Raw genomic sequence first — 72,089 nt, forward strand, 5'->3', positions numbered from 1 at the left:
TTATATTTTTTTTACATTCTACATGTCAATTACAAGTTCATTGTCACATTGTGTTCTGCCTCGACTCAGTGCATAATTTGTCACGACATGCGCTTGTTCAGTAACCACTTTCCTGGCCCCATTTTGCTTTCTCACTTTTATTTTCCAAAGCATCCTTTTAAAGAGTTTAAATATAAATATTTTATCTCACTAGATTGCATGCATCTATAAGCAACTGAAAGCACTTTGGACCAAAGTGATGTATAAATAACCAGACAGTCTGTATCGATAGTATACTTAATTACAAAAATATTTTGTGGCTGAACAATCTGTGAAGTAAGTAGGAATTAGAGAAAACTCCATGGTCCTGGCTGGTGGCTCAGTAAACAGAGTGCAGCCCGGTGTATCTGACACCCTGGGTTCGATTCCCAGTCAGGGCACACAGGAGAAGTGACCGTCTGCGTCTGCCCCTCCCTCGCTCTCCCCTTCCTCTCCTTCTTCCCTTTCCACAGCCAGTGGCTCAGTTGGTTTGAGCATGGCCCCAGATGCTAAGGACAGCTTTATTGGAGTGGATCAGCTTCAGGCACTAAAATTAACTCTGTACTCAAATACTGGTCCCAGATGGGGTTGCCAGGTGGATCCCAGTCAGGGCACCTGTAGGAGTCTGTTTATCTTTCTACCTCCTACCTAAAAAAATGAGCAAAATACACTGTAATTCCACAAGAACTGAAGCTTCCCCACAAATAACATGGATTTAGAAACCATGCTAATTGAACTGCTCAGAGTAAATTTTTTTTTTTTACTTATTCATTTTATGGGGGGAGGAGAGAGAGAGAAATAAAGAGAGAAAAGGAGGAGGAGCAGGAAGCATTAACTTCCATATGTGCTTTGACCAGGCAAGCCCAGGGTTTTGTACCAGCGACCTTAGCTTTCTGGTCGACACTTTATCCACTGCGCCATCACAGATCAGGCAGTTTTATTTCTTAATATAGAAAGACTGAACTTATAGACTATTTTTTTTTGTGTGTGTGACAGAGACAGAGAGACAGAGAGAGGGACAGATGGGGACAGACAGGAAGGGAGAGAGATGAGAAGCATCGATTCTTTGTTGTGTAGCACCTTAGTTATTTATTGAGTGCTTTCTCATATGTGCCTTGACAGGGGGGCTTCAGCAGAGCAAGTGACCCCTTGCTCAAGCCAGTGACCATGGGGTCATGTCCATGATCCCACACTCAAGCCGGATGAGCCCATCCATATTCAAGCCAGCGACTTCGGGATTTTGAACCTGGGCCCTCTGTGTCCCAGCCCGACGCTCTATCCACTGCTCCACTGCCGGGTCAGGTTGAACTTGTCGACTCTTGATGCATTAGTTTTTCTCATAAAAAATATTGCTAAGTGAGGGGAAGGATGAAGAATAAATTGAAAAGGGCCTGAAGTATCGTTTGTTCGACAGCATTTGATCCAGTACATCTCTTAGATAAAGCTGGTATACCTCCCCTCCAACTCCCTCTCTGTTTTGTAATGGAAGGATCCAGACCTCACTAAGTATATATTTATGACATCAGTGCATGTGTATGACATAAAGATTTTCACCAGTGATGCCTGGCACCCACACTGTGTGGTGGTACATACCAGGGTTTCATACCAGCGACCTCAGCGTTCCGGGTCGACACTGGTGATGACATGGTGACGACGTAGGTCAATACGGGTGAAAATGAGTTTGCTTATCACTTGGGATCTGCATCTGTGGTCTAGTTCATCATTTAACCCACTCATTCTAGGATTTTGACTGATGATGCGCTTCACAGATAATTATATTAAAGTGCTTTATCTTCATATAAACATAATTGAATAAAACCTAGATGTTGTGGTTGTCCAACATTCTAACCCGGAATTTACTCTTGAGCCCAGAGGAAGGATGCCTTGTGTGTGACGTCTGGAGAGCATGTGCGTTCTCAGACCTCAGTTTATTGCTGCTGAGAAGTGTGCTCTTTTTGTCCTTGACCTAATCGTCATTTTTGCAGATCCTTATTCTCTTATTACACCAAAGCATTCTTGAGGTTTTTCAATACCAATGAGATTATCTTACTTGAAATATTAAATACTATTGAAGTCAACATAAAGAGGACTGTGCTTGTTTCATGAACATGGCTGTTGACTCTTTACTAAAATGACCCTAAAACAGTGCTTTATCAATGAGTGGCTTTTGAGTAACAATAGCAAAAATGTATTGACTGTCCATTTTATGATGAGCATTTTAAAATGCTCATCTATTACCTCATTTAATTCCCATAAAACATGTGATGGAACGCATCATCAACATGATATAAAGGAAACACTGAGAAACGTGTTCGTATCCCCAGCAGGTTTTTGATGATTATAAAGGGTTGCCTTTCACATCTCTTCACCCATGTGCACACTGCCTCGGGACAGTGCGATTTTAGAAAGTTCTTTCTTCTGCGAGTCCTAGAGCAATTCTGATGGAAAACATGGCATTTTAGGTAAATGAAACCAAAATTACACTTGTATCTGTGTGACTTGAAAAATGTGAATCTTTTACACAGCGGAAGAGAGGCACGATTTATGATTGGCACTCAGGTTTGTGTTACAGAGTAGGCAACAGCCAGTATTAAATCACGAGAGTGGGTTTGTCTGTGAACTGCAGAGTTTCACCTAATGTGGTCAACAATGAGGAATGAGTAAATGTGCTTGTTCCAGTGAACAACAATTGGAGCATAAGAAAGACGCAGGACTTACATTCTGCTGGTGCGATCGTCCGTTGTCACAGCAGGCTTGGAAAACAATTTGGGATTATAAATGTGAAGATGCATCTATCCTTTAACCCAGGATTTCACTCCCAGGCAAGAAGCTCGGAAGCTCGGGAACACGGCGTGAGGATACGTGTCCGGCCGTGCTCGTAGTGGCTGTGCCTTTGCTGGCAGAACACTGGGCACTGAGTAAACAAACCAGTGCATGTAAGTGCTCGCTGCACATCAAAATGCCAGGTCACAAAACCAGCCGTACCATCGGTTATTTGATAGAAATAAAGAGTTAAGTGTTTATGGTATCTCATCATAATAACCATTGTAATGAAACGAGGAATGAAACAGTGTTCTTTGAGGACCTGCTGTGTTTACAAAATGAAATACTACTCAATAGTGTGAATGAGTAAACCAGCTCGCAAAAGCCAGCAGGATGAATCTCAGAAACAGAATATTGAGTGGAAATAGCACATCGCAGAAAGATACATACTTCTCGAAGTCCAGTTGAATAAAGTTCAAAAACATACAACACTAAACAACTTACCAGTCAGGGGTAGATAGTATGGTGAGTTATTAAAGAATAAAGAAACACAAGATGCAGAGTAATGGTCACCTCTGTAGGGGAGGACAATGTGACCCTGTGCCTGTCACCTGCAGAGAGCTTCCTGGGTTCTGGAAGTGTCTTAGCTTGCGCTGGATGGTGGATACATGGGAACGCTATTTCAGTTTAATCTTATACCTTACACATTTATCATGTGTGTGCATTCAACACCCTAAAAGGAAAAAAAAAAGGAAATTATTTTTACCTTAAATGGTTAAATATCTAGTCCTGGGCTATTCTTTCTACATATTCTTCTCTAAACTTCATTCATCGAAGTTGACACTGCCCAGTGCCTTTTGTTTTTTATTCTTGTCACCTTTTCACCGAACAAGGGAGACAGTGCAGCGTGTGTCTCTGGCCAGGGGCCGACGTGTTGCTCACACCTTCTCCTGGCAGCCTCTAGTCTCTCTCTGGAAACAAGGCCAAGTGGCAGGGTTCTTTCCTTCTGCTTCCTGCCTGAGTTTATTAAAACTGAAAGAGAGTTGTACCTCTTTTTCTTGGCTCTGTGATGCTAGCCAAGCACGGAAGAGCGCTGATTGAGTGGGCACGGACGTTGCCGACCGCGGTCGGCAGCTGACAGGGGCGTTTCCTGGGTACAGGAGGGTCAAGGCTACACCTGCATTAACAGGCGCCCGCAGGTCCTTGTTGCCATGGCAGCTCTCACAGAGCCCGCCTCCCACCAGGCCCTGCAAAGTCTGCCTCCGCCTGGCCTCTTCCTCTTCCCTGGGGACGCCTAAAGGCTCCAGTTGCTTCCAGATCTTGACCCTCGAATGTTCTTTCTTTTCTCCCACAGCTAAAACTTTCCAACAGAACTCAGTAGGCGAAGGGGAAGTCACAAAAGCATTCTCTAATGAATGCAGCTAGGTTCTGTTTTGAAATTCCTGACGTTTTTGTAATTTTCATTACACAGTGGAGATACAAAAACAAAGTCGCCGTTTCTACTGAAGAGTTCTTCCTCGTCCATTGTGCATACTTGAAATGTGCAAACTGAGTGAGATATTGATATCCTGTGATTAGCTGACCCAACATTATTTGTTGAGTGTTCTTATTTTCTTTCTTATTTATATGTTGAAAGGCTACTGCTTTCAACCATGGGTCAAACCGCTACTGTGTTCAAAGAGGCAAGTTTATTGTCAAAGTCCCTGGGTGCAAGCTGGCCGAGACCAGCAAAGGAAGTCAGCTCCGGGCTGTGGCAGAGAACGCGTTAGATTTAGGGGTTACTGCTGGCATTTGCTGGCATGGGGTTGCCTGCCCCTGGACATGCCCAGATTAGCATATCTTGGTTTGTTGCCTTTGGTCACAGACTGTTTCCCTTTCCCAACCCTCAGGTCCCTCCTTGTTTCAAGGACATGTTTCAGAACTTCCCAGGGTGGGGGGAGTTGCTTAAGTGGAAGGGGAGGTTAGGCAAGGGCAATGGTTAAAGAAGTTTCCATAGTGGCAGGTTGAGCGAGGGGGATTTGAGTTTTAAAGGGGCTTTAGTTTTAAAGGAGTCCTGAACCCAACCTAACATACGTGTATATATTATATAATTTCTCTGTAGATGAACTTTATACTGTTACATCTAACTTGTTATAATTTAAAAGAGCCACTGTATAAACACAAGAACAATATATTCATGTATTCAGTGTTCAGTCTGAAAAATAAATTTAAGTTCCTTGCAACTCTAAAATATATTTTCATCATACCTATTTTATTTATTTTCAATTGAATTGAATTACTTGGCTGTGAAGCTGTGTACGTATCACAACAATTATAAGAAGTTGCAATACACAGCCCATCTTAGGGCAAAATTGCCTAGGAGTCTCAAGGAAGTTAGCTGGATTTAGTTCTGTGTGTGTGTGTGTGTGTGTGTGTGTGTGTGTGACAGAGACAGAGAGAGACAGAGAGAGGGACAGGTAGGGACAGACAGACAAGAAGGGAGAGGGATGAGAAGCATCAGTTCTTCATTGTGGCACCTCAGTTGTTCATTGATTGCTTTCTCATATGTGCCTTGATGGCTACAGCAGACCGAGTGACCCCCGGCTCAAGCCAGCAACCTTTGGTTCAAGCTGGTGAGCCTTGCTCAAACCAGATGAGTCTGCGTTCAAGCTGGCAACCTTGAGGTATCGAACCTGAGCCCTCCGCATCCCAGTCCAACACTCTATCCACTGCGCCACTGCCTGGTCAGGCTGAATTTAGTTCGGTAGAACAGGTAGGGAAGCATAAAAATGACTCTAGGTGAGTTTTAACAGGTACTGGGTAATTCCAAGGTGTAGCTGTGCATAACTCAGATGCATTCAATGCACTTTTACAATCTAAAGTTATCTCCACATAGTAGGCAGTATGGCCCAGCAAATCCTAGCACTTACAGCAGTGGTTCTCAACCTTTCTAATGCTGTGACCCCGCAATATAGTCCCTCATGTTGCAGTGACCCCAAACCAAAAAATAATTTTGGTGGCTACTTCATAACTGTAATTTTGCTACAGTTATGATTCGGAATGTAAATACCTGATATGCATTATGTATTCTCATTGCCTCTCCGCCTCCTAGGCTTCTGTCCTCCGGCGCTTGCTGCACCCGCCCACTGATGACGTCAGCAAGCGCCAGACACATGTAATGCGTTGCTATGGACTGTGGAGCACCCCCCCCCAGACGAAACTGAATGCACATCCATAACGGCGTGCGTTCAAGCTGAATAGCGCTGCTATAGATGGTAGCGCGGCTTCTCAGCGGCCGGAAATATGTATTTTCCGATGGCTTTAGGCAACCCCTGTGTTTTGGTCATTCGACCCCCGCCAGGGTCGCGACCCACAGGTTGAGAACCGCTACAGTGAGATGCCCTGGTATCGAGAAATTGGTAGACCAACTTTAGTACATCAGTGTTACCATTACAATAACCTCCAAATTAAATCCTGAACCAAAGGAGCAGATAGTGCCCAGGGGCATGTCTGAAGCTAGCTTGTGAGGCAGGCTCTTATTTGAAGCATTCATTTTCCCTGAAATATTTCCAGAACTCTTCTCTAAAGGAAACATTGGTGAAGGTGAGAGTCACCACAACGGAGAATACTGTGGAAAACCTATTACAGCAAATAGTCTGTTACCGGCAATGGTTACAATTTCCAAAATTGACACGCCAAAGGTTGTCTTTATTGAGTATCCCGTTTTTGAAAGTTGCATTTAAAAAATATAACACACAATTTCTGTCTGCCAACCGTAGAAAGAATTGCATTGGACATGATGTCATCTTCACTGGTGTTAACTGTGATCTTTCTTTACCCCCTAAGACAGAATTTTTCCAAAAAGAAAAACATTTAAATGCTTTTTCCCAGTGCTACGAAACCAAATGCACAGCACTTCACATATCTGAGTGTTCTCTTCTGCGCACCCCCATCTTTAGTAATGGAAAAGTCTGCTTACCAACCTGGCAAGTCACTTCTCGTGAAGAAAAAAAACAGTTGTATACACAGAGGGAATTCAGACAGAAATGCAGAGGCATTTCTGTTACTTACACCTCCGACACTCATGTTACCATTATGCTTTCATATCTCTATCAAAATTAATTCTGGTTGTTTTTGTTGAGATTAATTTCCTCCTATTTTTAGTTTAAGTTCCTAGGAGTCTTTCACTGGTAGACCCATAATAACTATTAACTTTTTTCTTCTTTTCCAAGTGAGAGGAGGGGAGTTACAGAGACAGATTCCCGTATGTGCCCTGATTGGATTCTCTCCGGCAGCCCCCGTTTGGGGCCGATGCTCTACCCATCTGGGGCCATGCTTGCAACTGAGCTATTTATAGTGTCTGAGGTGGAGGCTCCATGCAGCCATCCTCAGTGCCCAGGGCCATTGAGCTCGAGCCAATCAATCCATGGCTGCAGGAGAGAGAGAGAGAGAGAGAGAGAGAGAGAGAGAGAGAGAGAGAGAGAGAAGGTGCTGCAGGGGTGGAGGAAACAGATGGTTGCTTCTCCTGTGTGCCCTGACCAGGAATTGAACCCAGGACTTCCATACACTGGGCCAATGCTTTACCACTGAGCCAGCCAGCCAGGACCCCATAGTAACTATTTTGAAATTAATTGCAAACATGGACTTTTGAAAATATGTTTTTTGTGTGTGCAGATTTCAGGATGGAATGTGTGTGGGAGCTTACCTGTCATTGACAGTTACCTTGCTGCACTTCCTTATGCATGAGCTTGCTATTTCTCTATGTCCTGGGTCCTTCACTTCCTGATGCATGAGCTTGCTATTTCTCTATGTCCTGGGTCCTTCACTTCTTGAGCCAAAGATTGGGCAACTGAGGAGCCTGGGAACTTATTCTTAAGTTGATTATCGATTTCAAATGGACTACCTCATTTATTGTCACCACCAGCCTTTTAAAATGAACTTGATGGGCTTTTACTGAGTTCCAGGTTTTGGTGACTCATTCAACATTTTGGGATTAACAACACTGTCTATACTTTAGACAGTCTGAAACAAAAAGTGTTGTTAGGCAAACATCATCAGCACATACATATCTTATAGGTCTCGTACTGAGCCTGCACTATAAAACCTATCTTCTTTTAATTATATGGTATTTTCTTTAAACATTTGTCTTTTTACTCTTTATTGAATGTATTGGGATGACACTGCTTAGAAAAAATTACGGAGGCTTCATTCAAGTGCACAATTCCACAACACACCATCTGTACACTGTATTGTGTGTTCACCACCCCAGGTGTTTGTCCATCACCAAAAATTTGTGTTACTTTCAAAGGAAGAATCATGTCAGGTATAGTTAGATTAACTGTGTGTGTGCTTTAGAGGGGTCTCGAAAATAAAATAGAAAATAAAAGCACATACAATGTTAAAATATTGAAGCTTTGCGACCTCTTTCTAGGAGTGGTTAGAAAGAAGAAAATACTCCTTAAATGTATCTCTGGCACTGAGGCAGTTAGTTGTTTAACAAACACTAAGTTCGCTTTTTTGTTGATATGTCTGATAATGTAAGGAGTAAAAATCCTAAACATATAGAAGTAAAATAAAAATGAGGAGGTGGTAATGGGAACAATTTACAAGTTGCAAATTGATTTACTTAAAGCTGACCTAAGGTGGAAGAAAGCATAATATCACATGCAGGAAATAACAATTTTTGGACATATATTACATTAAGAGGGCATAGTTTTAACACTCCCCCCCCATTAAAACAAGATAAAAAAAATAGTTTATTCTTCGTAATTATGTATGTAAGCTATGTTATAGATATGACTTCTGCCTGCTGGTACTTTTCTTGGGTTTCCCCTAATTTTCTAAACATCAATTAGAATCAAGGGGAGATCTTCAAATAATCTATCGGGAAACTGATTTCCTTTTCATTCTATGTAAGGTGTTAAGTGACCATCACCTGTCTGCTACTATAATCTTCGTCTTCTCAAATTCACCTCCATCTGATCCAGGATTAGATCTACGCAGGCACCTTCCCTTGCATGCCCCTCACGCTGTGCATCGTACGGGACACGGTGGGAGTTTCTTAAATGCGTGGGGACCTCCCACCCTCAGGTTCCTGCTCCGTGATTTTTGCTTCAGTAACCCAGTCCCTGTCATACTGGTCCCCTAGGGAAACAGACTGGTTCTTAGAAGTGCGAGCATATGGAAGCTTCGGAAGTTAACAATTCTTTTAAGAAGACATGCTCCTTAAAATACTTACCTACTTCTTATTCACGGGATAACCATTTTCTGGGTTGATCGTTGAGTCGTCGCTGGCTTGCTGGAAAAGCGGAGGCTGCATTCGTCTGCACTGGGGATGATTCTCAACGTTGCCAGCGGCATTTAGATGGAACTCTTAGCCATCTATGACTTCCCCGGGAGAGGACTGTGCGGTAGACCAGATGGATGGGACTGGAGGTCTATTATGCAGAGCTGTAGATCACTGCTGTCGACCAATGAGACGACCTGTTTTATAAAAATACCCACCAAATGCCCTTTATCTTGTCTTTCCTTGTTGAAGTAACAATTCAATTTAATTTTCCTGTCTGAACATTCAGATGGTTCTCTATTCTAAATCATTTTTTTCCCTTCTTTTTTTTTTTTTTGTTCCCAATCTCCTACCTTAAACAAATGACTCTGTTTAGCTGTATTTGTCTGGAATGATAGATTTGGCAGCGAAACATAAATGGAGACAGGTAGTTAAAAATCCAGTACGGTAAATCATTGCATTTACCACGTGTTTGTGAAGGGATATGATTAAAAAGGAAACATGTGTGAGGTAGAAAAATAAATCTAATAAGGTTATTTTATGAGGGCAGTATAGGAAAGTTCATAATTGTATGGGATTTTTTCTTTTTTAAAGGAAAACATACCTTGTAGTCATTGTTTCCTAATGTATTTAAAGCTTCTAATAGTTTATACTATAAATGTAACATTGTCTTTTGGAATAAAGCACCTAGTTTATAATTTAAAATGTATTCCAACCTACTTGTTGACATTCTCATTTGTTGGAGAACATTTCATGTAAAAAACCACAGATGAAAAAACAGCAACACTCTACTGTTACATTGTGTGTGGTTAAAACATTACTTTACCATGTCCAAGTACTTTGTTTTTTTTTTCCAAAAAGATAAGCTAAGAAAACATATTTTCTTGTAAGACCATATGATTTGAATATTTAATATTGTCATTTACTATAACTATAAATCCTTTCCATGATCTTGCATTCTGAAAACTCTCTTTGGGATGGTTATTAGTAATCACATTCATGCTGAATGTTCATTCATATGTAAATAAAATAGCTTTTGTTTTTCACAGAGTCAAATCTATTTTTGTGTACATGAGAAATAGAGAAAAAAAGCAATATGGATATTTTGTTAATAGAGACACAGTGCAGGAACACGTAAGCACATTTATAGCAACAGCCTTAACAGATAGCTTACTTTTCAGTATAAGATAAGACTTTCCTTCTGTTGTAGCTCTAAATTTTATAAAATTATACAACAGTGTGTTATTTTGATCAGCACTGGACATTTTGCTTTGAAGTCTTCTGTTTTCTGGAAAAAAATTGGCTTCCCAGCAGGTGGCCATTCTGAAGGCTGGTAGCTATTTCTGGCTTGTGACTAACACTCAGGATTTTCATCCCTATTGACAAGAAGTAAAAAATAAAAGTTGACTTCTACTTGTAGGAATATGCTGTGAAGACATGCGGTTAGGAAGGCAATTACAGACAGCACAGAGCCTTGGGGCAGAAGCCCTGAGCAGACGAGAGTCCAGGGCCTCTCTGACCCCGTGCTGCAAACAGCACATCAGCAGGATGAGATTCAGTAACAGAAATGTTTAGATTCTCAGAACAGAGATTAGGAGTCAGCGTGTTTCTTGTCCTTGACTTCACCTCCTTAAAACTTCCTTCTGATTCCTTGACTCATTTGTCCTGGCTAATAAATCCCTGAGTAAGGCTGGGGATGGGGTTCAGTCCTTGGGTCTGCTGACCGGGGGGGGGGGGACTGTTGCCACCCCTCGGCCCCTTGGGGCATTTCATCTGGTCTCCAGGTAGTTCATTGTCGCGGTGACAAGTGGTGCCCTCATGTGAGGATAGGGAATCAAACGACAGGTTTGCTACTTTGAGAACTTCATTGTTACCGTGACACTACTGGCTAGTTTTGGTTTCTTTACAACTTTAAATAACAACTCAGATGTTTGCTTAAAGTGTCACACCTATGGTATGACTAGTTCACTTTTTTTTTTTTAAAGTTAGAAATAGGCATGTTTTTTCTTAAGGTTTTTATATGAAAAATAATTAAAAGATCTTATCTGTGATTCCTGGCTTGGGAAACTGATTTTTTATGAACAGAATAAGAAAGTTTGAGGGGCGCTGTCTCATGACCATTCCTGTTCCCCTGCACTGAGTTTGATTGAATAGGCTCCCATCTTAGCCATCACCTAATACCAGCAGTTCTACAAGTATGGCTTTGCTACAGGTTTACCCCTAGGAATGGATTACTGAAACACTTCACTGTTTTGTTTTTTTTTCCTGTATTTTTCTGAAGCCTGAAACGGGAGAGACAGTCAGACAGATTCCCGCATGCGCCCGACCGGGATCCACCCGGCATGCCCACCAGGGGGCGACGCTCTGCCCACCAGGGGGCGATGCTCTACCCTCCGAGGTGTCGCTCTGTTGCGACCAGAGCCACTCTAGCGCCTGGGGCAGAGGCCGAGGAGCCATCCCCAGCGCCTGGGCCATCTTTTGCTCCAGTGGAGCCTCGACTGCTGGAGGGGAAGAGAGAGACAGAGAGGAAGGAGAGGGGGAGGGGTGGAGAAGCAGATGGGCGCTTCTCCTGTGTGCCCTGGCCGGGAATCGAACCCGGGACTCCTGCACGCCAGGCTGATGCTCTACCACTGAGCCAACCGGCCAGGGCCTTCACTGTTTTTGTTTGTTTGTTTGTTTTTTAGTGAGTCAGGGAGGGAGAGAGAGAGAGAGAGGAACCTCCTGCCTGTGCCCTGATGGGGGAGTTGACCCGGCAACCTGCATGCTCTGGGACGACACCCCAACCGCCCGAGCTCTCTAGCCAGGGCTTAATTGCTTTTATTGTTTCAGAGAGACACAGAGAGGAGGGGGGGCACTTCACTATTTTTGATGATTTTATTTTCCCTAGTACGTTCTGCAGACACCTACAAAATGCCATGGTTATTTTTTATGTTTTTCTCCATATGTTTTCTTCATAACAAAGTCATGAAGATTCAACGTCAAGGCAAAGAAACGTGTAAATCCTCATCAACGGGATAAGTTAATGTCAGACTATTAACATTTCACCATTATCGATTGTTGCTAAGACTAGTTTTATGAACTTGAATTGTTTCACTGATTAATTTCAGGTAATTTGTACATTTCCTTTTAACACCTTCATCCTTCAAGGTCATCAACCAAGTTAATGTTTAAGTAATATGTTACATTTCAATCTGCATTTCCTATATGTGTTTAAATATAGCCTCATTGTTCACATTGGGAGTTGGTTTTTGTAAAACTTATAATTTACTTTTAACTGAATCTGTAGTCATTGTTGACCACGTGACCAATTGCGAACACAGAAATAAAATAGGTCATTGATTGCTTTTATTTTCCATTATTTAACTCAGAATTATTGTTTACCGGAATCATTTAATACTAAAAGTGTGTGCTGATAAAATTGGTAAAACACATATTTATTTAGATGATCTTTAAGTCCCCAGATTTTCAATATACAAACTGAAGCATCAATAACTTTTTTTTCTTAGACAAAACAAAATCACACTGAAAAGTTGTGTTAGTTCCCCATCGCTGCTGAATGAAACAAATTAGCACTAGGGGCTGGGTGGCTAAGAGAAGAACACCAAAGATGTATGATCTTTAGTTCTAGAGGTTAGAACTCCAGTATGGTCTCCCTGGGCTGGAATAAAGGTATCCACAGGGCTGCCGGTGGTTACTCTTCACCACCCCTATCCCATGCCTGGGGCCATGAGCCTGTATCATCTTCAAAGCCAGCAACTCTGCTTATCTCTGTGCCTTTCTTCTAAGGTCCCATCTCTCTTGGACTCTAATTCAGCTTCTCTCCTCCATTCTGAAGGATCCTTATGATGACATTGGACCTGCTAGGATAATTCGAGGTAACCTTCCCATTTTGAGATCACTGGTTAGCAACCTTTTTTCTCTTTTGCTATGATATGTAACCTAACATGTCACCGATTTGAGGATTGACTAGGATTAAGGGCATCACGGAGCATGGGAAAGGGGGGCGGATTATGGCCTCATTCTTACTACAGCAAGAATGGAGCCAACTTTTAAAATAATATCATGCAAAGTTTAAACCAAAATATATATGGCAGCCATTAATATACTGACGGCCATAAGCTATTTATCTCTCCATTGTCAAAATTAAATAAATTTCCTCAAGAAGTGTTGTAAATACCGTATTATGTTTGCTCACCTTAGAAATATAAAAATACTTAGTATTGTTTAATTGTAAAATAATCATTAAATTTATTCTTGAATATTATAAGTAATATGAGGTAAATTGACAATGATGACTACGTAGTAGTTTTAAGAAATTCTACAGTAATATATTATTTTCATTATTATTTTTAAAGGTATAAACATTTTGTTGAATAACATATTTACTTTTGATCTGTATAAAGGTCATTAACCACTAATTTTGTCATATTCTCAACTATAAAAAAATCTTTAGCTAATTGTATGTACAAAAGCATCAAAAACCTAATAAGCATCCATTTAGGCAATGACATTTTTCTAAATAATAATCTTTTCTTCAAAGTGATATATTTATGTTTTCCATAGTATGAGGACATGAATGGAAATTATTTAACAAAGAAATATTTTAAATTGCATACAAATATGACCTGATGCTAATTTTTATGTACAATTTTTAAAATTCAAACATGTTTGTCCGTATGTAGGATTCATATTTGAGACTTTACTTAGACACATTGATTCACTCAAAGAGTTATTCCAATGTTGTTTGTATTTGACTGACGATTCAAGGAATAGTTTTTATAATGAAAAATTGTTCATCACATGAAAGCCCAGATATGAACATTTTATATTTCTGTATTAGTCTCTGCTCTTAACAGGTGGTCTTAGTCAGTGTTTTGAATTAAATTCTAAATTATATTTAGGATTGTTTTTCTTGCTTTGTGCTCCTTTAGAGCCTTTCAAGGTTATAAGAGCTTTTATAGAAGGCACAGTTTATCACTTAGCTTTCATATAAATGTGACATGATCTTATTATATATCTGCCACTGGATTTTATTGCCTTAATAATCCACTGCAATATTTATAGCATGGCATGATGAATCATGTTATATTTATCCTATCATACAACACATAGCATGACATACCAATAAATCACTTCATTTTAGAGACTGTTGAAATCGTTCTTTGGCAACATGCATCAAAATGATGAGTCAGCATATAGTCTCTTAACCAAGTCTGTAGTCGTGTACAAAGTTTTACCTGAGAATGGTTAATGTAGACGTAAACTCAAAATTATTTATCTTATAATCTTTTACCAAAGTAAACTGACTTAAGTGTACAAAATGTCAAATTTCAAAACCAAATAATCATAAATATCTCTTGTATTAAGAGTAATACAATTAATGTTCAAGCAGCAGCAGGGGTACCTAGACAGCAGGTTTATTGCTAGTTATTTTTCTTTTTTTGTATTTTTCTGAAGTTGGAAACGGGGAGGCAGTCAGACAGACTCCCACATGCGCCCGACCGGGATCCACCCGGCATGCCCACCAGGGGGTGATGCTCTGCCCATCTGGGGCATCGCTCTGCCACAACCAGAGCCACTCTAGCGCCTGAGGCAGAGGCCACAGAGCCATCCTCAGCGCCCGGGCCATCTTTGCTCCAATGGAGCCTCGGCTGCAGGAGGGGAAGAGAGAGACAGAGAGGAAGGAGAGGGGGAGGGGTGGAGAAGCAGATGGGTGCTTCTCCTGTGTGCCCTGGCCGGGAATCGAACCCGGGACTCCCGCACGCCAGGCCGACGCTCTATCACTGAGCCAACCGGCCAGGGCGCTAGTTATTTTTCTTTTTGAAAACATGTTATAATTTGGTAGGTCTTATATAATTATCTTATAAATTATGTTATCTCATTGAAAGTACCTGTACTGTGCCCTTTATGATCATGACAAGCATCATAAAATCTTGAGAGAAATGTCTCAACATGGATGATTTTCAATGGTGAGCTCTTAAGAAAAAAGGACACATTCAGAGGTGCTGGCTAAGAGAATGTCTAAGCTGAATTCACAGAGAAGAGAGGGCAATTGGCTGTATTTGGACTCACAATTCTTTGAGAGTCTTACTAACACAAAACAAGTGGATTCTGCATAAAGGGAACCTTGTAAGTATCTCAGCCCCCGGTTTTCCTAATTGACCTAATTAAGTGTTGTAATTCTTGGGTCAGAGGTAGCACAATGGTTTATAATTTCTACATTGCTAAAATTTTTAATTTAGTCATACCATCTGACTAGTTTTCTTTCATATTTGCATTTTTAGGACATGTAATCCGCCAGAGTTGATTATAATTTAATCTTTCCTAAATCTCCAGATAAATGCCAACGGATTCTAATACTGTAATTCACTGTTGCTTTTTATTTCAAGTGGCTTCATCATAAATGCTCCCTTAAGATCTCGTATTTGTCAAAATTTGTTCTTTAGGTTCGCATAAACACCCTTTTGTAACTGGAATATTCCTCCATCACTTTTAGAGCTAGATGGAAGAACTTTGAAATTAATTTGACCTCTCTGCTGCTTTGGCATCCTAATGAATTACTACAGAGTTTCCTATAAAAGCCATAACCTCATCATTGGTAACAATCTCATTTATAATATATTAAATATAAAATATAGATTATAAATTACTTATCTAGCTTCATGTGACGTAATTGCCCTTTTCAATTTATATTTCCGTTGGGTTTACATGCTTTGTGATATTTAGGATGTATTTGTGTTTTTATGTTTTCTTATTTTAGTCAAGTTTTGATGTTCTTTAAATACAAGTCCTTGCTTTGACTTACATCCACATTGTAAGCAATTTACTAATGTTCTAATGGAATTTGAGATCATAGATATAAGTTAAGGAATTACCATTTAAGTTCACTAAGAGAGTTGGAAGACCCTGATGACACTAGTAATGATTTACTGGATTAGAAAAAAAAAACAAAAAACCAAAATGCTTTAATAAAACTGGAACACAATGTATTTTTAATGATGATAATTTTTTTTGATAATTTTTTATTATTAGTGAAAAACTATTTTTTTAAAAATGGAAATAAATGCCCTGGCCAGCTAGCTCAGTTGGTTAGAGCATTGCCCCAAAGCAACAGAGGTTGCTGGTTTGATCCCTAGTCAGGGCCCAAACAGAAACTGCTTGATGTTCCTGTATCTCTCTCTCTCTCTCTCTCTCTCTTTCTCTCCACCCCCTACCTCTCTTTTTAAAATCAATAATAAAAACTTTCTTTAAAAAATTGAAATGAATATAGATTTTAGATGTTAATGTCAAACTAACTGCTACTATACTCTGATAGTTGTTTAGTTTTGTCTGTTTTCTCCAAGCAGCAAACAAACAAACAATAAGAACAAACTTTTAGGAAAAGTTCTTCATTGTCAAAGACAGCCTGTTGACGTTCATCTCCTCAATATATATTCTCAAATCCATATTGAACCACATTCTTTCATATTTTATAAGCCATTGTTTTAGGACATAGAAAAATGATTTAAAAAAATTGATGTTTCACACATCATTTGAGATTTTTTTACACATCTTGTGTTTTAGCATTCTAGGGAAGTTTTGTGTATTTCAAGATTGATTTGCTTTTTAACACTATGGTCTAAATTTTTCTTGGCTTTTAAATCTCACTTCTGAGGCTGGATAATCATCTTTCTTTCTAAGAAAAGTCTTGCTTTCCAAAAAAAAATATTTTTTTTTTGGATATTTTCCCCCCTTGGGTCTCATCAAATATAAAGAAAAAAGATTTAAAACATTGTGTGAAAACTATTTAATTTTCTCCTTTTGGTATAACAATGTGTCAAAGGGTAGCTGATACTGCATTTCTCAACTGATTTGTTTTTTATGTTAGAATTTATATAAAACAAAACTTAAAGATACATTAACCAGTGTATCATAAGATATTTCTTTAGCTATACTTTTAGATAATTTTATATTAATAAAAGCATAAAGACATCTTAGAAATTTGTATCATAACCTAGGAAGTTGATACATTTCTATAATATATTTACTTACAATCTGGACTAAATGCTGGTTTATTATTTTTTTCTGGACCCTACAATCAAAACCTTCAAATTATGATTTAAACTGTTATTTAGAGAAAAATGCTCTATAGTATCATATACTCTTCTTAAACTAAAAACAATATAATATAACTAAATATTTATTAGAACCTTCACTGGTAAGAGCTAAGGAAACATAAAAGGTGACTGGCATATGGCCAGTGGTCCCTAGTCTGTGTACCACTGCCATTGGTGTGGAGCTGTGGGTGGGCCTCAGCGGCAATTAGAGCTAAGAAGCCGAGAATTGATCATTGTCTCTTTATGTATGCAGACCTCAGTTTCCTCATTTGTCATGCAAAATCCATAACAGAATCCATATCGTAGGGCTAATGATGTGAGAAAGTATACCTGATTTAGCACCAGAGACTTTGTAACATTATTATATTTAAGAGTGATAATAACACTATGTGGCAAATGTTCTTTATCATTTAAAGAGTAGTTGGTAAAAACAGAATCATAAAGGTTAAGTAAGTTACCTTGGATATAACATAAGAAGATTCAAATTTAAAGCTAATTTTAAATTCTGACTCCTTTGTCATTAAGAAATTATTGTAAGAAATACCTCATAATGAAAAAGTTTCACAAAGCAAAAAAGGTTATTGAATTAATGGTTACCTGTATATTTTAACAATAACATATTGTCTTTTGATGAGACTACAGTTTCACCTACTGAGATGTTTTTCCAATATTGGTGTAAGTAGGGTTTCCTTGTCCTTTAGTCTCGTCCAGCTCCCTTTGAGATCAATGATTAATGTGGGGGATGTACGTTCATATCTGGAGTATATAGGTCGATACTTATGTATTAGATTTTTTTTTTCCATCTGAATTGCTTTCCAAAAATAACTAACCTGTGAGGAAAGTGCTGAGGGTTTTTACCAGCACAGTTGTTTTTAGTCATGACCTGCCAGCTGGTAAATCCTTTGTCCTTGTGACCAAAGAAAGCCGTATTAGCCCACTGTTGACTGTGGCCGACGATTTAGCAAAAAACAAAGCACTGAAATTAGAAAGACACCTGTGACATTTTATAGCACATGCCTTCTTTTTATGAAGGGTGGAGGCACTTCATTTATGCATTCATTCTAAGGAACAAAATTTAGCTTGTAATTAAAACTATTTAACCCACATAAAGCCTTTTATGTGCAGGCTATAAAATTACTTTTATTACAGAAATTGCATTATACTTAACAGCTGATGACCTTATCTTACTGCAGTAACATACTTTTCATTAAAATGAAACATTGTGTTTCAGAAGCAGGAGCCAAGAATCAGGCCTTGAATTGGAAAGGACCCCATGTATTATGTACAACTGCTGTCTTCCTTAAGAGCATATAACCTGGTGTTTCTCAGTTTATTACTGCATCTAGATGAACAGATTTAAACTTTAATTAAAAAGATGCCATACATTGTCTTTTTACAGCTAGGGTGACTTGAACTGTTGTACTGTCGAACTAGCCTTGGTCAAGTTATAACTGTTGTTTTGGGCTTTTATGTAAGCTCTGACATCTGAGTTGAATTTATCATGAAGTTGGAGTATTGACTATATGTTCCTGCCCAATATTTCTCTGTGCAATTCCGGCCAGACCGACGTACTATAATGTTTTATTTCCTGGCCGTGCAAATGAACTTTGATTTCATTTTAGTTGTTGCTGATTGGCCAAGAGACATAGTTTTCCACAGTGACTGTACCAGGCTGCATTCCCATCAGCAAAAATGGCTTCACCGAAAACGTTGTCATCAGGAAAATGAGATAATAGAAATAAGGCCAGTACATACATGATTGTCGTCCTCAAATGTTTCATATTAGGAATGCAGTAGAATGAGGTCACATCGCTTGATCATCAGACAGATGAAATGGGTTCTCTTTGGTGTAGAATCAGGCACCTTTGGATTTCTCATGTTCAAGGTGAGATAACCTCTAGTCAGAGGAAAGCAGGTGATTCATCTGTTAGTCACAAGCAGTTCAATGAGAACCAACCATTGTACTTGGGATTGGCAGGACTTGGCCAGAATGCTGGTGAATACAGCCTTCTAGGCATGAGTCTCATGCCCAGTGAGTTCGAACCATCAGAAAATGGCATCTCTTTCTGATGTCAACACTATTCCTGTTTGCTATCAAATATCCTAACATAGCTAGACCTTGAGGACATTTACCACTCAGTCCTGATCTCAAATTCAGGTGTGGTTGTTTCTAACGCTCTCTAAAACCAGCTCCTGCAGAGCCTTTGGGTGCAAAGAACTGGAGGCCGGCTTATATTACAAACAAACAAACAAACAGACAAAATCCCTCCCAGTATGTCAGCCTCTGTGGTGGAGCTTACTTTTCTTTAAAATATATCACATTCTCTCTTTTTTTTATTTCTACAAAAAATGCTAATTAATATCTTCCATTGTTGGGTATCGTATCTACCCTGTTTGCTAATCAGGTTACCATAGAATTGCTCTGAGATGTTGCTTGGAGAGTTTTTGGTTATATATGTTTACTTACTATCTATTCAGATATCACATTTATAAAGTGAAAGTGTCTTAAGAAGGAATGTCAGTCTGTATTTTCATCACTTTTACCTATTTGAGGGGCAAGTTACCTGTTAAAATTTCATTTTAGCCATCTAGAATAGATATATAACTCTATATGCAAATAAAGCAGAAAAAACACATAATTTGTTTTCTTTGGATTACTGAAAATACCATATTTAAAGTATCCTTAGACAGTATTTCTAATTCCTTGATTTTGTCAATATTATATGTAATCATACTTTAGTTCCACTACTTATATTTCTTTTTAAAAATATTCTCTAGGGCTGGAGGGATTGGTTTGTTTGTGGAAAAGAATAGTAATTCATAGAGATTTATAGCTTATTTTTAAAGATGAAAGCCATTTCAGGACTGTGTGGCAGGGGAACAATGTGCATTAGCTGTCCTTTTCAAAACACTCAATAAGTGTGAAATCATAAGAATTATTAAAATACTGGCCCTGGCTGGTTGGCTCAGCGGTAGAGCGTCGGCCTGGCATGCGGGGGACCGGGGTTCGATTCCCGGCCAGGGCACATAGGAGAAGCGCCCATTTGCTTCTCCACCCCCCCTCCTTCCTCTCTGTCTCTCTCTTCCCCTCCTGCAGCCAAGGCTCCATTGGAGCAGGGATGGCCCGGGCGCTGGGGATGGCTCCTTGGCCTCTGCCCCAGGCGCTAGAGTGGCTCTGGTCGTGGCAGAGCGACGCCCTGGAGGGACAGAGCATCGCCCCTGGTGGGCGTGCCCGGTGGATCCCGGTCGGGTGCATGCGGGAGTCTGTCTGACTGTCTCTCCCAGTTTCCAGCTTCAGAAAAATACAAAAAAAAAAAAGAATTATTAAAATACTGTTTTATACTTTTCATAGAATGAGATAAATAAATTACAGATGCATTTTATAATATGTATATACAAATGTTTGAACTACATTCTTTCTTAAGCAGGTATTACTCAGATTCCTATTCAGCGGAAATTAACAAGCTCTGTTTCCAAAACTTAATGTAGATACATAAATTTTATTGCAGCCCTGCTTCTTAATACATATATGACCTTATATGTATTATATACATATATAAGACCTTATATGAATACATATATGAACTGAACCTTGTGAACATGTTTTTCTTTTCTTTTTTTTAGTGAGAGACAGACAGGAAAGAGAGAGATGAGAAGCATTAAATCATAGTTGTGGTTCCTTAGTTGTTCATTGATTGCTTTCTCATATGTGCCTTGACTGGGGGCTCTAGCCAAGCCAGTCACTCTTTGCTCAAACCAGCAACCATGGGATCATAGCTATGATCCCATGTTCGAGCGACCCTGCACTCAAGCTGGTGAGTCTGTGCTCAGGCCTTAAGCCGGCAACCACATGGGTTTGAATCTGGGTCCTTGGAGTCTCAGGTGGACACTCTTTATCTACTGCGCCACCACCTTGTCAGGCGAAAGAAACTAATTTAAATATAAAAACATGGATTAAAGGTAAATGAGCGGAGACATATATATTGTACTAACACTAATCAAAACAAACCATAAGTAGCTATATCAATTTCAGGTAGAATAGATTTCAAAACAAGGAAATTACCTGAGATAAGAGGAGACATTATATAAATTAAAGGGGCCAGTACTCCAAGAATATATAAACATTCTTAATGAGTATGTGTCTAAGAGAAAGGGTCAAAATACGTAAGAAAAAGATTGGTAGAACTGCAAGGAGACCTACATGAACCCACTATTATAGCTGCTGTCTTTAAAGTCCCTTTATCAGAAATGGATGTGCACAACAGCCAAAAAATTAGTAAGACTGTAATAAACTTAATAATACCTACCATCTTCTTACTGATCTTTCCAAAAAACCAGCTTTGAAAAGATAAAAACCTTTATGCTGGTCGTCTAAGAAAAAAGGGAGAGGACACAGATTACTAATCATTAGAAATAAAAGAGAGGGCATCACCACAGATTCCATTAACAATAAAACGATCATTTAAGACTACATGAAACAACTTTATGCCCACAAATTTGATAACCTTGATGAAATGAATGAATTCCTTGAAAGACCTAAGGTGCTAAAATTCACAATAGAATAAATAACTTGAATAGGGCTATATCTATTAAAGAAAATAAATCAATAATTAGTAAGCTTCCAAAACACAAAGCATCAGGCCAAGATGGGTTCAGAATGAATTTTAACAACATTTAAAGAAGAAATTACAACAATTCTCTGTCGTTTAAGTGAGAGGAATGGAGATAGTGAGACAGACTCCCGCAATCCCTCGACTGACCGGGATTCACCTGGCCCTAGAGACGATGCTCAAATCAACTGAGCTATGCTCAGCACCTGGGGCTGACGCTAAGCCAATCCAGCCACTGGCTGCGGGAGGGGAAGACAAACAGAAAGGGGAGACGGTGGGGTAGAGAGGCAGATAGTTGCTTCTCTTGTGTGCCCTGACCAGGAATTGAAACTGGGTCATCCATATGCCGGGCTGATGCTCTATCCACTGAGGCAAGAGGCCAGGGCCAATTCACTGTCTGTCAAAAGGTAGAAACAGAGGTAATTATACTTTCTTACTCATTCTGTGATGCCAACATTACCCTGATACCAAAGCCAGGAATCCTACAATGTACAAAAAACTACTTGACCCTAGAGATGAGTAAGTAAAAATATTCAACTCCTCTTTTCTTTCTGTCGTTTAGTCTAAATATTTTTCTAATCATTATTGAGTCTGATAAATCTTTTTCTTTAATAGCTGTGCAATTTGATATTTCAGATAAAAAGTAATGGCTAGTTGCATAGGTTCAGGACCCTAAGAAAGAATTAAAATATCTGTGATTTGTACACTCTGAATGCATCAGCTCTTCTCTACTTGGGTCTCTGGGTACCCCAGGTAAGTTACACTACCCAGGTGCATACTCGTTAAACTGTGTAACATTGGGACCATTCTCTTTGCTCTTAGGAAATCTATCTCTTCAGCTACTTACTTTATGAAATTTCATCTTAGTGATCATTCTTGCTTAACAATGATTATTAGGTCTTATTTAATCTATAAGGCTATTTACACATGATTTTACAGTTCTTTGCCCATTTTGAGAATGAGCTGAAAAATGCAAACTTGTTCAGTGACTCAGACAACCTTGACAAAAGAGCAATTTAAAGTATTTTCTTGACAGAAATCACTGAAGACTTTCACATTTGCATTCATAAAAACTTATTTTGCAAATCACTTTTTATTTAGCATGCTACATACGAAGAAGGTATTTTGCACTAGAGCCCAAATGTAGATAGAAAACTTATCCTCTCTTTTCTGTTGAGTAAAACATGGTTGATTATGTCTGTTTTGGGACACTTTTGAGATGTAAATTTGTTTTGAACAAAGGAAGCTGATTTGAGATTTCTAGTCTGTCTATTTGTCTTCTTGTGTAATCATCATTGTGTTTCCACTGCCTTTATGTAAATAACATAGATTCTGTACATCACAAAATTTAGTGCAGGAAAAGTTCCTGATGTCATCAGATTGCATCCTTGTTCAGTCCGCCATGTGCTCAACCTTGGATTACATGATCTCTGTCCTGTGCGCTCTTTCTTCTCTATAAATGGATGTTAAAATAGTATTTGAAAATAAATTTTCTTTGTCCCACAAGAAGAGATTTTGAAATTGTTTATTCATAAGACATTTATGTGGCAAATACTTACTGATAGGTAAGTATCAAATATAAATGTTATAATATAGGTTATATTACATATGTTATAGAAATATGATCTATATTATATTACATATTTATATTTACAGAGTGATTATATTTGATGAGAGTAATAATCTAGTCCTAGTTTTATAGGGTTTCAGATAATGGGTCCATTGAGTATCAAAATTTATGGGATATAAACAAAACTCTACCTAGAATATAATGTATAGTATCCATGCTACAGTTCATGTTTTAGTATGACATATAGACTGTGAGTGATGTCCTAGATATATTAGTAGGCTTTGTCTTAAGCACTGATATCCACACACAATCATATACACACAGAGATCAGATAATCATCAGTTAAATTTAATGAGAAAAACACAAAAAAGCAAAATTAGGAAAGAAGACTTCATAAACAAGAATGCATAAAATAGAAAAGGCTTCTAAGTATAATACTAAGCTAACAAATTTGAAGATATTGATGGAGTTAATGATTTTATAGAGTAATTTATCAAATATTGAGCTGAACAAACAAATCATAATACTTAACTGAAGTTTTAAAAGATGTTAAAAAGCCTGACCCGGCGATAGTGCAGTGGATAGAGTGTCGGACTGAGACGCAAAGGACCCAGGTTTGAAACCCCAAGGTTGCTGGCTTGAGCATGCAATCATGAACATGACCCCATAGTTGCTGGCTTGAGCCCAAAGGTCACTGGCTTGAAGCCCAAGGTGCTGGCTTGAGCAAGAGGTCCCATATTCTGCTTAAGTCCTCCCAAGGCACATATGAGAATGAAATCAATGAACAACTAAGGTGCAGCAGTGAAGAACTGAAGTTTCTCATCTCTCTTCCTTCCTCTCTCTCTCTCTCTCTCTCTCTCACACACACACACACACACACACACAAACAGAGCGTCACAGGCTGTCCTCAGGCGCCGAGAGTCTTGTGACTGAGCTATCTGCTTTTACAGACGTCAGGTTTACTGAGGTCATCTGACAACCACGTATGTTTTAAGAAGATCCTCCTGATGCACGTTTTCAGGCTGAATGACTCATGATTATCTTTCAGATCCCAAAGTGCTGACACACATGAGTGAGGAGACTATTCAACAAAAAAGTCTTTTAGAGGTAAAGACTCCTTAGTCTAATCTTTTAAAAATCTCTTCTCAAAACGATATATTTTATAGGGAAAGTAACCTCTTTTTGTAGAAGGATATCATATTATCTTGTTTAAATTACCTGCAGCAAAAAAGTTAGTAACCTATATGAGCATTTTCAGTATAGAAACTCAGTGACTCAGTATAGAAACCAATGTACCTGGGTGAATTTATTTCTTTACCATGGTTCAGTTTATTGGTTTGATTTTGTCTATTTGAATTTCCAGAGGTTACTGTTAGTAATTGTAACAATCATAACATTTTGACACTTATTGAACATTGGCAATATGCTAAGGGTCTTATAAATATTGTCTCAGTTAATCCTTACAATAACTCCAGTAGCTAGGTACTGTTATTGTCTTCATTTATAGAAATGAGAACTGGAACTTATTCATTTATATGACAATTTGCATATGTCTCAGGCTTATTATAGACACTGGTTAATCTGTGTTCAGCGTGAACAAAACAAATGAACATCCATGCCTTTGTGATGCTTACATTCTAGTACGAAGCTCATTAGAATAAAATAATAAATGTGGTCAGACAATGAATACAACTTTGTGCTGCTACATAGGAACCTGATCTTTGGTTAACACACCAGTTTTGTTCTCTCAGAAACCTGATTACCATAGACTATCAACTTCATAATTCTACAGCATTAATCACAATAAAAAATAATCCCAGGCGCACCATTGCATCTGGATTTGTAGGAAATATTTTAAAAAGTGTAAACTCTGGGGGACTTTTTGGGGTATAATGAGTCTTGTAAGGGGACGTGTACTTTATGGGAATCCCGTGTTCTGCACCCACAGAGTTACTAAAGCAATTCTGTTTTTTATGGGATATAAGGCTATCAATCTAGGAAAACCCAGTACCTCAATTCCTTCCATCTGAATGGCCCCTGGACAGCTGTGTGGACTGTTCTAGGAACTGCTGCAAGGCCTCTCATGGGGGAGCTTTGGATGTTGTCTTGCTGGCCAGCATCCTTTTGTATAGCTGGGTTCCCAGTGTGCCATGTGTGGTCTGCATGCCCAGTGAAGCCCAAGGAGTCTCTAATGAGTATTAAACAGGTCAAGGTGTGCATGGAAGATGATGTAAGTATTCTGATTAGGAAGGAAAGATAGAAAATACTGAAGAGTGCAGGTGTAATGGTGACAATTAAAACAATGAGTAATGTAATCCAGTGCTAGAGAGGCTCTCTTAAAGAAGGTGACCTTTTCTAAAATACCTGAAAAGGGGTAGAGGACAGATCAGATACAGAGCACGGGGAGTGCTGGAACTCCGGTTTGAAATTAATAATGCAATTGCTTTACTTACTTTATTTATTTATTTATTTATTTATTTATTTATTTATTTATTTATTTATTTTTTGTATTTTTCTGAAGCTGGAAACAGGGAGAGACAGTCAGACAGACTCCCGCATGTGCCTGACCGGGATCCACCCGGCACACCCACCAGGGGGTGACGCTCTGCCCACCAGGGGGCGACACTCTGCCCACCAGGGGGCGATGCTCTCTGCCCCTCTGGGGCGTCGCTCTGTTGCTACCAGAGCCACTCTAGCGCCTGGGGCAGAGGCCGAGGAGCCATCCCTAGCGCCCAGGCCATTTTTGCTCCAATGGAGCCTCACTGCAGGAGGGGAAGAGAGAGACAGAGAGGAAGGAGAAGGGGAGGGGTGGAGAAGCAGATGGGCGCTTCTCCTGTGTGCCCTGGCCAGGAATCGAACCCGGGACTTCTGCACGCCAAGCCAACGCTCTACCACTGACCCAACCGGCCAGGGCTGCTTTATTTTTAAGTGAAAGCTTATATTCTAGTACCCACTAATGAAATATTAAATGAAGTCATTTTACAAGCCAATTTATATAGATCCTTATATACTTAAAGATCTGCGCTGGGCACAAGATAGTGTCCTTAGAAGACTAGTGAACTCATTTTAGTCTTTTTGGTAAAATGGCCGTCACATAAATATAAACAAATAATAATTCCTGTCATGACGAACTCACAGGTTTTACACTGTTTGATTGATACATGTGTACAAGAAGTTGTCACTTAAGACATCTAATGTGGAAGAAACAACAGCGTACTTTTAATTTGAGAAATACTGGATTTTAGCAAAGTAAACCCCGTGACCAAGAGGTGATGACTACAAATGAGTACTTTAAATGCCATGGCGGTAGGTGTGTTATTTTTTGTACATTAAGTAATGATTTTAATATAACTCCGGAGTTCATATTCTGAAAGCTATTACCTTCCAGCCACCGCACAGACCTCTTTGTCTAGAGGGCAAAGGGAACAGCGTCTCATATTTTTCTTGGGCACCATGCAGATGCATTAATTTCTTTCAGTTGCTTTGATAGAACGCAATGCTCTGGGGCAAATCAATGCAAAATAATCACATTTTCACTCCTAATCAATATAGCTGGCTGACAGCGGGCATCTGTTCTTTATTCTAACACCCAGGAAAGTAAAATGATATGTGGATTTTCCTTTCAATGAGGGACTTTTAAGAAGCGGAGATGAAAGTGGCCTTTTTTTTTTTTTTTTTTTTTTTTTTTTTAGCAAGCCACTGAGAAGAGTTGGTTGTTCCTGCAGCTTCTTGTGTGCAGAGACGGATGTGAGTCTGGCCTTTTGTTTTCTCCTCTTCTGTCTCTCTCAGTGACATCATGTGAAAACCTGTAACTTGACTGAAGGAGTTGGCTATGACTCATAAATGACAGAATTTGTTTTTGAGGATAATATATTTCGTTCTTGTAGTGTCTCTGTGGAGTCCTTGACTTCTAAACACCCACTTTATGTTTTAAGTGAACACCATAGATCTGCATTTTCAGCTGAAAAAAAATGGAATTACCAAATCGCTGCACATCCATTTATTTTTTCTGAGTCACATATTTCCTACTTGTGAGATTTTCTAAACCATGAATATGTTAAGTTACAGACAGTGTCTCAGGTTGCAGTTGGCTGACTTTGACTGAAGAACACTGGATATTTGATATTGAAGTTGAAATGTTGTACATGAATACAACATTTCATGTTGAATAACAATAAAAAAATCTAACTTTTACAAACTCTATATTATAGGATTTTGTGCATTTCATATTCATGCCAAAAAAGTGTATTTCATGTGTTGAAATTGTATAATATTTGATTGCCTTTTTATAAATAGATTTTTGCCTTTGCTCAAATAGTTAGAAAAATGACTCCCTAGAAGCAGAAAAGAAGGAAGGGAGGAAGAGAGGGAGGGAGGGAAGGGAGGAAGGAAGAAAGGAAGGAAGGAAGGAAGGAAGGAAGAAAGGAAGGAAGGAAGAAAGGAAGGAAGGAAGGAAGGAAGGATAAAAGGAAGGAAGGAAGGAAAGAAAGAAGGAAGGTACTCTTAGGACTGGCTGATTTTAGTGCAGAAATTTTTACCTTTTATAGACTTTTGGTCAGGTTGCCATAACTCCTCTCCCTGATACATTGTCCAAATTTTCAGCAGTCTTGTTAGGGTAGTTTTAATTTGTAGGTGAAAGGAAGAATGAAAGATGATGGTTCTTATTTTGTCTTCTAAGTGTTCAGATTATGTAGGTTCACAAACAGCACTGGGCTCATGGGGCCACGAGTATCTACTCACCACTGGAAAGAATACTGTGAAGGTGAATTGGAACAGATTTCTGTAATTGTCTACCATTCAGTTACTTGAAATGCCTAAATCCCTGGGCAATTCTTTCCATTTGATTTTTTTTTTTAGTGTCTGTGTTCTGCCTGGTGATATTGTATGCCTTGATTGATTTTACAATACAATTTTGAAAGAGATCGTGATTGATTTCTCATTTAATGGAATCACCACATTTTAAAATACTATCTTTTGTATTTTGCACATGATGCGTACATACATTGTGCTGATAAAAGAGTCAGCCAGTAAATGTCTACACCACTGTTTAACCATGCCCTGCAACTTCCAGATGCTCTGGAGTTACATATTTTCTCAATATTTTGTTTGCCTTTTCAGTTCTAACTCTTCACTTACAAATTCTAATTGCATGCAGAGCTAGTGTAGTTTACGGAAAAACACAAGATTATATATATTGCATATTATATTAATTTTCTATTGCTGCTTATAACAAATTACCACAAATGTAGTGGCTTATAATAACACACTTATTAACTCACAGTTACCTAGATGTGAGATCTGACGTGGTTCCACTGGGTCCTCTCTTTTGGCTCTCACCACGGTGGAACCAAGATATTGGCTAGAGTTAGTTCTTATTTATTTTTTTTTTTTACAGAGGCAAAGAGAGAGGGAGAGACAGGAACGGAGAGATGAGAAACATCAATCATTAGTTTTTTGTTGTGCGTTGCAACACCTTAGTTGTTCATAGATTGCTTTCTCATATGTGCCTTGACCGCGGGCCTTCAGCAGACCGAGTAACCCCTTGCTCGAGCCAGCGACCTTGGGTCCAAGCTGGTGAGCTTGTGCTCAAACCAGATGAGCCTGCGCTCAAGCTGGCGACCTTGGAGTCTCGAACCTGGGTCCTCCGCATCCCAGTCCGATGCTCTATCCACTGCGCCACCGCCTGGTCAGGCCAGAGTTAGTTCTTAAATGGGGGCTTGGAGGATGAATCTGTTTTTAAGCTCATTTTGTTAGCAGAATCCAGCTCCTTGCAGCGGCATATCTGTGACCTGGTGGCCAAGGGCTTCCTGTGGCCACTGAAGGCCACCCACATCTTTTGACATGGTTCCCTCGAACTTCAAAGCAGCAACGGTCAGTCCAGTTCTCATGCTTCAAATAGCTCTGACTTCCCTTCTGCCTTCAGCCAGGAGAAAACGCTGCTTTTAGGGGTTTATGGGATTGATTTGGACCCACCCACCTGGATGAAATGGAATAATCATTTCATTTGAAGGGCAACGGATTAGTAGCACTAATTAAATCTGCACAGTCTTTTTTTCCATGTCAGGACACATCTTTATGGTAGTAACACCAGTGGGAGCCAATCTTGGAGATCAAACGTCTGCCTCTACTTTTCAGTTCTTGTGCAACTTGCTTTTTTTAAAAAAAATTTAATAACATGTCTTTGAAATATTTCTGTGAACTTAATGTTTTTATTCTTTGCAGTTTTTTCTTAAATTATGACATTACTATCTTTGTTCCATGGCATGACTATGGCATACAATGTTGAGTTATTACTCTACTTGTAAATTTTCAGTTGGAAAATATTTAGCTATTAAATATTATATGAAGCAATGTAGATTGATGGCTAAAAATAAGATTTTCTGGCTTCTGGTCCCAGGAACTTTGTGGGTCATGGCTTGGGTGCTGACGTGGCCAAGTGCAAAAACGTCACCACACACCAGTCCCGGGAATGTCACGAAAACAGCATCGAACAGCCCCGATCATGAAGATACAAATCTCTTAAGGGAGTAAACCTCAAGTTCCTTTGCCAAGAAGCACAGCAAGAACCTGAAGATGCCGAGGCCGTGAGTGCAGTGCGAGGCGATGGAGGCCCTTGTAAAGCCCAAGGAGGTCGGCCCCGCCTCCCAAACAACAGCAACCATAAGCTCAATCGACTGGCCTACACTGCGCACCCCACGCGTGAGAGTCATGCTCGCGCCTGTGTTGTCAAGGTGCTGCTGGCTGAATCCGAGGTCAGAGTTCACCCCAAGGCCTGAGCTGTGGTTGCGGCTTTGGTTCAGGCTCCAGCTCCGGCTCTGGCTCCCCCAAGTGCCTAGGTCCCCCCAAAGGCTCCAGTGTAAAAGGCCTCTGTGTGGCAACGTGAGGATGGAAAGACAGGTGTGGCCCCTGGCCTGCTGTCCTTCTGGAGCTGCTGTCCTGCTGTGTTACTTGTACAAATAAACCTGGGATAGTAGCCATCAAGAATCTTTTTTTCTGTCCTGGCTGGTTGGGTCAGCAGTAGAGTGTTGGCCAGTGTGTGGAAATCTCAGGTTCAATTCCTGGCCAGGGCACACAGGAGAAGCGCCTATCTGCTTCTCCCCTCCCCCTCTCCTTCCTCTCTGTCTCTCTCTTCCCCTCCTGCAGCCAAGGCTCCATTGGAGCAAAGTTGGCCTGGTCACTGAGGATGGCTCCGTGGCCTCTGCCTCAGGCACGAGAATGGCTCCGGTTGCGATGGAGCAAAGCCCCAGATGGGCAGAGCATCACCCCCTGGTGGGCATGCCGGGTGGATTCTGGACAGGTGCATGTGGGAGTCTGTCTCTCTGCCTCCCGCTTCTCACTTCAGAAAATGCAAAAAAGAGAAAAAGAAAGAAAAAAAAAATTTTTTCCTGAAGTCTAATTGCCTCATCAATTAATGGCTTCACGAATCAGTATATAAATTGAGTCAGCTATTTAAACTCTTTGAACATTATTTTTCCTTGTGTGTATATGGTGAAAAAATATTTCTTCTGTAAGATCAATAGGGAGATAAAGTAAAATAATAAAGGTAAAATGATTTTTCTGGCAAAAAAAATGTCCCAAAACAATGTGAGTCAGGACTATTCCTAGAAGTGACATTCGGATCAAATACAAAGAGGCACTTTGAACTTAGAAAGATAAGACTGGTGCCTCATGGAAAACCCATCCCAGGAAAGAAGCCATTGCTTTCTGACTGTCCCGGCCCCTCCATTACTGGGTTAGATGTTCCTCACTGAACAAGTGTTTATTAAGTGCCTACGATATACCAGGTACCTGCTAACGAGTCAGGGGATAACAGAGGTGAGCCCAACAGGCACGATTCTTGCTTACTGCATTTACAATTCTGTAATTTGTCAGCCAGTTAACAAAATGTAATTATAACTTGTAATTAGTGCTATTTATAAAAGAACAGGACATCAAGGAAAATGTACAGGGAACCAGATTTTGTTGAGAGAGTTGCCATTTTATCCTTGAAAGAAAATTAACTTGGGTTAGGATGGAGGAAAGCTGTGAGATTACTTTGCACAGGAATTATAGTTATCAAGGTCTACTGTTAAATTGGGTATAGACCTAATAATAAAAAATCATAATCCTAGATGTGAAAGGAATTTATCAAGGCAACAACTAGGTTTTCACCTTGCAAGACTTTATCGCTAGTGGCAATTATTAGGGTAAGGGAGAGCGAAACAAGTTCCAGGTGCCAGTTGAAGATCATGCGTTTGGTCATAGGTACGTGGAATTTAAGGAGAATCTGAGACACGTAGGGGAGGATACTAAACATACAGAACTCAGAAAAGGTCTGGGCTGAAGACAGATAGCTTTCAATCTTGGTTCTGAAATAGTAATAAAAGCCATGTATCATAGACGGACGGTATTACATAGATTTAGAAGGACTAGAGCTGCACCATTTAATACAGGGCCTACTAGCTGCATGGTGTAACTGTGCATCTGAAATGTGGCTATTCCCAAGATGGGATTCTATTAGATTTCTTAGTGGGAAACAAAGAATGTAAATGCTTCATTAATAATTGGTTCTATTCATTGAATGTTAAAATGATAATATTTGGGGTTTATTGAGTTATTAAAGTTAACCTCTAGTGTTTCTCTTTACATTTTTGATAGAGCTACCAGAAACTTAAAAATTATACATGTATCATTTGTAATTTACACTACAGTGTGTCCGTAAAGTCATGGTGCACTTTTGACCGGTCACAGGAAAGCAACAAAAGACGACAGAAATCTGCACCAAGTAAAAGGAAAACTCTCCCAGTTTCATACCTATTCAGTGCAGTTCGATGTGGGCTCATGCACAGATGTTTTAGGGCTCCTTAGGTAGCTATCCTGTATAGCCTCTACAGACTCATCACTGACTGATGGCCTACCAGAACGGGGTTTCTCCACCAAACTGCCGGTTTCCTTCAACTGCTTATCCCACTGAGTAATGTTATTCCTATGCGGTGGTGCTTCGTTATAAATGCACCGATATTCACGCTGCACTTTGGTCACGGATTCGAATTTAGCGAGCCACAGAACACACTGAACTTTCCTCTGTACCGTCCACATCTTGACTGGCATGGCCCCGGGCTGCTCCGCTGTATACATGGTGTTACGTCATCATCTGTGCATGTGTACATGCTGCCACATCATCCAACAGAAACTGGAGGGTCTTCCTTTTATTTGGTGCAGATTTCACATTTCTATCGTCTTTTGTTGCTTTCCTGTGACTGGTCCAAAGTGCACCATGACTTTACGGACACACTGTACATTATGATCACAATGAACAGTTCTTAATTGTGAGCTGTTTGTTAATGAGAAGAGTTTTTTGGAGTTTCTACAGCACAATGGGAAGAAAAAAGAGGGACGTTAATACTAGTATGTTTATACACTGATTTCATATATACATGCTATACTGTAGACACCGTCGGAGCGAAGAAGCTTAGTGGGACTATGTTAGCACCAGGGCAGAACCTGTCATAAGCTTAATCAAAGGAAATGAACACAGCCCGAGCTGACTTCGCTCTGCACTCCAAGTCTAGGCAGTTGTTATTATGGGTTTCTTGATAGCTATGATAACTTTATGCTAGACCCTAACTAGGTTAAATAATTTTGTAACTTCCCATTTTAATAGGGTGCCCTCGTCAAGCTGCTGCTTTTGAAATCTTGTAAATGCTACTGTTGTCTGCCAGGACCAAGCTCTCTATCAGCCTGAGTGAAGCCCAGACAGCCCAATGTTTAGAAATGACTGAATGGTTGGACTTTGCTCATTTCCGTCTTCCCCTACTCAGTGCCTGTTCCACTTTCCCTGCTGATGCCTCTTCTCTGCTGGTCTCAGACAGACACGGTGGGATACTCCAAGTGCAGAAACTGTGTGGTCTGAACAGTGTTCTCATTCCATTATAGATAAGTACACTCATTGTCTTCTAGAAAATGAATTTGAAGGAAATAGGGAGAAAGTTTGAGAGATGACAAATTGTGAATAGATAACAGTGAATGAGCTCTTGAATTTTCTATAGACAGATCTAATCATTTCGGGGCATTGCTTTATTTAATCCAGAAACCAATTTTTGGGTTATATACTCTCGTTATCATCATCAAAAACAGTGTCATTATCAACTAAATTTCAGGAATGAGGAAGAAAAGGCACAGAGACTAAGAAACTGACTTAAATTCTCACATTTTTTTTCTTCTTTTCCAAGTGAGAGTAGGGGAGACAGAGAGACAGACTCCTGCTTGTGCCCTAAAAAGGATTCACCTGACAACCTCCATCTGGGGCCCATGATCCCAGCCAAGCTATTTTTAGCGCCTGAGGTGGAGGCTCCATGAAGCCACCCTCAGCACCTGGCTGATGCACTTGGACCAGAGCTATGACTGCAGGAGGGGAAGAGTAGCAGATGGTCAGGGAGGGGGGGAGGGGGGAGGGGGAGGGGGAGAGTAGCAGATGGTCAGGGAGGGGGGGACCAGGGAGGGGGAGGGGAAGAGTAGCAGATAGTTGTTTCTTCTGTGTGCCTTGACTAGGAATTGAACCTGGGAAATCCACATGTTAGGCCGACGTTCTATCCCTGAGCCAACCAGCGAGGGAACATTCTCATATTTACTAAGTGCTGACACTGGGATTGGAACCCAGATATACTGACTCTAGATCCCTAGCTTGTACCTACTAAGTTGTTATTACTTGCTAAGGCCAGATGGAATATAGAAGACAGTTGTTCGTTGTTACACTCATATAGTAACAGGAACAGGTAACTCAGTGATCTTACGAAGTAGATAGAAAACATTAAAATGTTCTTTCAAAGCTATACTGGAAGGAAGGGTGGGAAGATGGAACATTGCCTTGAGACATAGTCTTTCATCCTGTCCCTTCCGCTAGGAAACTGTGGCCTTTTCAGTAAGTTACATCCCCAGTAGTATCAGTGCCCTCCACTATAAAATCAGTTGGTTGGACTAATTGTCGATAGAGCCATTTGGGAATGTAAAGTGAGGGCATTCTTGAATATTACTGGAATATTCCAATCAGTAGGTTTCATAATTTAAAAAGTCATCCTCTGAAGGAGGCTACGAGAGAGCAAACAATGAGTGAGTAAGTGGAGATGGACGTGCTCACACATTTTCAGTGAACTCTTTATGAGAAAATTCTCCAATTTCCCTTTTAAAATATTGTTAGCAGGGATGATGGATGACTAATTAGATGTTAATTGTTCCTGTCTACTTATTAGGAAACTGATTAGGAAGGATTTTTAGAGCATTGATTTAATAAGGAATGACACTTGAATCTTACCCATAATTAGCTTATTACATTTGGCTGCTGTTTGAATCTGTGCTATGGGAATGATTTAAAGAGATTAATCTTTTTCAAGGACCCAGTAAGTGCTCAACATTACCTTAGAACACCTTCCAGCTTACTGAGACAATGATGACCCTAATTCTATGTGATATATTGGTATGGTTCTTAGACTAAGGGGAGAGTCAAAAGTCTAGCTTTTAGGTAGAACACAAACTCTGAGAAATCAGTTGTTAAAAGGTTACAAAATTAACAGCCTGTGCCTCTTTAAGTAGGGGAAGTTTGATAATGCTGAGCAAAGAAAAATTCAGTTTTCAGTGTGTACATCAAACAAGAATCTATTCTTTATGTTTGTCAGCATTTGTTGGATATAAACCCTTCTTACACTTCAGCTAGACAGATAACTGCCAAAAGCAAAGAGAAGAGAATCAAGCTACAGTGCTCAAATTAGAAAAAGAATTGCATGAATGTATTGAAGAATAACTTAACAAATCCTGTGTATCTGATATACAGTTGGGTAACTCACAGAAAGCATATATGTGCATTCCTCGCAACAAAAGCAATTCCACAAATCTAAAAGCAAAATAATCTTAACCTGTTTGAAACTATTAATTTGTATATTAATTCAGAATAAAAGTATATGTATTTATATAGATATATTATACATTTGTTCAATAGAAATATATATACACAAATAAATATATGTTCTAAATTTACCTATGCATAACTTTGTGTGTGTGTGTGTGTGTGTTTGTGAGAGAGAGAGACAGAGAGAGAGAGAGAGGCACACAGGGACAGGAAGGGAGATGAGAAGCATCAATTCTTTGTTGTGGCTCCTTAGTTGTTCATTGATTTTGTTCATATGTGCCTTGATTGGGGGAGTTCAGCCAAGCCAGTGACCCCTTGCTCATGCCAGTGACCTTGGGTTGAAGCTAGTGCCCTTGAAGCAGTATCTGTGATCTCACATGCATGCCAGCAATCCTGTGCTCAAGCTAGTGAGTCCGTGCTCAAACCAGATGGGCCTGCACTTAAGCTGGTGACCTCAAGGTTTTGAACCTGGGTCCTCAGGCCGATGCTTTGTCTTGGTCAGGCTCATGCATAATTTCTGAATATTTGCTTAGACTTGAATAAAAAGTCTCTTTCCCACAGTTTCCATGTCACTTCTAGTTTAATTGGGATGCTGAAGGGTTTTTATTTTTTTATTTTTTATTTTGTATTTTTTCCAAAGTTCGAAGTGGGGAGGCAGTCAAATTCCCACATTTGCCCAACCTGGACCCACCGGGCATGCCCACTAGGGGGTGATGCTCTGCCCATCTGGGGCGCTGCTGCGTTGCAGGCCAGAGCCATTCTAGCGCCTGAGGCGGAGGCCATGGAGCCATCTTCAATGCCCGGGCCAACTTTGCTCCAATGGAGCCTTGACTGTGGGAAGGGAAGAGAGAGACAGAGAGAAAGGAGAGGGGGAGGGGTGGAGAAGCAAATGGGCACTTCTCCTGTGTGCCCTGGCCGGGAATCGAACCTGGGATTTCCACATGCTGGGCCGACGCTCTACCACTGAGCCAACCGGCTGGGGCAGGGTTTTTTTTTAATTGAATTTATTGGGGTGACACTGGTCAACACAATTATACAGGGTTTCAGTTGCACAATTTTATAGCACATCTCTGTGCACCATATTCCAAGCTCACCGCCCCAAGTCAAGCCTCTGTCCCTCACCATGTATCCCCATACCCTCCTCCACCTCCCCCATTTCCCGGGCAGTCACCACACTGTTCTCCGTGTCCCTGAGTTTTTCCTCGCTCTTTTCTTTTGTTCGTTTTTGCTCAATGCCTCCACCCCATCACAAAATCGTACCCTCACCCTGATAGCTGTGACAGCTTCTTTACCTTCATATAAACCAAATAAACTGACTCTCTTCCATGACCTCAAGTAATACCTTACACTTCAAAACCCATTTCAAATCATAATATGAACGGGAAAGCACAAGATGTCCCAAACAAATCTGTAACGTGAGAAAAAAAAGTACAACGTTTACATTTCGGAAACAGGATACTTGGATAACGACAGAATTGCGAACTATTTATGATGATTTCTAACTTACTTTTAGTGGAAGGCTACAGCAAAGTTCACGTGTCTGAAAAATGAGGAAAAGACCAAAGGATTTGCTGTGTTCCAGGTAGGGTTCATCCCTGAAGCGTTGGCTGCCACAGGGAATTTCCACTGCTACCTGAAGCCTGTTCATGGATGTGGTATCTGGGAATTATCCAATTAGAGATTCTTGCTGGGTGGGGTAAAATAGGCCTGGCTATGTGCTCAGCATTTTAAGACAAAAGAGGTAACAGAATTAATAAAAAAACAAAGTGGAAATACCAGTCAATGGCTCTAGTTGGGTGGCCCAGTGGATAGAGCGTCATTCTGGAGAGCCAGGGCCTTCGGTTCAATCCTTGGTCAGGACACATAGGAGAAACAACCAGAGAATGCACAACTAAGTGGAAGAACGAGTTGATGCTTCTCTCTCTCTCTCTCTCTCTCTCTCTCTCTCTCTCTCCTCCCCTCCCTCTTTCCTCCTTCCTCTCTCTGTCTCAAATCAGTCCATGGAAAAGCTACCACATTATGTCTGTATAGCGTTTGTCTACATTCTCTCACTTGAAGTTCACAATACAATGAGGGTTATCTCCACTCTACAGAGGATGAAGTGATGGTTTTTCCCCCAGGTTGAGGTAGTTGCTGTTATTCCCCAGTTCAGAGCGATGAACAAGCGTGGCCCAGAGATGTGAGGGACTTACTCAAGGCTGCGCAGCTGGAGTGTGAGTTATAAACCCCGGTGGGCTGACCCTGGTGCCGATGTGCATAGCCGCTGCGCAGTATAACGGAAGCAATGGGAAGGCAATTCTTCCTCCAGGTCAAATATAGATTTACCATTTTATTCAAGATGCACTTTTGCGGCATGCTGTGGGGGAACACGCATTCTGTATGTTGGGTTCAGGTCCCTGGCTCTCCGCTTTCCGCAGTGAGCTGCCCCCTGGTGGAGAGGAAGCGCGGTGCTCCGCGTCCGCAGGAACACGAAAATGAGTGCTGAAAATAAGGCGGAGATCAGCCTGGTGGGCACGAAGCGCGTGCCTGCGGCCAGGCTGCAGCTTCCAAGGCCGGGAATACCCTGAATACCCTGGGAGACGTCGCTAACAAAGTCAGTTCACAGCCACGGGCCAGACTGCTTCTGAAAAAGGAGGAAAAAATTTAAGCTGCGGGAAAAGTTATCGCTTTTTAAAAACTACCCACACCTCTGGGAAAGGCACTCAAACCTGGGCCTGCGCCAGGGAAAGAAGGAAGCTTCCTTCCGAGCCTGTTCGGGTTGCCGCTTCCTCTCCAAGCCCGGTGGGAACGCCTGGCGGTGCCCCTGCGGAAGAACATGTGTGAGGCTTTCTCTGCTGTAATTCCTGCCGGGAACGGTGTGGATGCAGAGGATGGAGTGGACCCAAACTTTGAGGTCAATGTATGAAAGGTATCCATGCTTATCTGAGACAAGCTGAGGAGGAACAAGCAGTCAGAACAATGCCTCCTGGGTCCTGATGTCGCTGGAAGCATGAGAGCCACCTAACAGTTAGATTCTAACTGACTGGCCGGGACAGGTTCAGATAGAATTCAGGCTAATGCAGGAAACCAGGTATCTGATTATTTCCATTAGTGGGCAGTTCATGCAGAATGATCCTGTGCCCAAGAAGATGCTGCAGCTGGTCGGGGTCAGTGCCATGTTTATTGCAAACAAATGTGAAAAAACGTACCCTCCAGAAGTCAGTGACTGTGCCTTTGTGACTGACAACACTTCCACTAAGCTCCAGATCAGACAGCTGCAAGTGAAGATTCTGAGAGCTTTTGGTCTGAGCCACCCTCAACCCCTGCGTTTCCTTCGGAGTGCATCTAAGGGTGGAGGGTTGGTGCGGAGCAACACACTTTGGCCAGATGTGATGGAACTAAAGATGTTAGATTACGATATGGTGCACTTTCCTCCTTAGATTGTAGCAAGAGTTTTTTGATTATCACTGAGAATTCTCCGTAATGGTGAATGGAAACCAATTCTACAGCATTACCTGTCATTCACTGAAAAATCCCTTCTTTTTTTTTCCCCCCTGAAATGAGAAACAGAGATGCAGTGAAACAGACTCCTGCATGTGCCTGACCAGGATCCACCCGGCATGCCCACCAGGGGGCAATGTTCTGCCCATCTGAGGTGTTGCTCTGTTGCAACCAGGGCCATTCTAGCACCTGCGGCGGAAGCCATGGAGCCGGCCTTAGCGCCTAGGCCAACTTTTCTCCAATAGAGCCTTGGCTGTGGGAAGGGAAGAGAGAGATAGAGAGATAGGAAAGAGGGGAGAGTGGAGAAGTAGGTGGGTGCTTCTCCTGTGTGCCCTGGCTGGGAATCAAACCTGGGACTTCCACACGCCAGGCTGACACTCTACCAATGAGCCAACAGGCCAAGGCCAAATTCCTTCTTCTTGTTATGCAACACCTTGCTAAAATAGTCATGGTGAATCGTGTGCTTACAAAGCACGTGACTATCAAGAACACGTATGCCACGTCTAAGCGTGCTAAGATCAGGACTCTAGCACAGCTGAAGTGTGCACTAGTTCAAGGGTTAGTCAAGGCGGTGGCAAAGGAGTAACTTGTGCACTTGAGTTGGAGTACTGAAATATCTGCAAATAACAATCGGCACCAAGTGTTATCTCTATATTTATGTTACATTTACTTAAATTTAATACAGTTGTGGCCTTCTTTACTTCTTAAAGAAAAAAATATACTCTCAATTCCAAAAGCACTAAATCTAAAAAATAAAAAATACAAAAGCATTAAATCTAGTTACTTTTCTTCTAGGCTTTATTTTATTTAATTTCACTAAAGCATTTGATACTTTTGGACAAATAATCTTAAAACTCCCTGCCTTTGCTGTCTGTATTGAGGACAATAGTCATATTTGCATAGTATTTTAAAGTTACTTTTATGTGCTCTATTTTATTTTGTTTATTCATTATAGGGGGGAGAGAGAGAGAGAGAGAGAGAGAGAGAGAGAGAGAAGGGGGGGGAGCAGGAAGCTTCAACTCCCATATGTGCCTTGACCAGGCAAGCCCAGGGTTTCGAACCAGCAACCTCAGCGTTTCCAGGTCGACACTTTATCCACGGCGCCAACACAGGTCAGCTATTTTATTTTGTGTATATAAAGCTTGAGCTAAAAGAATAAGAGATCTTAAAGTTAATATTTTAGTTATATTGAACAATTTTTTAAACTATGGTTGTATTTTACTGAGATTGAGTTTGGAGTAATTGTCATCTAATGTGAGAAAAGTATTATGTACGTATTTGCGTATTTAGGAATATATGAATTACTACCACAAAAAAGGGTGTGTATATATATATATATATATAATACATTTAGAGATAAGCTATCTATATTATATTAGGAAGGACACATAATTTATTCATTCAATTCTCTCTGTACAGATGTAATATTGGCAATGTGTAATTCATTTCTTAGTCTTACTGATAACTTTATAATAGCCTACTGCCACCTGCTGGGCTCTGTTCAGAACTGCCAGGCCAGTTACCAAATTAGAACTGTAAATTAATGGGTTTGGAATCTCATTGCTTGATATTGAGACTTCAGTGACTTTTCATATGACTTTTCAGCCATTCTTCATATTATATATTTTGAAATTACTTAATGGAAAACTGGTATAGTTCTAATTTCATATAATTTATTACTATCTCAGAAAAAAATTGAAATTCAGATCTCATCAATGGATTACGTAAATATTATCTCTATGTTTCTTGTATTTATATCAATATTTTGTGTTATTTAGACCTTAGTTTTTATTCTATAAATTTTTTGTCATAATGTTTTTATTATTCTGTGTTTTGAACTATGTATGTATAACATGACTATTCCCCTTATTTAAAATGTGAGGTAAAGTCTTAAAATAGCCCAGATTTCCAAAAATCTTTCAAAGTCAGTGAAGCAATGACTTCATATAATATTACTTTATTCATAAATAAATACAATTATAAATGGAATTTTAAATTATTTGTATAGAAACATAAATCATTCATTGGATATAAATGTCTATTTCCAATCAAATTCTGTTGATAGAATTTAACTAATTTTAAGGTTGGAATTTTCTATTTATATTTTTCAAGTCTTATTTTGTTTTGAAAATAAGATTATAAGTCTGGTAAGGTAATATATAGATATGTATTCAGTTCATTGATTTTAGTTATGTTAGATAATAGAGTAGTAATTGTTACTACTTGTATGTGTTATGATTCAAAGCACTTTTTACTATCTTTTCTTCATAAGTAATAACTGACATGGAGCAAATGTTCTCCAAAATCATTAATAATGCTGGCACAGATTTTCAAATAACTGGCAATATTGAAATTAATTGCTATAGGGTTTTCTTACTACTCATAGTAAGCATAACAGAGCCCACAGTGTAATAAAAGTTGATACAGACAACTGCTTCATAGATGGGTTTCATAACAATATCTTCTCTGATGAAATGCTTTTTCACAGTTATATTAGAATGCTTCTCTTAAGTGGCAGAGGAAACCATGACTGCTTGTTAGGAACACAATTAGGAGTGATAAGAGAATAAAATTAAAGAAAAAAGTTACAACTATAGCAGTGTGAGGTCTGAAAACTCAGAAGGGTAGGAAAAAGCAATCTTTCAGGTACTATAATAATATGATGTGTGACTTGTGCGATAAAATATGCACAGCAAAGTGGCATCGCCCTAAAGAACTTTGGCTGACGCCTTTGTATCACCACCCAGCCTCCCTCTAGTCATTTACCAAGAATGTGTGGACTGCGTCCTACTTTCTGTGCTTTCTGTTTCTCCACGCTCTTGACTCAGTCAGTCTCTTCTCGTGTTACTACCAATATTGCAGCAGCATTTTAATCTCGCTAGTCTCCTAGTTTTCTCTTTTCCCAGTTCATTGTTCTCACTACCCAAAGCTGAACTTAAAGGAAGAGAGGAGGATTAAAAGTTTGTCATTTATTTGCCAAATACTTCTCTGAGCCTTTAATCCAATTTTTTTCCACCCTAGTGAAACAGACGAATCCTAGTTTGCAGGGCATGACATTGAGTAAGGACTGTAGAATTTCCATAGCTAGCCTAAATTCACATAGTTAGTAAGTATCAGAGACAGGATCCACCCCCAGGTTCCTATCCCAGCTATTCTAAACTAGATAGATAGGAAGCTTCTTTTTTTTATATTAAAGGCTTTATTTTTTATTTTTTTATTTATTGTGTTTACATAGATTCTAGGGTCACCCCAAATGCATCCCCTCCCCTGTATTCCCTTCAACATCTCCCTTGTCCCCCTCCCAACATCTCCCTCCCCCCTTCCCTTCAGGTTTATCCCATCCTATCATCCCCTTTCCCTCTGTCCTCTTTTCCTCTGCTCCCTTTGATCTCTCCTCTGTCTTAATTTCGTTCTTCAGTTCACACTGTTTCTTGGATTCCTCAAATGAGTGAGGGTATATGATATTTTTCTTTCTCTGTCTGGCTTATTTCACTTAACATAATAGTTTCTGAGTCCATCCATGTTGTTGCAAAAGGTAATATTTCCTTCTTTTTCACAGCCCCATAGTATTCCATTGTGTATATGTACCACTGCTTTTTAATCCACTCGTCCTCTGATGGACACTTGGGCTGTTTCCAGATCTTTGCTATTGTGAACAATGCTGCCATAAACATGGGGGTGCATTTCTTTTTTTGAGTCAGTGATATGGTGTTCATGGGATATATTCCTAAAAGTGGGATGGCTGGGTCAAAAGGCAGTTCGATTTTTAATTTTTTGAGGAATCTCCATACTGTTTTCCACAGTGGCTGCACCAGTCTGCATTCCCACCAGCAGTGCAGGAGGGTTCCCCTTTCTCCACATCCTCGCCAGCACCTATCATGTGTTGTTTTGTTAATGAGCGCCATTCTGACTGATGCGAGGTGATATCTCATTGTGGTTTTAATTTGCATTTCTCAAATAATTAGTGATGTTGAACGTTTTTTTCATCTGTCTATGACCATCCTCTTTGGAGAAGTGTCTATTCATTTCTTGTGCCCACTTTTTGATTGGATTGTTTACCTTCCTAGTGTTGAGTTTTACAAGTTCTTTATAAATTTTGGTTATTAATCCCTTATTAGACATATTGTTGAATATGTTCTCCCATTGTGTGATAGGAAGCTTCTTAACGTCATCCTGCCATGTCAGTTTATATATTAATAATAATATTTTATTCCTACACAACACTTTCTTCTTGCTACACGTTCTTCTTGATATTGACCCCTTTAGTCTTAAGAATAAGTCTATTAGGTAGGCATTAAATTTTTTTTATTTTGCTTATTCATTTTTAGAGAGGAGAGAGACAGAGAGGGAGAGAGAGGAGAGAGACAGAGAGAGAGAAGGGGGAGGAGCTGGAAGCATCAACTCCCATATGTGCCTTGACCAGGCAAGCCCAGGGTTTCGAACCGGCAACCTCAGCATTTCCAGGTCGATGCTTTATCCACTGCGCCACCACAGGTCAGGCCTTATTATTAAATTTTTGTTGACAATAAAATGGGACACAGAAAGTTAAATATTATGATCAATATTACAGAGCAAGGATATAAATAGAGCAGGGATTTGAACCCATGCATTTTAGTTTCAGACACATTCTTAACCACATGGCCTGATTTCTGCTTAGTACATTTATTTTTAAACTTTAAATAAAACTTAAATAGAAATGTAAAGTTGAAATAAAAATTACATTGATGCCTTATAATTAAAGGCCAAACAAAAAAATAAATTTTACCAGTTATATGTTTATGAACTATGGAAAATTGAGGGAGTGAGCCACTTTTTAAGTCTGTCTACAGTGTGAAATTAGGATGAAGAAATACTTTGAAAATATAAAGGGAAAGGAAATTGGAGCCTAGCTTAGGTACTCAAAGTTAAAATTTATCTCTAAATTTGTTAATTATGATTGGATGTTTTTGAGATTGAGTTTATTGGAATTGAGTTGTTTATTTAGGCTTATTTACTAAATTAAATTTCATGGAAATATTTTCAAATAAAAGGTAACATTTAACTTTCTCAGGCCATATTTTTGTGAACTATATATCATGGCAATAAGCCACTCAGAAATGATATAAAATTTCTTAATATTTGCTATGTTCTGGTATAATGTTTTCGGTCATAAGTACTGCTGTTATCTTAAAATATTGTATATAACAAAAACAACTAATTATACTTGAAAAATGTTGCATGCTTAAGAAAACTGAAAAAAATGAGATGAAATTTAATAAATTTATAAGAACTGATCATTTTTTTAGTTTGAAAATATTCTTAATTATAAAAATGCTGTGTTTAAACCATGCCCACTTTGATAAACATTAAAATATCACATTGTTTTTTGACATTTTAACCTTCAATGAAGAAAGTGTTACTTTTAATCTAACCTGTATGAGTTGAATGTTTATGTCCCTGCCTAAATTTATATGTTGAAATCTTAATTCCCAATGTGATGGCATTGGGTGTGAGGTCATGAGTGTAGAGACTTGATAACACCCTTATAAAAAGAGACACAAGGAGGTTGCTTTTCCTCTCTCTGTCTAATCACATGAGACATACCAAGATGAGGGCCCCCACCAGACAGAATCCATTGGCATCTTGGAGTTCCCTGCCTCCCAATCTGGTGAGACATAAATTCCTGTTGTTTAAGTCAGCCGGCCTATGATATTTTTGTTACAGCATCCTGAAGTAGCTAAGAAATACTCTTCTAGACTAGTAAACAGTGAAATAAGTAAAGACAGTCTTGGTTTTGCTAAATTTTTGGTTTACCTACTGTTATGGTTCACTGTCTTACAAAATCATATATTGAAATTTTGACCCCAGTACCTCAGAATGTGACCTTATTTGGAGATAGGATCATTGAAGATATAATTAGCTAAGATGAGGTACATTGGAGTAAGGTAGGACCTTAATTCAATATGACTGTGTTCTTATCAGAAGAGAAGACAGAAAGACAGAGGGTAGACAGCCCTGTAAAGACCCCATTACACAGGGAGGAGACCCTGTGACAGCTCAGGTAAAGACTGGAGTGTACGTGACTCTGGTTGTCAGGCTGTATTGGCATCCAAGTCCAGAGACAGCGGGGCAGCAGTGGGGGCAGGGGCCACATCTCAGGTCCCTCCATCTGCAGTGGTGCCTGTGACCGTGAATCTCACCCCCTCGACACTTCCCCCACGACCACAATGGTGCTGGCCACTGTGAAGGCGGCTGCCGTCCTGTGGACACCAGTGGTGATGCCCATGGCCACTGGGACAGCAGCAATAGCAAGACAGCAGGGACCATGGAAGCCCAGGCATTCACCTCTGGCAGACGCAGCAAAGGGTTGAAATTGCGGGCTCTGAAATACAAGGAGAGGAACTCAGATAAGTGAAACCAAAAGCATGTGCTATATATAGTGCCAGCTGCTGGAGAACAAGAGAAAGGCTTCTAATTACCAACCTGCTGAACTGTTAGAATCAGTACACGTAGCCTTACTTAAAAGAGATGTTTGCTACATCAGATGTGCTGACAGAGGAACAAGTCAATAAACACCAGGAAAAATCCTGGTAATACAGTATCAAAAAAGAAATGGACAGTTCTCCAGAAACTAAACATAAAGTCATGGAAGATTGAGATCTAATTAAAAAAGAATTCAAAAAGCCATCATGAAGAAACCCAATGAGCTACAAGAAAACTGAGAAAGACAGGTCAATAAATTCAGGTATAAAAGTAATGGACAGTAAGCTTACTTTATTATTATTATTATTATTATTATTATTATTATTTTGTGACAGGGAAAAAGAAAGACAGAGGGGCAGATAGGGACATATAGACAGGAAAGGAGAGAGATGAGAAGCTGAATTCTTTGTCAGCACCTTAGTTGTTCATTGATTGCTTTCTTGTATGTGCCTTGACCAGTGGGCTACAGCAGACCGAGTGACCCCTTGCTCAAGCCAGCAACATTTGGCTCAAGCTGGTGAGCCTTGCTTAAACCAGATGAGCCCACACTCAAGCCGGCAACCTTGGGGTTTTGAACCTGCGTCCTCTGTGTCCCAGTTCGACGCTCTATCCACTGCGCCACCACCTGGTTAGGCAGTAGGTGTACTTTTCCAAAGAGACTGAAACTCTGAAAAAACAAACAAACAAATTCTGAAACTGAAGTACTCAATAAATAAGATGAAGGATGCATTAGAAAATACTGGAAATAAAGCAGAGTATATGAAAGAAAGAATTAGCAAGCTCAAAGATAGAAATCTAGAAATAATTCATGTGGTAGAGGACAGAGAATTAAGATTTTTTTTAAAGTGAAGAAACTCTACAAGATCTATTTGACTTCATTTGAAAAGGCAATATAAGTAGAATGGGTATTCCAGACGGAGAATAAAGGGTTAAAGGAACAGAGAGCTGATGCAAAGAACGAATATGTAGGTGGGAACTTCCCAAACTTGGGGAAGAAACTACACACAAGCACAAGAGGCTAACAGAATATCTGATTTTCTCAATACAAAAATACCTGCTTCAAGACAGAGTATATACATATATATTGTCAAAAGTCAATGATTAAAAAAAAAAGGCAATGACAAAAAAGAAAAAAGAATTTGCCCCAGGGAGGGCAAAGGCAGTAACCTACAAAGGTACTATTAGCAGGTTTCTGAGCAGAAATTCTACAAAGCCAGGAGATTAGAACGACATAGTCAAAATATTGAGAGTGAAGTATGCCAGCCAAGAGTATTCTATCTGGTTAAGTTATCCTTCAGCTATGAAGGACATAAAATGAAGAAAGAAAAGTTTCTTCAAGAAATGGTTGTGGTAAAACTAGATAGCCACATACAAAAGAATGAAACTAGACCGTCTTACACCTACACAAAAATGAACTCAAAATGGATCAAACTCTTAAATGTGTGACCTGAAACCATAAAGTATCTAAAAGGAACTATGAGCAATAGGTTCTCTGACATTGGTCTTAGCAATATTTTTTGAGGATTTGACTCCCCCCAAAAAAGGAAACACAAAAGTAAAAGAGTAAACAACAAATGAGACTACATCAAGCAAAAGCTTCTGAGCAGCAAAGGAAACCAAGATTGAGAAAGATGATTAGTGTAATTTTGGAAAAATAATTACCCACATAGTATCAATTTTTATAAAACGATACCATGATCATTTGTGAGTGCTGCCACAGATATTTAGACATCTAAAGGCAAATTGGGCTAAAGGGAGGAGGAAGAGGGTAAGGGGGATAATTGGTGAAGGAAGAAGACTTGACTTGGGGCGGTGAACACGCAGTACATTGCACCGATGATGTATGATAGAATTGTACACCTCAAACACGTATAATTTTGTTAACCAACGTCACCCCAATAAATTCGATAAAAAATAAAGACAAATCGCTTGAGCACCTCTGAGCGTGACTATACTCCTAGGTGAGTTTGCTGTCCTGTGACTAATCAAGATAACTCAGTTCAATAAGGTTATGATCTATGATAGTTCCTGGATTTTATTCCAATGGATTTTTAAATGACTTGTTCTCTCAATGTGATACATGCTTGCGCATTAACACGTCGTGCCTCCAGCAAAGGAACAGCATACATCTTTGGAGACTTGTTCCTGAAAGGATAACAATGTATTCCCCCATGTGTGGACATTCTCTGCCCCTGTGTTATGAGTAGCCTCCATATTAGAAACGGGTTATTGGGGTTGTCTGCTGAATATGATAGGTTACTACAAAAATACTAATATTGGAAGCTGTAAATGTGATCTGTTCATGCAATTTTTGTTATCCAGTAGTCCTTACAAGTAGATGTACAGTACAAAAGATTTTGAGAATCCCATTTTGAAAGAAGAAGTTTCCTTGCAGTAGCAGTAAACTAGATTTTTAATAGAAGTTTTTATGGTTAGAAATCTCCACTTTGCATAAGTCATTCCTGGATGTAAAGGATAAGAACACTAAGTTTTAATGAAGTTGCTTTCTCAGAAATGCCATGAGTGGGGCAGGTATAATCTGTTTTGCTTTGAGCCCCTGACTTTAGCATTTTTATTTGAAGGAGTCTCCTCCAGTATAATTTTAAGTACCAATCAAAGGGGAAAGAAATGAGTGTGAAAACAAGAGGTGAGAACAATTCAAATCCCCTTTACATAATACAACAAATAGTTCTGCTTTTTAGTTCTTACATTTTTAAAAATATTTTGTTTAGAAAATTAAATTTAATGGGGTGACATTGATCATTAAGAGTACATAGGCCCTGGCCGGTTGGCTCAGTGGTAGAGCGTTGGCCTGCTGTGCAGGAGTTCCGGGTTCGATTCCCAGCCAGGGCACACAGGAGAAGGGCCCATCTGCTTCTCTACCCCTCCCCCTCTCCTTCCTCTCTGTCTCTCTCTTCCCCTCCCGCAGCCCAGGCTCCATTGGAGCAAAGATGGCCCGGGCGCTGGGGATGGCTCTGTGGCCTCTGCCTCAGGCACTAGAATGGCTCTGGATGCAACAGAGCGACGCCCCAGAGGGGCAGAACATTGCCCCCTGGTGGGCATGCCGGGTGGATCCTGGTCGGGCGCATGCGGGAGTCTGTCTCACTGCCTCCCTGTTTCCAGCTTCGGAAAAATGAAAAAAAAAAAAAAAAAAGAGGACATAGGTTTTTGGCCCTGTCTGGTTGGCCTCAGTGGTAGAGCATCGGCCTGGAATGTGGAAGTCCCGGGTTCGATTTCCAGCTAGGGCACACAGGAGAAGCACCCATCTATTTCTCCACCCTTCCCCCTCTCCTTTCTCTCTATCTCTCTCTTCCCCTCTCACAGCCAAGGCTCCATTGGAGCAAAGTTGGCCTCGGTGCTGAGGACAGCTCCTTGGCCTCTGCCTCAGGCACTAGAATGGCTCCAATTGCAATGGAGCAATGCCCCAGATGGGCAGAGCATCGCCCCCTGGTGGGCATGCTGGGTGGATCCCGGTCAGGTGCATGTGGGAGTTTCTCTGCCTCCCCACTTCTTACTTCAGAAAAATACCAAAAAAAAAAAAACAACAACAAAAAAAACGAGTACATAGGTTTTATCCCTGGCCAGTTAGCTCAATCGGTTAAGAGCATCGTCCTGAAATACAAGGTTGTTGGTTTGATCCTGGTTCAGGGTGCACACGTAAAGCAACAAAAAATGCTTGACTGAGTGAATCAACAAATGCTTCCTTTACTTACTCCCCACTCTGTGTCTCTAAAAATCAACAAAAATTAAGCCCAGACAGATAGCTCACTTGGTTGGAGTGTTGTCCGGGAGCGCAGAGGTTTTTATATTTGTGTGTCTCTCTCTTTGCCTCTCTCTTGCTCAAAAAACAAACAAACAAAAAACACACACATAGGTTTTAGGTAAACATTTTCATAGCATTTGAACTGTTAATTGTGTTGTGTCCCTCAATCACCCAAAAAGCCAGGTCATTTTCTGTCACCTTATATTTGTCCCTCTTTACTCCCTCTCAAACCCTTCCTCCTGGTAATGACGTCACTTTTATCTATATTCACGAGTCTCAGTTTTATATCCCACCTATGTGTGAAATCATATGGTTCTTAGCTTTTTCTGATTTACTTATTTCACACAATATAATGTTCTAAAGGTCCATCTATGTTGTTGTAAATGATCCGATGTCATCATTTCTTATAGCTGAGTAGTATTCCATAGTATATATGTACCACATCTTCTTTATCCAATCTTCTATCAAGGGGCAGTCTTGTTTGTTTTTAAGGGAGAGAGAGAGAAGCATCAATTTATTGCTCCACTGTGGTTGTGCGTTCATTGATTGCTTCTCACCTGTGCCTTGACCTCGGCTTAAGCCAGCAACCTCAGGTTTCAAGCTCGTGACCTCGGCACTGCGGGTAGATGCTCTGTCCCCTGTGCCACAGGCAGTCAAGCAGTTCTTACATTTTAATTCTCTGAAATGTTTTCAACCTTATCATCTTGAAAGGCATCTCAAATAGTCTGGACAAGTCCTGCCGGGCGTGAGGATGACGGAGACACAAAGACCCGACTCCGGGGACCAGGTTCAGTGACGCAGATCCACTTTATTCAGGAAGTAAGCTAGCTTATATACACAGGTTCAGCCTATAGGGTGTTACAGCATGTCCTTCATAGCCAATGGCTGAAAAGATCAGGGAGCTGCGTGGTTGGCGCTGAGTCACTTTCTTATAGTGGGCGAGCTTCCTTTCTGGGTGTGCCCAGGAGCGTTCTGGGAGCTGGAGTCTTCTCAGAGCATTGCATCAGCCACAGCTGCTAGGAATGCGCTCTGTGCTCCACCCACAAAATAGACTTTGTGAATTAAAATCCAGACTCTAATGTTTATTACCTGTGTGAGTTGGAAAATCCATGTTTTCATCCCCAGCTGTGTGGTGTGTAAAAATGTTATAAAAATAGATCACTCGATATGCTAATTCTGAGGTGCAAATGGAAGCATGCATGTAAAGCGTGTAGCCAAGTAAATATGACTATTAGTATCATTAATGTTATTATATCTCACATTGCTCTAGAGAATTTAAATACATAAACAAACCTTGATTGCTTCCCTAATGGCTCTTTGCAGCATTAGCCGTGAGTGGGAGTCTAATACAATTCAGTATTTGGCTTTTGTTTTCTGATTCAGTAACTGGCAAGCTCAGAGCTCAGTATTGGCAGCTACAGCGGATTATACTCCATCTTTCTGTGGTGCCCTCGGCGAGCACACCGTAGGATTGCAAGTGTGGTTGGTCACACAGATTTCAGTTTGTGCCGTCTCAGTGACTTCAAATGTGCTGGGAACTCACAGACAAGTTTAATGTAGACATTTTAAAGATCACGTATGTTTATTTCACTTAAATGAGAATACTGTTAACTGGTTTTAACCAAGTCCTCAAATAACCCAGTCAGAACCACTAGGTTTTAGAGAAGTAGAAACGAATGGGCTCTGGTACTGGCAGCTTTAGCTCAAATCCTGGCCCTGCCCCTCATGTACTGTGTGACCGTGGGCAAGTTACTTAACTTCTCTGCGCCTGCACCCCCTTATAATAGTTACTCAGACAACTGTTGCTGGGATTAAATGAATAGAGTTAGTGTTAAACATGTAGAACAAGACAGCCAGGTGTAATGCAAGCACTCTCTGTGCGTTTACTATTATTTGTGATCTTCAATTAGGTATTCCTTCTATTTCCTCATCCTTCTGATGGTCTTAATGGAACCCTCATACACTCAGAGGGATGGGATGAATTCACGTGCATACCTCTGCACCCGTTACTCTGCCACGCCCTTTCTACATATGATCCCACTGAATGCTAGCGAACTCCTGCAGAGAGATGCACATCCACTTTATTCTGATGTAGACTTGGAGGGTTAGAGCCAGGGGGTAAACCCAGATGCCTTCAGTTTCTAAATTCATCCTATTTTCTTGCATTTATCTAAGCCTTGCCATGCAGAAGATTTTGGACACCACTGTTTTCATAAATGTCTCAATTTCTCAGATCTTAATCCTTCTGTCACCAGATTTGAGCACTTATAAAATAAATAATATGCTCATATTGACTTGACCTTCAATTTCTTTGACGTTACAGGCATTTAAGCAAGGTTTGTGAACTCTTTAAAGTAGTTTTGCAAATGTCATTACTGCTCCCAGCCAGAAATTTCTACTAAGTTCTGTGTGTGTGTGTGTGTGTGTGTGTGTGTGTGTGTGTGTGTACATGAGCACAGGCACTTTATTCACCCTTAATTTGGCTGCCACTTTGTTTTTTTTTTACTTTAGTTACATGTGAGGTTAGTGAAAACTTAAAAAGCAGAATCTTCTTTTGTAGATATTAAAATATTTCCCTCGAGAAATCATCCTAGCCGGTAGATTTCTTCTACAGGTCTCTGGGGTTGATGCCAACCCTCAAATAATTAAAGAGAAATCTGTAATAAAATAGCACATGTTAATGAACTATAACATGCTGCTTTGAAAATATACTTATTTTTAATGTTTTAGAATAACTGGCTGTAAATCAAAACTGAAAATCTGGCATAGAATGGAAATAAAACGAGGTGTTTGACATTGAGATGAATTCTTAAAATGAATGAAGAGGATCCCCAGGTATGCTCCGATGTCACAGCACATTTCGTGTGTAGTAGAGTTCAGTCGGGAAAACCTCTGTTCCTTCCTGGTTGTATTTGTCTTGGTGATAATGCCGTGCAATTTTCTAGTCCATAATTATAACTATTTTAACAAACAATGAGATTGAAAGAACCGCCTGAAAGAATTGACCTCTTTCAAGTCTGACCTTACTTTAGATATTTAAAATCTGTCTTAACTAGGGTAAAACCTATGCAGCGAGTACAGATTGTTTATAGTTTATGATTCCAAGCAGATGTTAGGTGACACCGAACTCAATAGAAATAACTCCATGGCTGTGCCCCTGAAAATCCACCTGGTTTGTAATTATGTAAACTCAGATAACAGTCCAGTACTTTGTTCCAGTAGCATAACTATTCTTAGTTCATACTACACATTTTGTGTTCGATAGTTAAGGGACTTTGTTTTCCTCTTTTACTAGTTTGAACATAGTCATCATTTAGCAAATAATAGGTGTACTAGATTTTGCAATTTAATGCAATAGTAAGCAGACTCTATGTTCCTTGTGTGGGGAAAATGGATGGCAACAAGAAAGGACTCTGATGAATTATGTTTATTTTTAAAAATTATTACATTTATTAATTTTAAAGAGAAACAAAGGGAGAGAAGGAGGGAGGGAGAGAGAGACTCTGAGAGAGAAACATTGATTTATTGTTTCACTTGTTTATGTATTCATTGGTTGATACTCTTATGTGCCCTGATTGGGGAATTGAACCCATAACTTTGGCATGTTGGGATGGTGCTATCAACTGAGCTACCCAAGCAGGTTTATACATTTTAAATGAAAACTATAATATAAGATGTTTATCAACTTCATAAGTATGTATATTAAATATTAAGAACTGACATAGTCTCAATAGCCAGAGAAAGTTTACCTGGGACCTAGAAGAAGAGCATGAGAAAGCAAATTTTTTATTTTCATAAAAATAAATACATAGAAATATGGATGACATTATTCTTCACATTCTACTGACTATGCTGGAGTGGGGAGTGGGTGTAATAAAGGAAGGGATCAAGAGGAGAAAGAGAGACAGAGAGAGAAAGAGAAAGAGAAAGAGTTTTCAACTACAGGTCCAATGGAATACTGCTTGGCAAACACCACAGCAAACTTGATCAGTTATTTGTAACAGTGGTTCCCAAGTGTTATCTCTTGTATCCCCTATGTTAATAATGGAAATAGTTCACTAGGGAATTTTACTCAGTTGGGGGCTTTAAGAAGATGTGTATCAAAATTCATGTTTATTTGTTAGTATTCGAGGTGGATTCTGTAGCTTGAAAGAGACTCTTTAGAAATTTACTATGGAAAAATCATGCTCTGTTTCCCCAGATGAAAAAGACTAATTAAAACCTGATGGAAATGAGATTTCCAGGCTCTTTTAAAATCAGCTATTTAGAGATGAGGAAGTATGATAAAACTTGAAAACACCAAAGACTGTGGTAGAACCTCTCATTATCGGATCACAGGCGGCCCCGACAGATAAGATTATAGCAAAGAAGGAAACATTCCATGTGTTCCTCTCTAGGAAGATGATCAGCCTCTTTCTTTTCACTTGCCCCACATTTAAACTATATGTGTTTCTGAAACGTGTAACTATTTTCTAATCTTAGTAAGAAGAATTTATAATTAATGTAAAGAGTTGTCAAGTACAAATACTGTTATCATTATCATCATGAATATTTCTGTTCAAATACTCTTCGTTCAACTCAAAAATCTGTGCCATGTATAGAATGCCAGGGTTCTTTGATCTTTTAAAATATAGGGCAAAAGCTGTTTGTGCTAGCATCTCTTTTTGCTTGGAAAATCATTTGGCTATAAGAAAAAATGAAGAAGAATATGGGGAAATGAACGAAATATGGGAATGTAGCGTCTACAGAGAGAAAGATAATGTATATAAATTGTTTCTCCCCATGTACACCTGAGAAAAATGAACTGTGTCAAATTGCTTATGTAAAGTAGAAGAGTTTTCATTCATGAATAAATAGTATTTATAACATTGTTTTTCTAAAGTAATAAATGAGTTCACTGTTGGCTCATGCACCAAATCAATTTTGGATGGGTCAAATGAACTAGATATTGCACTATTACAATGCCTTCTATTTAAACAGAAACAATAGATAAAACATTATTTTGCTCTGTGAATAACTTTTCATGAAATATTTTTAAGATAGTTTACTTAGTCAACAAAATTGTTTTGTCTTTATGGCCAGAATGCCAATATTATTACAAATACTTATAATTCTTTTTTTACCAAACTTGTCCAAAATAATGTACATTAGGATTATCTTGTCAGAATTATTAATTAGTTAACATACGTAATGTTTTGCAACCCAATAGAATATTACAGCTTTTATGTAATTATTCCGTGAAGATCATTTATAGGAATTTAGAGGCAAACTTAAGGTTAACTTTCTAACAGCAGTTGTACTTTTAACATTTGGAAAATGTCATGTTATCATGGGAATAAGACGACATTCACAATTAGAGCCCACTATATACCAGCATAATCTGAGAGTCTTCAGTAGAGATCATCAGACATAGTCTCAGAACGGAGAGGATTTTAAAAGACCATGCATGTCCCACATATTTTTCTTTCTTTCTTTTGTTATTCTAATTTTTATGTTTATCACTTTGATTACTGTCTTTAACATATATACTTAGATTTACGTCTTCTTGTTTAATGGTTCAGGTTCACCATAATAAAGAAAGAATATTGCATGGTCAGGAAGAAGGAGGAAAATAATTTTTAACTGCAAATAGCAAAGAAACTGTGCAATTCATTTCCAGATTCATTATAAGGACAAATAATTACAGTACTCCATTCTAAAAATGGTACAAAAACGATTATTAAGCAGATGTACGGTTATTTGTTATTGAGGTTGGACAATTTCATTTTAAACTAATGTGTTTATGTAACAACTCTGGATCAAATCTACCATCTGCATTTATAAAAAAATAAATAAATAAAAGCCTATTTGGGACATGTGCTTGCCCACAGTATTGAAACGATCCCTTTGTTTTGCTAAAAATCAGAGATGTTTTGCTTTCTGTGTGATTGGACCCTGGCAGTTTGTTTTTCATTCACCTTGTGGAAAAACTCATCTGAACAGTTATCCGTTAGCCACGGGTAATTCACTGAGCGCTGTGCAACATTCTGTGATACTTTATTTGAAACTTTGTGTCATCAGTACTGAGTTTTATAGAACTCCTGAAGAAGAGGTTACCTTACAGATGACAAAGGGGCTCTATAATGTCACCAAGTCTATATATAACCAGCCATCCTGTCTGGGTTCGGGTACTGACCCGATGTTTAGTAGCTAAGTAGGTTGGAGAAGTTCCTCAACCCTCTGCGCCTGCACTTATTTCTTCATACAGGGTGGAGCAAAAATAGGTTTACAGTTGTGAGTACGCAAAAACAGTTTATTTTTTTTATATTATGTGTCAATTATTATATCAGTTTCCATACAGTTAAGTGTAAACCTACTTTTGCCCCACCTTGCACTAGGCGTAATAATATTTACCTCAAAGAATTGATATGAGTACTAAATATTAATGCATGGATAACACCTATAACAATATATAACCTATTGTAAGCAATACATAACTAGCTTTGGTTTTTCTAATTCTACTTCCTCATTTTCAGATAAAGGCAGAAAGACTCTCTGCTTTGAAAGGCATTGGGGCCTAATGTAAAAGAAAACATTTGTAATTAAGAGTTTAAATTCTAGTTGTATGGCTATGTGGATTTTATACCTGAAATGTTACAAGATATAAGACACGGGAAACAATACCATATTCTAGGAGATGATTTGTAGATTATGTGTAAAGATATTTTAGATTTTATTTGGGTATATTTCAATTTTAAGCAGATTGTGTGCTGTTCTTGTTTTCAACATATAGAGCTTGGTATCTACACTATTGGCTTTTTATTAGTTATCTAGGTAGTCTACGTTCTTACTTATTTTTGTATCTTCAATTTTCATTTCAAGAAAGACAAGACTAATGCATTTTTTCCCCTTTATGTTCTAATTTGCTTTATGCCTATTGATGCCGTAACATTATGGACAGAGATATTCATTGAGCTACAACTTAAACAATAAAAAATATGCTTCTCCAATTTCTCTAATAGTTTGTTGCCTGATAAATATTTTAATCCTATATTTCTTGTTGTATTATTTTTTTGTATACTTTATCATCTCAGTTTTCACTTTTCTAAATTATGTTGTCTGAGGTATATTTCTCATAGAGCCTTACTTTGAGAAAACAAACAGGGCAGCCTTAATCAATCATGTGGCAGTTATGTTTGATCTCAACACCAACGTGTTATTGTATGTTTTGTAGTGTGTGTGTGTGTGTGTGTGTGTGTGTGTGTGTGTGTTTGTGACAGAGACAGAGAGAGAGAGAGAGAGACAGATAGGGACAGACAGACAGGAAATGAGAGAGATGGGAAGCATCTATTCTTCATTGTGGCATCTTAGTTGTTCATTGATGGGTTTCTCCTATGTACCTTGACTGTGGGGTTACAGCAGAGTGTCTAACTCCTTGCTCAAGCCAGTGACGATGGGGTCATGTCTATGATCCCGAGCTCAAGCCAGCGACCCCACGCTCAAGCTGATGAGCCCGCACTCAAGCCTGTGACCACGAGGTTTCAAACCTGAGCCCTCTGCAGCCCAGTCCGATGCTCCATCCACTGCACCACTGGTCCGGCCAATTTATGGTATTTTTTTATTATCTAGATTTTCGTTTTTCTACATATGGTTGTTAGTTTGTTATATTGTTTCTTTGTAACTTTGTTTAGCCCTATCACTATAATTTTATAAAACTATATGGAAATTGTTAATTTTTTATTTTTAGAGTATGTCTTTTCTTACTGGAGCATGGATAAATATTAGATTATCTTTCCTTTTCCCCTTTCTCCTTTTCTATCACCTGATTTTGGTCACTATTATTAGCTTAACTTTTCTCATTTATAACATTGTGTATACTTATGCATTTATACTTGCTTATTGACTTTCATGGTTTATTTTTACTCTAGGTACTAGAGATTAGAGTATCAGGAAACATCCTTTTCTTTTGTCTAATTTCTCCACCCTCCCTCTCGTTTGTTGTTTTGTCACTTTCAAAATGCCAGTTTCATTCCATCATTGGTATAGTTAAGAAAAATTCTATGTTCTCTGCAAGTAGAGTTATCAGCTTTAAGGAATAAAAATAGAAGATGCCCACTTAAATTTAAATTTCAAATAAATACAGAATTATCTTTTAATATAAGGATTTTCCAAGAAATATTTGGAACATTATGCACTTTGTATTTTATATGTTAATCCTAAGCAGAGTTCTTTGGCAAAAGATCTCTAGTTATTCCTGGGCTGTCTCAAGTTTGGCCTCTCCTATATCCTTAAAGAAATCATTCATAGTAATAGTGTGCATATTCAAACTGCATGCCTGGTAACTTTGTACTTGGAACACAGATCAGCTTTATAAAAACAGTTTGTGTTTCTGAATAACTATATGATCCAACAACTCCATTCGTAGGAATATATAGCCAAAGGAATTGAAGTAGTATCTCAAAGAGATATCTGTACATCCTTGTATATTGCAGCATTATTTACAATAGCCCAAGATATGGAAACAACCTCAGTGCCAGTCAACATATATATAGATAAGAAGATGTGATATATACATGATATACATATATGCATACAATGGAATATTATTTATCCATGAGAAATAAGGAAATCCTGCCATTTTTGAAAACAAGAATAAAAATTGAGGACATTATGCCAAGTAAGGTAAGTCAGGCAAAGAAAACTAGTGTATGATGTCACTTATATGTTGAATCTATAAAAGCCAAATTTGTGAAAAAAATAGTTTCTCAAACAAGCAGTAGCTGATCTCACTGTGACCTGTTCCTCTCGCTAAGTGGCCTCACCCTTGGCAATGTCAGCAGCTGGCTGTGGTTTGCAGCTAGGGCATGTCCAAGCTCAGCACAAGTAGCAGGTGTCTGCACACTGCTTTGTAGTTCACAGCAGGTGGCCCCAGGGAAGAACACCGTCGGCAGCTGACCTTGGCCTGGACCTCCCGAGGGACTCGGGAGCCAGCACTGACAATGGACAGCTTCAGACCATATTAAGCTTAACCATGCAACCACTACCATAAGTGACACACTCAATGTGTGGGCTCAGCAGGCACCAGAGCCTGGCTAAAGTAAGATCTGCTCTGTGGGTGGGACTCTGCCTCCTGCCCAGCTGATCCTCCATAGTGGTTGGAGGTCAGAAATTGGTAGTCAGTGGTTGCATCCAGTCCATGCAGCTGATTGGCTTGGGGATAAATCCTTCCCATTGAGGTGCCAACAGCAATCAAGAATCATGAGTTATAACAGGAGGTTGTGCACAACTTACATAGAGTGCAACTAAATTAGCCAGTTTGGGTGATTGGAAAGGCTTTGTCAGTGAACCCTACAGAACACCTATTACATTAGGCCACTCCGGCAAGCCTGGGAGATGTAGTGACTTGCCCTAATACACAGAAACAAACACAGGGAGGCCGCCAAAAGGAGAAGATAAAGAAACATGTCCTAAATGAAAGAACAGAGCAAAACCCCAGTAGAACTAACTGCAACCTACTAGATGCAGGATTCAAAATAAGGGTTATAGGGATTCTCAGTGGACTTAGTAAGAACCTTAATAGCATAAAAAGGACCAGTCAGAAATGAAGGGATACACTAACTGAAATGGAGAATGATTCACAGGAAACCAACAGAAGAGTAGATGAAGCCTAGAATCAAATCAATAATATGGAATATAAAAAAGAAAAAGCAACCAATCAGAACAGCAGTAAAATAAAATAAAAAGGACAGTGTAAGGAGCCTCTGAGACAACTTTAAGTGTACCAGTATTTGCATCATGGAGGTGCTGAAGGATGAAGAGAGAGAGAGAGCAAGAAATTATAAACCTATATGACAAAAGAATGACAGGAAACATTATTAATCTGGTGGAGGAAATAAACACACTTATCCAGGAAGCACAGAGAGTTTCAAACAAGTTGAACCCAAAGAGGCCCACAACAAGACACATAATTAAAATTCCAAAGGTTAAATACAAGGAGAAAATGAGACCACATTAAAAGCAGCAAGAGAAAAAACAGTTACCTACTAGGGTCAAAAACTGACCCATAAGATGGACAGTTTATTACTCAGCAGAAACATTGCAGGCCAGAAGGGATTGGAAAGAAAAATTCAAAACGATAAAAAGTAAGGATCTGCACACTGCTTTGTAGTTCACAGCAGGTGGCCCCAGGGAAGAACACCGTCGGCAGCTGTCCTTGGCCTGGGGGAAGTGGTGCAGTGATAGAGGACCCAGATTTAAAATCCTGAGGTTGCTGGCTGAACATGGACTCACCAGCTTGAGCATGGGAATGCTGGCTTGAGCATGGGATCATAGATATGGCTTCATAATTGCTGAATTGAGCACAAAAGTTGCTGCATTGAAGCCCAAGGTTGCTGGCTTGAGCAATGGGTCACTGGGTCAGCTGGAGCCCTCCAGTCAAGGTACAAATGAGAAAGCAATCAATGAACAACTAAGTGCCGCAACTATGGATTGATGCTTCTCATCTCTCTCTTCCTGTCTGTCTGTCCCTGTCTTTCTTTCTCTTGCTTAAAAATAAGAAAAAGTCAAGGATCTACAACCAAGATTATTCTACCCAGAAAAGCTATCATCTAGAATCAAAGGAGATATAAAGAGATTCCCAGACAGGAAAAAGCTAAAGGCGTTCATCACCACCAAACCAGTATTATATGGAATGTTAAAGGGTCTTCTTTAAAAAAGAGAAAAAGAAAAAAAATATGAACATTAAAGTGGCAATAAATACATATCTAGCAACAATGGAATCTAAAAAACAAATTAACAAGCAGAACAGAAAAAGACGCCTAAATACAGAGAACATTTTGATGGTTTGCTAGAACATTCCATTTGCTAGATGGGAGGGGTGGAAGGGGGTTGGGGGAAGGGATGAGAAAGGTGAAGGGATTAAGAAGTACAAATGGATTGTTACAGAAGAGTCATGGGATGTAAAGAACAGCATGGAGAATACTGTATAGTCAATCATAGTCTAATACTCATGTGTAATGTCCCATGGGTGAGGGATTTATCAAAACGATCACTTTAATAAGTTATGTAATCTAAATCACTGGGATGTACACTAATACAATAAAGTATGTCAACTGTAATTGAAAAATTTAGAAAATATTAAAAAATATAAATTAATAAAAATGTTGATCAAGAAAAACATAAAGCAGAACTTGTGAAGTTCCCAAGGTCCACAGGATGGAACAATTGGGGAGGTGTTATTTAAGGGTACAAAACCTACAACCAGTAGGTAAGTTCTGAAGCTCTACAGCACAACATATAGTGATTAGAATCAACAAACTATTATAAACTTTAATTTGCTAAGAGACTAGATCTTAATTGCTCACAAAACAAAAAGGAAATGATAATAGGTATGTGATAAAGATGTTAGCTTCTTTAGTGATCATATTGAAATAAATAAATGTATCAACTCAATATGTATATCTCAAAATTACACGGTTATATGTCAATTATATCTCAATAAAAATAACTATATAAAAATAGGGAACATTTTTTGAAAATGTTTTCCCATTGTCTTCTGATATTTGAATAATGCCAGATAAACTGAGACCAGTAAGAGTTTTCTTCTTAGAGTTACCTTTTTAAAGAAAGGATCTTTCTCTGGAATATATGCACCTTTGCTAAGATATGTTTCAGATTTTTGTGTCAACTACTGAGAACAAAATATACTTTTTTTAGTTTTAGAAATCCTGCCTTCTTTTATTTTTAAAGTTTTATTGCATTTTATTTTCGTGTTTTTCTTCTATATCATTATTTTTATTTTCTTTTTTACAGAGATCTATTGAGCATATCTTAGATTTCCTTTTGTTATTTTCAATATCTGTCATTCTTATTCATGAATGATACAGTATTCATTCTAACTATTTTTATTTTCCCATTATTTTTCAATGCCTGTATCCTTTGTCCTTTAATGTTATTTTAGTCACTTTTTTTCTGTACTCCTTTCAGATTCAGCTTATTACTATGATGTTTTATATATTTTTTCATCTTTCTTACTGAACTCTCATGATTCACTTTTTAAATCTCTCCCAATTGTTTTATTATTTATTTCTTGTACTCTTGGCTTTTTAACTCATGCTGAAAATATATGGTCACAAGTTTTATCTGTTCCCTAGTAACTTTTTATTTTCTGTTGGAAATTTTTTATTTTCTTTTCATGGTTTTCCTATTCTTTTACTTCTTGGGTAAAAAGTTGAAGGGATTAATCAAAGAAAAAAAACTTATAGACAGTGTAGAATTGCAGGAAAGGGGGTGGGGGAGGGAGAGGAAGGTAGGGAGGGGTACATGTGAGAGAATGTTACTTGACTTGGGGTGAACACACAATGCAGTATGTAGATGATATATTGTAGAATTGTGCATGTGAAACTTGTATAATTATATTAACCAAGGTCATCCCAATTAGTTCAATAAAAAAACAACTTTGTATATATGTTTTTAAGGTATATATATATATATATATATACACTATTATTATTATCATTAAAAAAGAATATTTTCATAGATCAGTTATTGTTAGGTAGGGGTTAAAGCTGAGTTCAAAAGTAATTGGAATATATATATATATACATATATATATTCATATTCTACAGAAGTTCAATTTTACTTACTTTTCAACAACCAAAGAATTAAGAAGCCTGACCAGGCGGTGGCACAGTGGATAGACCATCGGACTGGGACGCAGAGGACCCAGGTTTGAAAACCTGAGGTCGCTAGCTTGAGTGCAGGCTCATCTGGTTTGAGCAAGGCTCATCAGCTTGAGCCCAAGGGCTCTGGATTTAGCAAGGGGTCACTTGGTCTGCTGTAGCCCCCTGGTCAAGGCACATATGAGAAAGCAATCACTGAACATCTAAGGAACTCCAACGAGGAATTGATGTTTCTCATCTCTCTCCCTTTCTGTCTGTCTGTCCCTCTCTCTGTCTCTCTTTGTCTCTGTCACACACACACACACACAAAAAAAAAAGAATTAAGAAAATTTATGGAAATTATTTCTTCTATTTTTTTCTTTCATTGCTTTCTTATTTTATTTTTACTTTTCAATGGTAAAGTTCCCCTTTCATCTGCAGTCACTATGACAAACTGTACTTGGTTTCTGCAAAGATGATTTATCTATTTCTTATTTAGCCTTGCTTCATCTGTTTCTCAGACCTTAACTAAATTCAGTTCTTTCCTGCCACCAGCCAGTCTAGTATTGTTTCTACTGTTTAAAAGGAGAATGCTGAACTCCTAGAGCAGGGGTCCCCAAATTATGGCTCGCAGGCCGCATGCATGCATCCCCCTGAGGCCATTTATCCAGTCCCCGCCGCATTTCCGGAAGGGGCACCTCTTTCATTGGTGGTCAGTGAGAGGAGCATAGTTCCCATTAAAATACTGGTCAGTTTGTTGATTTAAATTTACTTGTTCTTTATTTTAAATATTGTATTTGTTCCCATTTTGTTTTTTTACTTTAAAATAAGATATGTGCAGTGTGCATAGAGATTTGTTCATAGTTTTTTTTATAGTCCGGCCCTACAACGGTCTGAGGGACAGTGAAGTGGCCTCCTGTGTAAAGAGTTTGGGGACCCCTGTCCTAGAGTGACTTTTAACTGGAAGTTTATTTTTGCTTCCTTATTCGGAGAGTCCCCATGCTTAGTTTAGAGTCCCTGATATATCAACTTCTTCCCACACCTTTTTCTGGTTGATTCCTGTTGCTTTTGGCAACATTTCTATCTATAGGGGGAGAAAAGTGGGTTGTTGTATGTTTCCTAGTTTTCTTAATATATTAAATGACCATTTAAGAAAAATTCCTTGTTTCTTTTCGTATGATTTCTTTGAAATCCTTATTTTTATACTGAAATGTTTAAACCTGTTTTACCTGTTAGCAAAAACTTGTTAAATGAAGAAAAAAAATCACTAACAATTTCTCTTAAAGATAATGAAATATTTTTCCTTCTTTAAGTAAGAAACTGGATTAATGTCAAGAAAGATGTATACCCCTGGCCGGTTGGCTCAGTGGTAGAGCATCGGCCTGGTGTGCAGAAGTCCTGGGTTTGATTCCCGGCCAGGGCACACAGGAGAAGTGCCTATATGCTTCTCCACCCCTCCTCCTCTCCTTCCTCTCTGTCTCTCTCTTCCCTTCCCGCAGCCGAGGCTCCATTGGAGCAAAGATGGCCCGGGCGCTGGGGATGGCTCCTTGGCCTCTGCCCCAGGCGCTAGAGTGGCTCTGGTCATGGCAGAGCATCGCCCCTGGTGGGCGTGCCGGGTGGATCCCGGTCGGGCGCATGTGGGAGTCTGTCTGACTGTCCCCGTTTCCAGCTTCAGAAAAATACAAAAAAAAAAAAAAAAAAAGAAAGATGTATAAGCAAATCATCATGTTTAACGCTAAGATAGGTCCTGGTTGGCGGCTTAGTGTATAGAGTGTCAGCCTGGCATGTAGATGTCCTGAGTTTGATTCCTGGTCTGGGCACACTAGAGAAGTGACCATCTGCTTCTCCTCCCTTCCCTCTCCATTTTCTCTCTCTCTTCCCCTCTCACAGCCAGTGACTCAATTGGTTGGAGCATTGCTCAGTTGCTGAGGTTTGTTCCATTAGAGTGCATCAGCCTTAGGTGCTAAAAATAGCTCAGTACTCAAGCATTGGCCCCAGATGGCACTACCAGGTGGATCTTGGTTGAGGTACATGTGGGAGTCTGCTTCACAATCTCCCCTCCTCTCACCTAAAAAAAAAATCTAAGTTAGTGTTTTCTAATTTAAAAAAATTAGCTAACTCAAATATGTAGAAATTATCCAGGGATGCCAATAATACTGTTCAGATCTTGAAAATCTCTGCATCTAATTCGTGTTCCAGCTGTGTTCATTCCTGATTTCAAGACAACATTTTAATTTTGCTGGCTTGAATGGCATTTGTAATTGATTATTATGGTCCACTGGAATCACATATCTTATGATAACTCTTATTATCTCACGATAAGTCCATCTAGTCCTGAGATTTATTCTTTGGAACTATTTTTTATGCTAAGGCTTTATGACGTAAAAACATCCGAGCAAAATCATAGCTTATGCTACACATTAAATTAGGGACCAGAAGAACACTTACCATTAATTTTTCACACTCACTAACTGACATAACATTCATGGAGCACCAAGTCAATGGAAAATATGTACTTTTTTTTTTCTACACCGTTCCTTTCAGCTTCTATAAGTTCTTTGATGAGTAATATTAATGACTATGAGTGTCAGAGTTCTATGACATGACATTGTATACATATTAAGTGAGTTCCGTAAAGTAGGTTGTGGACAGAATAGGATTCATTGGAAAGTAACCTCACACAGGGTGATCAGGTCATAAATTTCTAATTGGGAAGGTCATGGTTTATTGTGGCTGAAAGAAACAAAATGCCTGGATAATTTCAATAACACAACATTAAAATGATTATTTTAAAGAACTATGTTCTTAAAGCATTCTCATACTAGAGAAAGAGTAAAGCAGCGATACTCGAGTGACTGCCACTGGTACACTTTTGGGTATGTGTACTTGATTCTTTGCGCTTACCAGGTAATGTGACCTTCATAGCAAAGAGCTCTTCAGAATTTCTTTTGTAAGAGAAGGTATAGGAAGTAGATGATCTGAAACAAAGAGCTGCTTAGTCTCTTGCCTTTGGAGGATAGCACATAAATCTTTCTTCTCAGACCAATGACATGATATTAAAAAGTAACTGTTTTCTGATTCAAAATCTACTGTGAGGAAACCTTACAGGAAATTATCTTGTCTCGCTGAAAAGATGAAATCTTTAATAACTAGTCGTTGTGCCTAAAGAATGTTGATGTACAGGCCCATCCCTTCCCTGAAGGAAAAGCGATCCCTGAGGATGTGTGTGTTTGCGCATGTGTGCAAAAGTGAATGTGTTTGTATTTATATGGAGTTTTTTGGAAGAGAATTTCACTCACGTTGGAAATTTATACACAGCCATTTTGGTAGGGTGACCACAACTAAAATTTCTTTACTCACTGATATTTTGTCAATAATTACAAATTTCTGATTCTTTTAATAGTTACTATTGCATTGTACATTATTTAAAAAATAAAAAAAGAATTTAAACATACTTATTCAGTGCTTCGTGTGTAGATGTGCATTACACCTGGTAATTTCTCACTCTTTTCTTCACAGTAAAGGGGGGTTGACTACTACAATTGTGATTAAGAGTTTGCCTGTACAGAAATAACTTGTGAATAATCATGGTATGTAGCTGCTGTGCTTTTGAACTTCAGGGAATTCAGAGATAGCTACAGATTTATTGCGGTGAGGTTGTACTCTGTGACAACAAAGAACAGAAGAAATAAAAAAAAAATAATCTCAAGATCTACACACTTTTATTTCTCCCGGACATTTGAAAGTATGATTTCCATAGGTGCATTTTCTGTAACTTTGGCAACAATAATATAGTCCATACTTTCATCTACTTATGACCAAAGTCTCTGCTCAAATGATGTAAAAAATGTTTTTGGATGTTGGTAACACCAAAGCAGAAAGCAAACAATTAGTTGCTACACACTAAGAAATGAGAGGGCATAAAAGTGTGCATTTTAAGGAATTTAAACTTTCATTTTACATAGGGGAATACCAGGAGGAATTTTGTTTCAGGACTCATATCTGGAAAGAAATATGTTCACTTCTTATTTTCAGATGTGTCTTTTTAATTGGAGGCCAATTAAATGATACTTCTCTACCTGTAACAGTTCAACCCCAGGAACACTAGGTAATGAGGACAATGCCTTATATTTGTACAGTATGTTAGAATACATATGCTGCTTTCATACTTAACCCATTATACTTAGAACTGAACTGAGTTTTGGGAAGAGAGTTCTTCTATGACCGTTTGGAGTCACGGCCAGTGAGGTACTGTAACTGCTAAGGCCTGTAGCTGGAGAGGCCTGCGTGCTGCAAAGCATGGTTTTTTTCATGAGGACAGAGAGCAGCCGAAAATATTAGGAGATGTGCTCTAGAGCCAGTAACCCACATGACTGAGGTAATTTCTTACATGCTTAAACATCTTCTGGAATGTCAGTTTAATTCTGCTTGATACCAGTTAATGAAGACTTATTTCTTGAGCCATGTCCTAGCATCAGAACATTGTCACATTTTATCTCTGTATTTCTAGATGATTTTGATGTATTTTAGTTGCCAGGCTTGATTATACTAAACTATTTAATGCATATAAAGAGTAAAAATAATGTAGACCAAAAAAAAAAAAATTAAAGGAACATGTGAAAATGTTTTCAGCTGCTAATCAATGGAGATTATATAAAAATGACAGCAAAATATTTGTGTCTTCCAGGTTGAAAAAAATAGACTCATAAATTTTGGAAAAAAAAATGTAGAGAAATGGGTACCCTTAAATATGCCTGATGGAAGTGTAGAGTAGCAGAATCAATTGTCAGTGGTTAGAAAATAAGTGAACACATACATAGATTGTACCCAGAAATTTCACCCTAGAAACTCTTGTCCATGAGAATAAGACTTGTGTTTGGTATTTATTGTCTTGTTGTTTTTAATAATAAAACAATTGAAACAATGTTTCTGTTTGTATTGCCATAATATCATTGGATGGCATGCTTCTCATTTGAAAGAAAGAAAATATATATCAATATAAAAAAAACTGATAGATCTCAAAATGTTGATGAATAATAAAGAAAAGATATGATACATAAAATATATATATATAATTTGTGTAAATATTTATATAAAGAACTTAACCTACTATATACACATATAGACATACATGCACACATATGTATACCTGCATACATACAAGTGTGTATATGTATATGTACCTAGTACATCTATGTATGTATGTGTGTGTGTGTGTGTGTGTATATATATATATATATATATATATATATATACACGCACACACAGAAATACACATAACTATGTCCCAGGTATCGTATCTGTATTCAGGGGAGAAACACACATAAATACCCAGAAACACACATAAATATGTCCCAGGTATCATATCTGCATTCTGTGGAGAAACACACATAAATACACAGAAACACACATAAATATGTCCCAGGTATCATATCTGCATTCAGGGGAGAAACACACATAAATACACAGAAACACACATAAATATGTCCCAGGTATCATATCTGCGTTCTGTGGAGAAACACACATAAATACACAGAAACACACATAAATATGTCCCAGGTATCATATCTGCATTCAGGGGAGAAAGAACAGCAAGGAGGAAGCACTACTGTTCCTCCGGCTGAAATCTGCTATCATCTTATTGGTCACAATTTGAAGGTCACGTGGCCATCACTATTTAGGAAAGAGCCTGGAAAGTTAACTATTTTCAAAAGTGGAAGAAGACTGTGATCACTGGCTGACACTTCGCACAATTCATTTATGTCCAAACAAAGTGTGCCTTCTGTAGGCAAAAAACGAGGATTTAAGCAGCAAATAGCGTGCGGCAGTTAGTATATCAAACTATTAAATACAGTTCTGTTTATTATTTCAATATTTAGTGATGATAATACCCTTAAATTAACTCCTGATTTCTTTGTGCAGAGATTCTATATTAATGTTTCTCTCATGTCCCCAGAACATTCAGTGGTTGCTTATAGAAAGCACTCCAAAAACACCTGTTGATTAAATTACCCAACGAAGAGGAGACTCACAGTCTTACAAGTGAGAAATTTAACCTTTTCTTTGATGGAAATTTCCTGGGCCACAACGGTCACATTTTTAAGAAATATATAGAATTATTTTATATAGAATAGTACATCATTTATACTAAAATTTGAAATTTAATTTTTACTCTTTCTTAGCATAACTGCTTAAGATTGAAAAATCTTTCTATGATATGTCATTAGATTATAACATCATGTCCTTTTATGGCAGTGAATTTATGAAAGGGCAAGGACACAAGATGAAGTACCAACTGATCAATTCTGACATTAGGATTTGTTTTATAATTTAAAAGACATCTTGAACACCTAGGTAGACTATTTTCTTTAGAAATTTAGCAGAGACTTTCTATATATCATGCTTTTTCTGTAGCTTAGATTCCCTGGAAAAAGAATCTTCAATAGATACCATAGGTCTTCAGCAAGTTACTGGGGAGTGAAGTGAGAAAAATCCGTAAGAAAGTGAGGGAAGCAAGATACGGTGTGTCACCTTTAGCAAGGGTAGTTCCAGGAACTCACTGAGACCTGTAAGCAACTGACATCTCTAGAACTCGGTCCTAAAGAGAATATGGGCAAAGCCCCATAACACGTCCCCTAAACGTACTTCCCTGATGCTTGTTACTAAATCCCCAGCACAAGTAGCAGATGGGTACTGACTCTTGTTCTCTGACTTTATAAAGCTAGGTTTTTAAATTTTTTATTTATTTTTAAAATATTTATTGCCCCCCCCCTTTTTTTTTCTACAGAGACAGAGAGACGGATAGACAGGGACAGACAGACAGGAACGGAGAGAGATGAGAAGCATCAATCATCAGTTTTTCATTGCGACCCCTTAGTTGTTCATTGATTGCTTTCTCATATGTGCCTTGACCGCGGGCCTTCAGCAGACTGAGTAACCCCTTGCTTGAGCCAGCGACCTTGGGTCCAAGCTGGTGAGTTTTTTGCTCAAGCCAGATGAGCCCGCGCTCAAGCTGGCGACCTCGGGGTTTGGAACCTGGGTCCTCGGCATCGCAGTCTGACGCTCTATCCATTGCGCCACCGCCTGGTCAGGCTATTGCCCTTTTTTTGATATAATTCATTTGGTTTTACATTTATATTATTTTATTTTATTTATTTTGTGACAGAGATTGAGAGAGACATAGAGAGGGACAGATAGGGACAGACAGACTTGAAGGGAGAGAGATGAGAAGCATCAATTCTTCATTGTGTCACCTTAGTTGTTCGTTGATTGCTTTCTCATATGTGCCTTGACTGGGAGCTCCAGCCAATCTGGTCACCCCTTGCTCAAGCCAGCGACCTTGGGCTCAATCTGGTGAGCCCTGATCAAACCAGATGACCCCTTGCTCAAGCCGGCGACCTCAGGGTTTCGAACCTGGGTCCTCCACGTCTCAGTCTGACGCTCTGTCTACTGTGCCACCACCTGGTCAGGCTATGTAATTTTATTTAACTTATTTTAAGTTGAATTTGTTGGTGTGACACTGGTTAACATCATTATACAGGTTTTAGGTGCCCAGTTCTACAACTCGTCTCTAGACACCGTATTCCGTGTTCAACCCTCGTGTCAAGCTTTTCTTTGTCTATCACCATCTGGGCAGTCCCCACACTGTTGTCGGTCCGTGAGTCTTTCTCTCTCTCTTTCTCTCCTGCTCTTTCTCTCTCTCTCTCTGGTCCTTTGTTGCTCAATCCCTATGACTGTTTTGATATAAAGTAAGTTAGGTTAGAATTTTCAATGATTATCTGAAAGTTGAGATCAAGGCACCCTTTGGTAATATTCCTGGGAGTTTGGGGCAGTCAAACGTTTTTCGATCAAAGGGGAGAAATTAACGTAGGGAACAGTGAGATATGATTTTTAAAGGAGGCTATCTAGTATTTACTCCATGTCCTCAGAATCGAATTATTTGTAGCAGAACAGTGAAACTATGTAAGAACTCAGAGTGCCAATCCTTCTGATTTTCTTTTAATGCTTTGCTGTGTTCAAATGCCATTTTTATTTTATTACAAATTATGGTCTATAATTACGGGTCTAAGCATTTCTAAGATACATCTATTCTTTTATAACTTTCAAATAAAGTTTTCAAAGTTCAGGAAAGCAAAGAGGTACCTGAAAGAAAAATCCTTTAGCTGATCAGTGCTTCACCTGTGTAAACAGATTTACTTACGTGGAATTTGCTCCAAGAATGAGCCACAAGAGAATGTTTTGGCAAGAAATGAAGCTTGTCTCTGATTTCCAATAAAGATTTGAGTTGAAACAGTGTGTGTTCACTTAATCTTGTTAAATGTAGCACAAAACACTAAGTGTATTAGAGCGTGTATTTAAATGATAACAAACCCTGCTGTTAAAGCTAATAGGAAACAGTTATTTTCTCATTGACTTTTCACATCCAGGCATACCTTCAGATACCATCATCTGCTACGACATCTTATGGTTGACTAGGATATGTTTCTGAGATGAATTTCTAAGTCTTTGTCTGTCCTTATTGCTAAGCAACACTTTCTTGTTACTGCGATCAAGTTTTTTTTTATTTTATTTTTTTGTATTTTTCTGAAGCTGGAAATGGGGAGAGATAGACAGACTCCCGCATGCGCCCCACCAGGATCCACCCGGCACGCCCACCAGGGGCTGACGCTCTGCCCACCAGGGGGCGATGCTCTGCCCCTCCGGGGCGTTGCTCTGCCACAACCAGAGACACTCTAGCGCCTGGGGCAGAGGCCAAGGAGCCATCCCCAGCACTCGGGCCATCTTTGCTCCAATGGAGCCTTGGCTGCGGGAGGGGAAGAGAGAGACAGAGAGGAAGGAGGGGGGGTGGAGAAGGAAATGGGCACTTCTCTTATGTGTCCTGGCCGGGAATCGAACCCGGGTCCCCCGCACGCCAGGCCGACGCTCTACCGCTGAGCCAATCGGCCAGGGCCAAGTTTGGTAACAATGCCGCTCAGAAGAATTCCTACAAATGCAACATGCACAAATATTTAAACCTAATTAAATAATAGTGATTGAAAACTAATAACTGAAGTTAGTGGCAATGATAACAATAGGCATTACAATAATTAGAATAACTTTTCCTATTGAGGATTTTTTTCTGCATTTAAATTAATTGTTGCACCTGAACTTGGCTAAGTCTCAATTTAGAAAAAAAAAAAAAGAAAAAGAAAAGAAAAAGAATGAAAGAAAAAAGCAAAGAGTTTTTGCTCCTGTGTGCATCCCCTTACTGAGGTGGGCTTGGTTCAGGGGGGTTAGGTGGTCGAAGAGGACAGTCCTGCAGAAGAGGAATAGAATTCTTAAATTCTTCATCTCTTTCTCTAGGAGGGTTTAGGTTCACTCTTGCCTCAAGGCGGGATAATGACCTCTCCGTATCCCTTCCAGCCTCAAGCACCTGTGAAGTAAGAAGCATTTGTAAAAACTTGAGAACATTTTTTGAAATATATAGTTCAAAGAAGATAAAGAGTCCCTGAAGTATTCCCTGCACCGAAGCACCAATATTGTTTATTACCTCTCTATGAAATTTAACAAAAATGTCAGGTAAAAAATTGAGAAGTTTGTTTCTAAACTTTCATTAGAACTAATGGAAATTGTATATTCTCTCAAGCATTAGCTAGCTATGTATCCAGGGCTTAAGAGCTTGTTATAAAACTCCCATCACTGGCTCTTTATTATGGTTATTAAAGACTAAAATGCCACATGTCTGTCCTGTTAAATTTTATTCTAATTTATTTGATCAATAAAAGTTGGCTATTGAGGCCCTGGCTGGTTGGCTCAGTGGTAGAGCATCGGCCTGGCGTGCAGAAGTCCCGGGTTTGATTCCCGGCCAGGGCACACAGGAGAAGCGCCCATCTGCTTCTCTACCCCTCCCCCTCTCCTTCCTCTCTGTCTCTCTCTTCCCCTACCACAGCGAGGCTCCACTGGAGCAAAGATGGCCCGGGCGCTGGGAATGGCTCCTTGGCCTCTGCCCCAGGCGCTAGAGTGGCTCTGGTCACGGCAGAGCTACGCCCCGGAGGGGCAAAGCATCGCCCCCTGGTGGGCAGAGCGTTGCCCCCTGGTGGGCATGCCGGGTGGATCCCGGTCGGGCACATGCGGGAGTCTGTCTGACTGTCTCTCCCTGTTTCCAGCTTCAGAAAAATACAAAAAAAAAAAAAAAAAAAGTTGGCTATTGATAGCCAACTTACTGTATCATTTTGGCGTTTTGCCCGTTCTAATTACATAAGCTGTACTTTCTGGTGCCCTGATCAGACAGTTTTTGACTATTTCAACTTTTACAGTAAAGAAGTAAGGGTAAGCAAGCTTCAAAGAGAATCTCCACTCCACTTGGAATCATAACTGAAAGGGCATTTTCATAGAGCCATTATGATGTGCTTGAATATAAACTATTGGAAAGAAACTACCTCTACTTTTATGTTACTGTATTACATTACAGGAGCTGAATAAATAATATCATTTAAGACCGGCCACATAACTTTTAGTTTTTTTTAGGTAAAAATAAATAAACAAATAAATAAATAGATAAAGC

The 72,089-nt window shown here is 39.2% G+C and overlaps 1 non-coding gene and 1 pseudogene across 1 annotated transcript; both read left to right on the forward strand.

The window, feature by feature from the left end:
- The first annotated feature begins 26,622 nt into the window (after positions 1–26,622).
- LOC136380018 (G2/mitotic-specific cyclin-B1-like) lies at positions 26,623–39,269 on the forward strand (annotated as a pseudogene).
- An 8,653-nt stretch (positions 39,270–47,922) lies between these two features.
- Positions 47,923–47,998, forward strand: TRNAS-GCU (transfer RNA serine (anticodon GCU)). Its single transcript has one exon. It is a non-coding gene; the product is annotated as a tRNA-Ser (tRNA).
- The last annotated feature ends 24,091 nt before the right edge of the window (positions 47,999–72,089 follow it).

This window comes from Saccopteryx leptura, chromosome 8 (assembly GCF_036850995.1).
Source record: "Saccopteryx leptura isolate mSacLep1 chromosome 8, mSacLep1_pri_phased_curated, whole genome shotgun sequence".
NCBI classification, from domain to species: Eukaryota; Metazoa; Chordata; class Mammalia; order Chiroptera; family Emballonuridae; genus Saccopteryx; species Saccopteryx leptura.